This window comes from Salvia miltiorrhiza, chromosome 7 (genome assembly GCF_028751815.1).
Source record: "Salvia miltiorrhiza cultivar Shanhuang (shh) chromosome 7, IMPLAD_Smil_shh, whole genome shotgun sequence".
In the NCBI taxonomy this organism is placed as follows: Eukaryota; Viridiplantae; Streptophyta; class Magnoliopsida; order Lamiales; family Lamiaceae; genus Salvia; species Salvia miltiorrhiza.
The window spans coordinates 51,366,058-51,426,559 of record NC_080393.1 but is presented as its reverse complement, the minus strand read 5'-3'; the positions used below and the strand labels follow the sequence as shown (position 1 = coordinate 51,426,559).

Genomic DNA, 60,502 nt, shown 5'->3' with positions numbered 1-60,502 from the left:
CATTCTTCATCATTAACAATCATCAACACGCATCGTGTCGTGGAGAAGGCCTTCCCCAACGAACACGGGCATCGCGCCGTGAAGGGGGCCTCCCTCAGCGGTCACGGCATCGTACTATTGAGGGAGGCCTCCCCCAATAGACGCTGTAACACTGGCATACTGGCATCGCGCCGCGAGAGAGGCCTCTCTCAGCGGACACGGGCATCGCGCCGTGAGGAAGGCCCTCCTCAGCGGACACGGCATCGTACTGTTGAGGGAGGCCTCCCCCAACAGACGCAAGCATCAAACATAAGCATAAACTTATCAGCGTAAAGCATTCAAGTGTAAATAAGCGTAATCATTTAACGTGTATCATAATAAAGCTTAACTCATTTAAGCGTAATAAAGCATACCACACTTGAAGATCCAATTTGCATTTAAAGCATAACACTTGCATAGCATTTTATTTACGCGTAAGAAATTGCCCACCTGATAGCAAAGTTTTGCTAAGGTACTCTAACTCCTTGTGTAGTTCTTACTCTCGCGCTTGACCTTAATCACGAGAATATAAAATAAGACATTGCCTCGAGGAACTCAATTAATGAAAAAGCGTAATTAACTATGCATGAATCTTGTATGCATGAACTAATCTTCTGAGCGATAATCGGGAATTCTACTATTAATCCTCGTTAATAGATTTAGCTAATTCTCGTCTAGCGTGGTCGAATAAAACTTTGATTCTTTCTTTCTCATCGGAAAATTCTAGCTGTGAAATAAACCTCGCATTTGTACTCGTTCGAAATAAAAGAACTATCTCGGCTTTAATCGAGGTGTGACCTCGTAGAAATTATCGGGCTTAACAGTAGAACATAATTACTATTGTAAGTTCAAAATAATTAATAGGCTCAAGATAAGGTAGCCAATTAATTAAATAAATCAGTGGCTTTAATGAAATAAACCATGATAGCTTGCTTTAAAGTCTGAAGTCCAAAACAATAATTAATAAACTGGGCGGCTCATTTACTGAATACGAATCGGCTCACCCACTGATAAATAATTGGGCTCAATTAAATAAATCATGTAAGGCCCAACTAAATAAATTTCAGTCCAAAATTTAAAAATTAGCCCAAGAATAGAATGAATTATTCTGAGCTTAAAATTAAATAAAACTCGGCTCAAGTGATAATAGTAATTAATGTGGGCAGGAAAGAATAAAACTCAGTCCAATAGGCAATTTAATCGGCCCAAGTGATGAATTAAACTGGCCCAACGAAATAATATAAATGGGATTAGAATAATAGCCCATCATAAAATATGCATCAGCCCAACTCCTTAAATTAATTCAAGCCCAATAAAAATAATGAGAAGGGCCAATTAAAATAAAGACTGGCTCATTTCGAATTTATTTGTGAAAGTCCAAGCAATTAAAATACAATCAAGCCCAGCTTTAAATAATTCGGCCCACAATAAATTAAAAGGAAAAGCCCAATTTCCTTAAAACAAGCTCAAAAATTCGGCCCAACTTAAATAAAAAGAAGCCCAAATCTTAAAAACACAAGCTAAAAATTCGGCCCAACTTAAAACAAAATCAGAGGCCCATACAGTAATTAAATTCGGCCCAATTTATTAATTATAAGGAAAGCCCAAAACAAATTAAACAAAGCCCAAGTTTTAAAAAAACAAGCCCAAAATTCGGCCCACATAAAATGGCCCAAATCCTTCCTTATCTCTCCCCTATCAGCCGCTAACCCCATTTCATCTCTCTTTCTCTCCTCTCACGCACACACTGAAACAAGCGGCGCCTCTCCCCTTCTTCTTCGGCGAAACGCCGCCTCCGTCTCCGGCCGGCGTCGACTGCCGCCGCGCCTAAGCCCGGCGTTCTCCTCCCTCTCGATCTCGTCTCTCTTTTTTCTCCAAGATAGCAACGCCGCCTCAACCGTCGGCTCTCTCTCTCTTTCGATCTCGACTCCCAGCGAAGTGGCAGCGACGAGCCAATCGAGTCTTGAATCCTGGAAATCTTCGCCGCTGCCGACTCCTTGTCTGAAATCCGGCGAATCAGCCGGCGCCGGTTGCACCTGCCTCTCTTTCTCCCCGTTTCTAACGTGGAGGGGATCGAAAGCTCTAAATATGCCCTGGAGTTTCAAATCGGGTTTTCTCCCCCAAATCCGATCGGTCTTCCTTCCCCGACGTCGTTCAGCTTCTGCCCGGCGTCGTTCAGCTTCCGCCCGGCGTCGTTCAGCTTCTGCCCGGCGTCGTTCCTTGTCGGTTCAACCACGTTGTTGATGGTCCAGAATCGGCGAGGGTCGCCGTGAGGTCGAGAGTCGTCTGTCTTTCACCGCTCGACGCTGTCCTAATTCCGGAAAGAAAGGGATCGCCGCTGCATCTTCATCGGAATCTGGTGGCTGGTCGCCGTTCGTGGTGGGCGAGATTTCGGAGCGTTGCTTCTGCGTTCGAAATCCGGCGAAATCCCGTGCCTGGTTTGCACCCACCGCCGTTGGTATTTTGGGAGTCGGCGGCTTCACCGCGAATTCTGATCCAGAGCGCCGGTCGGATTTCCTTTCCTTGGCCATCGCTGCTGTTATTCCGATGCAGACAAGACGACGAGAGTTCGCCGCCCGTCTTCTTTTCCCGCTCGGCAGTAGGTGGTTCGCTGCCCCCCAGGCAGCCGGCCCTTCCCTCTCAAAGCTAAGTCTTTTTCTTACTCAATTATCTCGGTTCTTAACGTGAATTAGGCAAGAATAAAGTGTAATCTCTTCTTGCTTTGCATAAACTCAAATTATGCTCGTTTAAAACTTCATACTTGTAAACTGTCACTTGCTTAATGATTACATAGTTGGGGTGCTCACTAAATTCAAGATGTTTATACGGTTTTCTATGCTTGTGAAACTGATCATGATCATGCTTGGTATGAATGCTCACTGGTATAGATAATAGGATAGCATGATTACCTTGAAGTATGCTGTTGGTTTGTAGCTGAGCTTATGAATCAGATGTGCTGAAAATAAGCCGAAGCTTGAAGCCTTTATGTTGGTTGGATATTGCTTGGTTGTTGTTGATTTACTAGAAATGAAGTAATTGAAGTAGTATAATTGTTGGTTCTCTTTCAAAATTTGCAGGTGAAAATCAAGGAAAAAGAAAGCATTAAGTTAAGTCTTACCTTGATACTTTGGCAGAACTTGCGGATGCAATCCGATAAATTTTGGTGAAATAAAGTGTGAATGAAGGTTTGCATTTGTTGGCTGATGGGAGTTGATATAAAAAGAGGGCGGCTGAAGAGATGGGGAACAAAGGGTGGTGAGCAGCACACTCATTTTCTTTCTTTCAACTTTAATGATTTTTATGCACAAGTGGTGGGGAGGTAGGAGTGAGTGGAATTGGAGGGGATTGGAGGCTGCTGCAGATTTTGCACAGCCCCACACATTTCATATCTCTCTATCTTCTTTTCTTTTATTGACTTTCTTCCTTTGATTGTTAATACTTTAGTGAGTGGCAGTAAGTGGCCATGTAGAGTCTACAGCTTTTGTAATATACTAGACGATTTTTCCCAAGCTGGGAACTAGCCTGTAATCTGTGAACTGTAAATAAATACTGGCTTCTATTCTCTATCATTCGTTACTGTATCTGTTTGATATCTTTTTCCTTGCCTGCTAACTTGATAAACTATAATATAACTTAAATTAAATCCATAGATTTAATCTGTGTTGCAGTCGGAATAATTCCTCGACTTCTAGTAGCACTAATAAAATATAACTGCTTCCGTTTCTCGATTAACCGTTTCTCGATTAATAAATAACTTGACTTCGCTAAGTCAGTTATAACTTGAAAATAATAATTATTGAATAGCTCAATAATCCTCGTCGCGTTTTTCTCATGCGTTATAAAAGTATAAAGCTAAAATAATAACTCCGTTTCTGATAAAAATAAAATCAGGGCCATAAACTGGATTCATATATAACTGGCATCTGGGTTTCATTTACTGAAAGATGCGATATTAACTATCGCGATACCATATTAAATAAAAATAAGAATGCGGGTCATTACAGGGATGGTCATTGATAAATGAACAAAAATAGAGGTGGTTGGGTTGGATGAATATTAGTGATGTGGAAGAGAGAGAAAGTAATTAAATATTAAAGATGGTTGGATGGTTGGGTGGTTGGATGGTTGCTGATAAACATGGTCTTAGAGAGAGAGGCTTGTGTGTGTGTTTGTGTGTCTGCGTTTGATGAAGGGAGGAAGAGAAGGGGATAGGGTTGGCTTGTTGTTGGGCTCCCTCTTGGGCCGATTTATTAATTGTTGTTGGGCCGAGACTTGGGCCGATTTTATTAAGTGTTTGGGCCTTATTTAATTAATTGATGGGCTTAGATTTAAATGTTTGGGCTCTTGGTTAATAAAATATAATGGACTTAATTTATCTAATTAATTTGGGCTTATATCTATTTAAATTATTTGAGCTCTTAATTATTAATTTAAATTGAGCTTGATTAATTTAATTATATATTGACCTTTAAATTCATTATTTAAATGGAGTTCTTTATTTCAAGTATTTATAAATGGTTTTTAAAATAAAATATTTTGAGTTAAACTCTTATTTAAATTAATTCTTTTCAAATGACTTATTAATATGGATTATTTGAAAATGATTAAATGATTTTAAATATGAGAAAGCATGATCTATGATGATATAATTTATCTATGTGATATTATAGGATTTGTTTTTAAATGACGGAATATTTGACTTGATGACATAAATAGAACGAGTTATGATTAATGCGCATGTTGATGTTCGAATAAATAGTTTCGAACCTAAATGATAGTTATGAGTTTAAGGTTTTGACGAGATAAGATTAATATGGATGCTAGAACCCTAAAATAATTAAAGGAGATAGTTTAGTTCAGAGACCTATTTTCTTTTCTTCACGACTTCTTCTCGAACTTATCGATTCTTCGTCAATAAAGGTCCAGGCGGGGAGTGATAGCTAAAGAGGGAAGTAACTCTACGCCCGTTGTGGGAACAAATAAGGTGGGCTTTCTTAAAACACGTATATAGAGATCCCCTGCATACAGGCCTCTTATACGAAATGAAATGATTGACATGATATGACTGTATTATTTCAAATGATAAATGGTTCTTATGAAATGAAATGTTTATGAATGATTGTCTGCCAAAAATATTTGTGTTTTATATATGTATTCTATCTGTGTTGGTTCGCCAACTATAAAGGAAATCGAATTCGGACCCTACGCTAGACGAAGGTTTGCTAGTAAGGGTTAACGTGTACACTCATGGAGACTGTGTGTCGCTTGCGACCGGTCTTGGCGTCCGTGGAAGGAGGCCTCCTTCCCGGCGTGTAAAAGGAACAGATATGGATCATATAGACTGAAAATGGGATGCGCATCCAACTTTATGAAATGAAAGAAAATGTTTAGTAAGCACAAGTCCTTCAAGTAAAACCCTGTGTGTTACTGTTGGCAGTACAATAAATGATATAAAATGTTATATTTCCGGCATATGTTCACTGAGTATTTTTACTCAGCCCTGCATGTTGTTTTCCCTAATGTGCAGGTTGAGCGGGTGATGGAATGGAGTGGAGTTGAGCGGATGTACCTTTTGACATAGAACAATAATGTAACCTTGAGTATACATCTTCATATGTATAACTCACACGTATTTCCGCTGAAAGATACTCTGATTATGATAAGGTTTTATTTTAAGTATGATACTCTTTTGTTGAGTAATCCACTTCGACGGGCCTTCCCGAACGAATGTCTTGATTTTGCCCAAGTGATCAGTTATGATCCTAGTGTTATATAATAAATGTCTCTTTTCGTAAAATGTTTGATTGTTAAGTAAATGCCCCTTTCTTTCCCCGCTTCTTAATCCCCTTCCCGAGTCATAACCCCGGTTAAACCATCCTTAGGGATTGCGGGCTGTGACAGAGTGGTATCAGAGCAGTTCGTTTGCTCTGGCCCAAAAATTTTCCTTCAAAAGCCAAGTCTAGATCGAGTCATTTGACTTAAATGAATCTTATGACACCGCTCAACGCTCCATTGCATCACGCTCAATCAGTAAAAAGGTAACTGTGGTTTCAATCTTTTAATAGTGTTATGATTTTAAACTGTTGCAAGATCATGATTGTGAAAGATATGCTATGAATGAATGTTGAATGATTTACGTTGGTATGACAGATTTGATACGTACTATGTTGATACGATTCGAGAAATGAATGATAATGAACACGTTTTCAAGGAATGTAGATTGTTATAAGTTTTATGATCACATTTGCAAAAGAACATAGATTGATGGATTTATAGGGTATCACTATAACCTAGATGCTTGAGAATGACGAATCAGAAAATGACTGAACATCACGAATGTTTTGGTTTCCTTCGGGAGACTGTAGTTTCTTTGAAACTCAAAGATAGACTGAAAGGATACGTACCACGTTGAAAGTAAGTCAACGGAAGGTGACATGAGACAACTTCAAGATGGACGTTACACCACGAAGGTTTTAAGCATAGTCTCTACGTTCGAAAGTTCACACATGACAGAATATCAAATTGACTTCGTTTCATGATAAGTTGTAGAAAGAATATGGTTTGACTGTTACATTACTATGTTGTAATATGTCTACTTATGTAAGAATGTTGAACGTTCAGAATATAAGTCTAAGAGATAGGACCCTATGCTTCAGCTATTAGCTTACTGTTACGAACTTAAGTTTTGTTATGTATAGTATGATGAGAATTTAGAAGACCCAGAATTACCAAGTTCGGGATGATGTTTCCCGTGTAACTGGGAAGTGATTATGTTGGACCTGGCCAGTCCACATGATCCAAATCTCAGTAGACGTCTTTTGGGTTTATAAATCCCTGTATTTCAACTTCAGTTTAAAAATCAGATGTGTTCTCACTCTAGGTCATTTTATTCGACCTAGTAGTTACTCCTTTCTACCATCTGGTTATTCATTTGAGTATCTCAAACAAATTTTTCTACAACACTTTGTTTTGATATCGTTCAAGAATTGAGCCCTTACAATTGTTGAGTTGTCCTAGTAACCTCTTGTGATCAATAAGGATTTACATGTTTTGTTATGATGCTTTCATGATTAGATCAAGAGGAATATGTTATAAGGAATATACTAAGGATCTTTTATCTTTGAATCACAGAATGCCTCCTAGACGTGCCCCAAGAAACCCAGTAGATGTAGAAATTGAACCGCCACGAAGGGTTGAGGAACTTTTCCTCAAACAAAGTCCGCCTTCATTTAATGGGGTTGGGAGTCCAGTGGATGCTGAACATTGGATTAGGGCGATGGAGAGGATTTTCGATTTCCTCCATTGTAATGCACAAGAACGTTTGTCATGTGTTGCGTTCCAGCTGACTGGGTCTGCGGATTTTTGGTGGGAGGCCAAAAGAAAAGCAATGACTCCTCAACAGTTGGCAAATTTGTCTTGGGAAGACTTTAAGACAGAAATATATGACAAGTACATTCCAAAAAGCTACCGCAAGAGAAAGGAAACTGAATTCTACAACCTAAAGCAAAACAAGATGTCTGTAACAGAGTATGATCGTGTTTTCTGCGACATGTCCCGCTATGCTCCACAACAGGTGGATACTGATGAAAAGATGTCGGAGAAGTTTCGTTCTGGTCTTAGACACGAGATAAAAATGGCACTCGCCAGTCACGGTGATCTTACTTACTCTGAGGCGCTCAGCAGAGCTTTGGATGTCGAGGCAGCTATGCCCGAGGATCGCCCAGCTCAAACTCAAGCTCAGGGAGCAAATGATCGAGGAAAGAGAAAATGGGAAGGTAACAACAATAACAACAGAGGCTACTATAACAGTCAGGACGATAAGAGGCCTTGGCAGGGAAACATGGTGCCACAAGGACAAGGACAACAGACTCACCCAGGACCCGTTGGAAACAATCAGGGTCAACTCAGGGCACCTGTGTGCCCAAAGTGCTCCAAACAACATCATGGTGTATGTCTGGCTGGCAGTAATACCTGCTTTAAATGTGGTCAGAAGGGCCATTTTGCTAAGAATTGTCAAGGCAAGGCGCCAGGAGGAATGGGAAGGCCGAATCAGTCGGGCCAAGCCCAACCACTCAGAGCCATTCAGGGCCAGCAACTGCCATATCCACCACGTCAACATCAACTTGCACCTCGCCCACCACAACCTCCTCAAGCTAGAGCCTACGCCCTGCACAAGAACAATCAGGGAAATAACCAAGGAAACCTGGCAGGTATGGGCATGTTACTCAAAACACCTGTTGTACTTTTGTTTGACACGGGTGCTTCACATTCTTTCATTGCAAGTGCATGCGTCGACACTCTAGAACTTAAACAGGAAAAAGCTAATCAGGATATGAGAATTTCTTCACCAATAGGAGGGGTGACGACAGTTACACACGTTTGCTCGAACTTAGATTTGAACATAGGGTCACTTAAGGTTGTAGCGAACAACTTGCATGTTATACCAATGTGGGACGTGGACTTAATCCTAGGAATGGATTGGCTAGCAGAGAACTATGCCACGATTTTATGCAAGGAACGGGAGATCTCATTCAAATATCCAGGAAAAGACGCTTTGAGTTTTCACGGGATAAGTATGGGTAGGAACATACCAGTCATTTCAGCCCTACAAGCGAGAAAGATGATGAACAAGAAAGACTGTAGAGCTTTTCTTGTATACCTAAACGGAGAAGCTGGAACAGAAAAAAAAATAATCGAAGATGTGGAAGTTGTACGAGAATACAATGACGTTTTTCCAGATAACTTGCCAGGACTACCACCAAATAGGCAAGTGGAATTTACCATTGACTTGGAACCAGGATCAGCACCAGTTTCAAAAGCACCCTACAGGATGGCTCCAAGGGAATTGGAGGAACTAAAGATCCAATTACAGGAATTATTGGACCTAGGTTTCATCAGACCTAGTGTATCTCCATGGGGATCGCCAGTTTTGTTTGTCAAGAAGAAAGACGGCACTTTGAGAATGTGCATCGATTACAGAGAGCTGAATAAGCTAACGCTCAAGAATAAATATCCTTTGCCAAGGATAGACGACTTGTTTGATCAACTCAAGGGCGCGAGCGTGTTTTCAAAAATTGATTTAAGGTCTGGGTATCATCAGTTAAAGGTCAGACAAGAAGATATACCTAAGACGGCGTTTCGAACAAGATATGGCCACTATGAGTTTGTAGTTGTGCCTTTCGGGTTAACAAATGCGCCAGCTGTATTCATGGACCTCATGAATAGAGTATTTCACCCTTACTTAGACAAGTTTGTCTTAGTATTCATAGATGACGTCCTCATCTATTCCAAGAACGAGGAGGAACATCAACAACACTTAAGGACTATCTTGCAAACACTAAGGGATGAACGACTTTACGCCAAATTCAGCAAGTGTGAGTTTTAGCTTAAAGAAGTTACATTTTTGGGACACATCGTGTCATCAGAAGGAATCAAAGTGGACCCCGCTAAGGTGGAAGCGGTGCAAGGATGGAGGTCACCAACAACTCCAAATGAGATAAGAAGTTTCTTAGGATTGGCTGGCTATTATCGATGATTCATTGAGGGATTTTCAAAAATAGCAAGACCAATGACGCAGTTACTTAGGAAAGGAATCAAGTATACTTGGACTGATGAGTGCGAGAGGAATTTTCAGCAGCTTAAGGACAGGCTAACTACTGCACCAGTTCTAGCAGTTCCAGAACCAGACAAGGAATATGTGATCTATACGGATGCGTCGAAAAATGGACTAGGTTATGTGTTAATGCAAGAGGGAAAGGTGATAGCGTATGCATCGCGACAACTTAGACCACATGAACTGAATTATCCAACCCATGATTTAGAATTAGCTGCAGTGGTGCATGCACTGAAAATCTGGAGACATCACCTATACGGAGTTAGGTGTGAGATATTCACCGATCATAAAAGCCTGAAATATTTTTTCGAGCAAAGGGATCTGAACATGAGGCAAAGAAGATGGCTCGAACTAGTAAAGGATTATGATTGTGGTATAAACTACCACCCAGGCAAGGCTAATGTAGTAGCCGATGCATTAAGTCGTAAAGTCTCGTCTAAATTAGGATACCTTCTCACGAGAGAAGATGAACTCATTAAAAACTTTGACAAGATGATGATAGAAGTGATTAAACCACCTAATACAATAACGAGTGTTGTTGCGACAATACCCAGTTTGAGAAAAATAGTGGTAGAAGCACAAAGGAAGGACGAAAAGATGGAGAATCTACGAGGAAAGATAAGGAAGGGAGAACTCAAGAATTACCATGAGGAATCAGACAATGCTATCTTCTTTGAAGGGAGGATATGCATCCCACATGACGATGAACTTAGGAATAAGATAATGAGCGAAGCTCATGACACTCCTTACACTGCCCACCCAGGAAGTACTAAGATGTATCAGGACCTAAAACAGAATTTCTGGTGGGAAGGAATGAAACGAGATGTGGCCTCGTTTGTTGAAAGATGTCTTACTTGTCAGCAAGTGAAGGCTTTGCACCAAAGACCCTATGGTGAGTTACAACCTTTTGGATATACCAAAATGGAAATGGGATGATATTGCAATGGACTTCGTCACAGGACTACCAAGATCAAAACGAGGTAACACGGCTATATGGGTCATTGTTGACAGACTTACGAAGTGTGCACACTTTATACCAATCCCAATCACTCATGGATCAGATAAGTTAGCCCAACTTTATGTCAAAGAGATTATACGTTTGCACGGAGTACCAAGGACAATTACATCAGATAGGGATTCCAAGTTTACATCTAGATTCTGGATAAGCTTGCAGAAGGAACTGGGAACGAGGTTAAATTTTAGTACAGCTTTTCACCCACAAACAGATGGTCAGTCTGAAAGAACAATTCAGACACTAGAAGATATGTTAAGAACGGTCGTGCTAGACCGGGGTGAAAGTTGGGAACATGTTTTACCGCTTATCGAGTTTGCATATAATAACAGTCATCAAGCCACTATCGCTATGGCACCTTATGAGGCATTGTACGGGAAGAAATGTAGATCGCCACTTTACTGGGATGAAGTGGGCGAAAGAAGAATCCTAGGGCCTGACACAGTAGGCGAGATGATTGAGATCATCCGTCAAATCAGACAAAGAATCAAGGAGGCCCAGGATAGACAGAAGTCATATGCTGACAAACGCCGAACGGACCTACAGTTTGAAGATGGAGAAAAAGTTTTTCTGAAGGTTTCTCCATCAAGAGGAATCGTTAGATTCGGTGTGAAGGGTAAACTCAAGCCACGTTTCATAGGACCATATGAGATACTAGAACGAAAAGGCCATGTAGCCTACAGGTTGGCGTTGCCGCCAAGCCTTGGGAATGTGCACAATGTATTCCACGTGTCGCAGTAAGGAAGTATGTTTACGATCCAAAGCATGTAATCCATAGAAACGACATTGTCCTTAGTCCAGATATGAGTTATGAGGAAAGACCCGAATCTATTTTAGATCGGAAGGTTCAGATACTAAGGAATAAATCGATACCAATAGTTAAGGTCTTATGGAGACATCATGGTCAAGAAGAGGCAACATGGGAACCCGAGTCTACCATGAAAGAGAAGTACCCAGAGTTGTTTCCTGAGGTACAAATTTCGGGACGAAATTTCTTTTAAGGGGGATAGTATGTAATGACCCGAATTTTTGATGATTAAATTCTCCCGAATTTTTGATGATTAAATTCTTATAATGACTGATTTAAGGATTTATTATGATAATTAGGGTTCGGCATCCATTAATAAAATACAGACTTATATGAATTTGATGATTTATATACGTGATGAGTTATTTTATTTTTGTTTCCAGTAGACGATGCACTCAAAATATATTTTGAGTCCATTAATTTATTAATGAGGATTTAACCTTGAAATGTTAAAAATGAATTTTTATTAATTATTAAAGTTGATCCATGTGGTTAGTTAATTTATTAAATTGACAAGCCCAAATGGATTTTATACTTCAAGTAAAAATTAGTCTTATATGTGTCAATGTATTTAAATGAGTTTGGAACCATATAATTAATGTATTAATCTCTTAGATTTTTTTATGATTAAATTTGAATAAATCCTAAGCATGCTGAATCCTAAGCATGCTGAAGAATTTACTACGCATGCTGAAAAACGTTCTTCAGTCATACAAAGTAGCTGAAGAGAATTTCCATGTTCATACCAAGAATTTCCACCCTCATTCTTCTTTAAAGCTGAAGAGAATTTCCATGTTCATACCAAGAATTTCCACCCTCATTCTTCTTTAAAGCCAACCCCACGCCTTCACCATTCTTCACCCAAACCTCACAACTTCACCATTTCTAAATTCCTGCAGCAAGTTCAGACAACAACATACACCAGAATCTTAAGGTTTTTCTCCTTAAGCTTATTTCATTTAACCTGTGCAGAGAACCACCAAAGCCACATACAATTACTGAATATTTCTTTATGTGTTTACAAGATATGCTATATATGAACTGAAATTAGAGAGAGCTTATATTGGAAGAAAAGAAATTCATATTTACATGAATATATGCTTGAGTACACTTTACAATTGAGTAGTTACAGTATGAGAATAATCCTATATATTTTTTTTACTGAAAATGAGGCTTGGACCCCTGTTTTGTGTGTGTGAGTCGAGATCAGAGGGAGGCGGCAGCCGCGGTGGCTCGTCGCCGGCGACGGAGCGGCGGCGGTGAACCTGCCGTGGTCTCCGTTCTGCCAAGAGAGAAAGAGATGAGGGATTTCAGTTTTTAATTTTAAAAAAAAAAAAGGGAGAACAAGAGGGGAGATCCGGGGGGCTTACCTTTGTGAGATGGTGCTCGGCTCCTCACAGCGAATCCGACGACGAACGGCGGCGATGGAGGACGAAGAGACGGCGGCCTGGCTTGGACTCCGGCAGAGAGGGCGCATGCCCTGTTCCGATCTAGAGATCTAGAAACCGAGAGAGAGAATCAGGGCGGGCAGGCGGCGGCCGTGCTCTTCCACGGCCAGGCGATGGCCGTGAACACCCAAGGCGGCGGCGTGCGGCTGGCTTCCGGCGAGACAGAGTGAGAGAGGTAGAGAAAGGAGGCTGAAAGAGAGAGAGAGAAACGCAGGGGAAGAGAGGGCCAGAGGGAAAGAAGGAAGAGATGAGAGAAGGGAAGGGAGGCGCTCGGCGAGGCGGCGCGCCGGAGGCGGCGCCGCACTCGACCGAGCAGAGAGAGAGCAGAGAGAGCCGGGAGAGAGCCGAGAGTTAGAGAGAGAGGCTTGTGTGTGTGTTTGTGTGTCTGCGTTTGATGAAGGGAGGAAGAGAAGGGGATAGGGTTGGCTTGTTGTTGGGCTCCCTCTTGGGCCGATTTTATTAATTGTTGTTGGGCCGAGACTTGGGCCGATTTTATTAAGTGTTTGGGCCTTATTTAATTAATTGATGGGCTTAGATTTAAATGTTTGGGCTCTTGGTTAATAAAATATAATGGACTTAATTTGGGCTTATATCTATTTAAATTATTTGAGCTCTTAATTATTAATTTAAATTGAGCTTGATTAATTTAATTATATATTGACCTTTAAATTCATTATTTAAATGGAGTTCTTTATTTCAAGTATTTATAAATGGTTTTTAAAATAAAATATTTTGAGTTAAACTCTTATTTAAATTAATTCTTTTCAAATGACTTATTAATATGGATTATTTGAAAATGATTAAATGATTTTAAATATGAGAAAGCATGATCTATGATGATATAATTTATCTATGTGATATTATAGGATTTGTTTTTAAATGACGGAATATTTGACTTGATGACATAAATAGAACGAGTTATGATTAATGCGCATGTTGATGTTCGAATAAATAGTTTCGAACCTAAATGATAGTTATGAGTTTAAGGTTTTGACGAGATAAGATTAATATGGATGCTAGAACCCTAAAATAATTAAAGGAGATAGTTTAGTTCAGAGACCTATTTTCTTTTCTTCACGACTTCTTCTCGAACTTATCGATTCTTCGTCAATAAAGGTCCAGGCGGGGAGTGATAGCTAAAGAGGGAAGTAACTCTACGCCCGTTGTGGGAACGAATAAGGTGGGCTTTCTTAAAACACGTATATAGAGATCCCCTGCATACAGGCCTCTTATACGAAATGAAATGATTGACATGATATGACTGTATTATTTCAAATGATAAATGGTTCTTATGAAATGAAATGTTTATGAATGATTGTCTGCCAAAAATATTTGTGTTTTATATATGTATTCTATCTGTGTTGGTTCGCCAACTATAAAGGAAATCGAATTCGGACCCTACGCTAGACGAAGGTTTGCTAGTAAGGGTTAACGTGTACACTCATGGAGACTGTGTGTCGCTTGCGACCGGTCTTGGCGTCCGTGGAAGGAGGCCTCCTTCCCGGCGTGTAAAAGGAACAGATATGGATCATATAGACTGAAAATGGGATGCGCATCCAACTTTATGAAATGAAAGAAAATGTTTAGTAAGCACAGGTCCTTCAAGTAAAACCCTGTGTGTTACTGTTGGCAGTACAATAAATGATATAAAATGTTATATTTCCGGCATATGTTCACTGAGTATTTTTACTCAGCCCTGCATGTTGTTTTCCCTAATGTGCAGGTTGAGCGGGTGATGGAATGGAGTGGAGTTGAGCGGATGTACCTTTTGACATAGAACAATAATGTAACCTTGAGTATACATCTTCATATGTATAACTCACACGTATTTCCGCTGAAAGATACTCTGATTATGATAAGGTTTTATTTTAAGTATGATACTCTTTTGTTGAGTAATCCACTTCGACGGGCCTTCCCGAACGAATGTCTTGATTTTGCCCAAGTGATCAGTTATGATCCTAGTGTTATATAATAAATGTCTCTTTTCGTAAAATGTTTGATTGTTAAGTAAATGCCCCTTTCTTTCCCCGCTTCTTAATCCCCTTCCCGAGTCATAACCCCGGTTAAACCATCCTTAGGGATTGCGGGCTGTGACATAGATCAAGGAACCAGATTTGGTCTTCATTCTCTATATAGGGGAGTGGTCTCCATTGAACTCTCCCCTATATATATATATATATATATATATATATATATATATATAGAGAGAGAGAGAGAGAGAGAGAGAGAGAGGAGGGGAATCAAAATATACGAAATTAACTTTTATCGTATCAGTCATCCTAAATTAATTTCGGTATTATTTTACTAGATACTCTTACTAGGGGTGCGTGGATCCAGGATTTAACATTAGGGAGCTGAATTTGTTGAATTATGGTATCTGAAAATATTTATATGGGAGTTAGCGGGAGTCCCCGACGCAAATTTTTTTGAGCATTTTGTACACTTCATTTTCATGCATGTATTTTTTTTAACAATCACTTAATATAATAGATAATTGTTCGCAATCCAATTAATTTTCAACATCAAGTATAGATTGAAAGCATATAAAGACATACTTTTATGCATTTTTTTAACATTAAAAATTAAATACAAAAGAAAAATAGGATAAAAATAACATAAATGTAAATCTATGTACAAGATTAAACAAGTAATATGCATAATTTGATACTATAAGCAATGTATTATATTTTTTTCTTGTATTTCTTATTTATATACATACATATATAGATATATAAAAAAAATAATATATCAAAAATTGGGAGGAGGCTTCAGGGCGCCCCGTGGATCCGCCACTGTTACTAATTTACTGTCGTTCTTCGTTCCAGAAAGATCACAAAAGGAATTTGATCACATAATTGAAATTAAAATGTCCAAATTAAAGAAGTCAATCGTGTGATCGATTAATAATTTTATCGGATACCTTAATCTCCATCTCTCCCCTTTTATGCACCAAATAATTTGAAACTTAAGCTACATATACAATCAAGTACAATTATATTGAGATCGTTTTAATTTTTCTGCTTGGCTTATCAGTTTTGCGAGCGAGAAAGTTTGACTTGCGAGAGAAAATTCAAAAATAAAAAGTCAGTTTGTTTAATTTCCCTCGTCGGAAGATTAATAATGCATTTTCCGGTTTCGTTTGAATAATAATTTAATCATAAATAACGCGGGAAAAATTAATCCAAATCTTCTCTTTAATTTACAAACTCAAAGTATGTATTTCTATATAATGCTAATTTAAGAAGGGAATAAAAGTTTTGCAACAAAAAATGCTAGAAGTATATACGTTAATAGTAGCAACTAGCAAATTTTTTATTTTATTCTTTTTTGATAAATTTACGATATTAAATAAAATAATTAAAAGACCGTACTCGAACTCAAAACCTTTGCCCTTAGGCATTAACTCCTTACCGCTTGGCCAACACACATAGCTAGCAAATTAATTGCTTTCTTGTGAGTTGACCAATTTTCTGACCATTTCTTTAATTGATCTGTCGTTTTGATTCACCTAACTCTACCCTCATTTTTACACGCAGAAGCAAACGCCATTCTCGAGATCGCTACAACTAGAATTTAATGCAATATTTACTCAATTTCAATTTTCACAACTGCCCACCTTTGATGAAAACTCAAGATTTGCCTATATATACTCATACATCTCGTGTGCTTAATTTATATGTGTTCTATCTAGCTACACAAGTAGTATATTCACCTAGAGAGAGAGAGAGAGATAGGAGATGGCAAATTTGTACTTGATCATTTTGTTGGCACTCATGGTAGCACATGCAACCGCAAGAAACATTCCAACCGATCTCCAAACAACAAACCCTAACCCTAATGCATTAACCCCTACACAAAATACGGAGAATTTGACCACCGGCGCAGGTTCACCACAGGCGACCACCGGCGCCGTCGCTGATCAGAAAAACTTCATTGGATACGGCGGCGGTGTTGGCGGCTGGGGTGGTATTGGCTACGTTGGAGTTCTTCCGGTTATCGGTGGCATCGGAGGAGTTGGTGGCGCTGCCGGCGCAGGGGGGTTGGTGGCCTAGGCGGACTCGGCGGCAGTGGCGGAGCCAGGATTTTTTTTTTGGGGGGGGGGGGCTGAACTGTTACGGGGGTTCGGGGACGGTAGCCCCCGGGAAAAAAAAAATTTGGGGGCATTCAATACATTTTAGACATTTTTTACTAAATTACAAATATAATAATAATAATAACAACATTTTCATAGATAATATAGTTCAAAACATTTACTAAAATTTTTTTTGGGGGCATTCAATACATTTTAGACATTTTTTTACTAAAATTCAAATATAATAATAATAATAATAATAATAATAATAATAATAATAATAATAATAATAATAATAATAATAATAACAACAACAACAACAACATTTTCATAGATAATATAATTCAAAACATTTACTAAAATTTTTTTTGGGGGCATTCAATACATTTTAGACATTTTTTACTAAATTACAAATATAATAATAATAATAACAACATTTTCATAGATAATATAGTTCAAAACATTTACTAAAATTTTTTTTGGGGGCATTCAATACATTTTAGACATTTTTTACTAAATTACAAATATAATAATAATAATAATAACAACATTTTCATAGATAATATAGTTCAAAACATTTACTAAAATTTTTTTTGGTGGCATTCAATACATTTTAGACATTTTTTACTAAAATACAAATATAATAATAATAATAATAATAATAATAATAATAATAATAATAATAATAATAATAATAATAATAATAATAATAATAATAATAATAATAATAATAATAATAATAACAACAACAACATTTTCATAGATAATATAATTCAAAACATTTACTAAAATTTTTTTTGGGGGCATTCAATACATTTAGGCATTTTTTACTAAAATACAAATATAATAATAATAATAATAATAATAATAATAATAATAATAATAATAATAATAATAATAATAATAATAACATTTTCATAGATAATATAGTTCAACATTTACTAAATTTTTTTTTTGGGGCATTCAATACACTTTAGACATTTTTTTACTAAAATACAAATATAATAACAATAATAACAACATTTTTAGACATATAATAATAAAAAAAAAAATTCAAAATTTGGGGGGGGGGGGGCTCTAGCCCCCCTTGGCTCCGCCCCTGCTCGGCGGCTTAGGCGTCGGTGGCGGGATTGGTAAAGTTGGCGGCATCGGCATCGGTGGTGGGCTAGGGAAAGTAGGCGGCATTGGCGTCGGCGGAGTTGGTGGTATTGCACCTTGAGGAATTTGTCCATGGAGTTATTGTTACATGCATGCATATTTTGTTCATGAATTCGAGGGTCTAATTATGTCTTCCATTTGTCGCCGGATCTAGATTTCTTTCTCTCTCCAACATCACGTTTCTTTTTCATCTTCTGTTTTCTAATTCAGCTTCTATTTCTCTATATTCTTCCATAAAGTTTCTATTTCTTTATTTGTCTTCCAGTAACATCAGCAACAGTTGTAGGGTTTTTGTTTTTTTTTTAATTCAGTTTCTCTTTCTCAATTCAGTTGGCGCGACAGGCGGCGATCGGCGAGGAGACTGGCAAAGCAAGAAGAAAGAAAAGGGAGAAGATTTTGGCAAACGGTGCAAGGGCCTCTAATTTATTTAGGGAATCTTCTAATTAAATTTGGTTACATTTCATCTTATGCCTTTTTTGTTCTGAATTTTCAGTTTTGGGATTTCCAAGCTCCATTCAAGAAGTCAGTTGGGCCTCCGAGAAGATCACCTCTAGATGGTAAATTTGATTGCAACTTCACCTTTATCACCTTTATTTTTCTTCTTCTTTTTCTTGATATGCATCCATTAGTGCGCTAACCTTTTTGTTGTTGCTTGATGGAAATAAGTTCTGTATGTGTGGTTCTTTGCAATTGTGCACGTAATTACAAAAAGTTATCCCATATAATGAAGTAGATTTGGTCAGTTATATGAGTGAAGTAGAAGTGAAGTAGAAGTCCTGGAATTCTTGCCATTGGTGATTATTTGAAAGTTATTTCTCTTTCTCTCTCTCTCTCTCTCTCTCTCTTCCGGCAGCTTCTTCCTTCAAGGTTTGCAGCTTCTTCTCAATCTTTAATGCTGGCAGATTCGCCCTTCAATGTCATTGCTTCTTTTCTACAAGCTTCTTGCTTTAAATTTGCAAACTTTGTGGTTCGTTGGAATTGAAAGAAGAGCAACATTATTGCTATCTTTATTTTATTGTTCTTTTGACATGTACTAAGGGCTTTGAGCATAATTATTGGTATCTTTTCTTTTTCCTCATTATATCTTGTGATTTTGTAATTTTGATACATCAATAAATTTTGTAATTTTGAAATAACAAATGGTAGATTCACCATTGTTCATGTCGTACTATGTTATTATATAATTGTATGATATAAATGTGTGTGTGTGTGTGTTTTTTTTCTTTTTTTTTCGATTTTTATATTTTGTATTATGTATTGTAAATTTGTATTTGTATTATACTATGTTCATATTTTGTACTCCCTCCGTCCACCAAAAATATGCCACAATTTCCTTTTTCGTCCGTCCACAAAAAATATGCCACTTCCATTTTTGGTAGTAGGGTCCACACAACTCCACTCACATTTAAAGTGGGACCCTTACTCCACTACCAACTTTACTCACATTTTCTTAAAACCCGTGCCGAAAGCAAAGTGGCATGTTTTTCGTGGACGGAGGGAGTATTTCACAAAAAAGAAAAATCCTATACATAAAAAAAATGCAAATGTTGATGCAGACGTCGAGGGTCGGACTGTCTTTGAGTTGTTTCGTAGCGAAGATAAGTCGCTGCAATTTTAGCGTTCACGTTATCTTGGTGTTGTAGGAGGGTGGGAGAGAAATTTTGATAAAAAGAAGTTGAAAATTTCTTAGAGAGAATGAAGATAGATAATATGATATTTATAGGCATGAGTGTGCTGCAAATTGACTCCAAAATGGCTAGATTTTAAATTTCAAATGTTATCTTGGACGCCACTTCTTGGAGCCTAAATTAATAGTTCCAGCTGTAAACAGCAAAAAAGAGCAATTTTATTGCATTAGCATGCAAATTTGACAACTTTTGTATTACACAGTAGATAAAAAATTTTCAAGATATCCAATGGATTATAAAATGTTGCTCTTGGCGGGAAATTAGCTGCTGCAGAAAGTGTGCATTCATAGTCTTTAAAGAGAGGGAATAAAGTAGTGTCAACAGCTGTAAACACTTTTCTCTCTTTAGCCAAAACTCTTTTGGCTTTGGATAATAAAATATATATAGATTATCCAATGCATAAAACAGATTAGATATGCATTGGGTTATAAGAAGTTGTTGTTGGTGGAAAAAAAAAATGTTGCTAAAAGTGTGCGTTAATAAATATTTCTTTAAATTATAGTCCTACTTCATTATATTGGACTTAACTCTCTCAATAAAATTCTATACTATTATTATTATTATTATTATTATTATTTATTACTAATTACTTATGAATAATTGGACCGTGCATCGCACGGGTAAAATACTAGTTAATTTCCAAAAGAGAGAATCAAGATAACGACAATGTGCAGACTTCAAATATAGATAAACACTGAAGCATCATTGCTTTTAGGAAGTCATCACGAGCTCTGACAATTCTTAATGTTTATCAAAATCAGTCAAAAAACAATTGTACAAAAAAATCAATACACCATGAATTAAGCAATTACAACATCGGCAAAAGCAAGACAGTGGGTACATTTAGGCCGTGTTTGATTTGTTTGTTGGTTTAAGCCCACTTAACGAAACCCAATATAAAGTAATACAGATTCGGCCGCTACGGTAAATGGGCCGTGTGTTTGATATACATCAGTAAACCTATTGTTATGGAATGCGCAGCGTTTGATATGATTTGGTAATTGCACGCCTATAAAATGATATGACCATATTATCCTCTTTATTTTTTGTTATTACCAAGCGTGTCCTTCAGAAACTCCCGCCGAGCAAACTCCCGCCGAGAATGCGAAGCGTCTCCAACTTCTCGAATTCTCGATATTATTTATACCCCCCAAACGCTGTAAATCTTCATATCTGCAAACACTGTTCATAAAGATTAGGATATCTTTTGAAGTGCGATGGCATCGGCGCAGCAAGGTAACTGATGGCGTGATATATTCTGCTTATTTCTGCATGTTGTTTCTGATTTTTTCCTCTGGTGATTTGCGCGAGTTTTTTTCGTTCATTCATGAGTTCTTTTTTGCGTCTCCAGATTCCTGATTGGCGTGATATATTTCTGCTTATTTTTGCATCGAGATGTACATTGATTGCCGCTGAGTTCTTTTCATTTTATTTGAGTTTTTTTCATCGACAGAACACTCTCATATTGATGGGAATTTTTTGTTTCAATTGGCATGTTTATTGGGAAAATAGAATGAACACTATGCAACTTATTTAATCTACGGGTCAAAATTTAAAATACCCACCTCCATAACTTATCTATCAAATCTACCCACCCTTATAAAATATCTATGAAAAATACGCACTTCATTGTAAAATATCATTCATACCCTTATACTATATCTATCTTAATACTTCATCTTATACATTAATCCGCGCTTTCAAAATTGGTATCAGAGCGGGTTTTTATGGAGGAATTATATTATATTTAATTTATTTTATAATTAACCTATGTGGGAGGAGACTCCATTAAAAATTTATGGATCCGGACGAGTGTCCGAGATGTCTTGTACACAGGATTTCTTTCCAATATTTGGAAAGAGAAAACAGTCGCCTTATAGGCGAATTACGAGTGTTTTGGCGAACCCTGGCGGTTCACATCACCGAAGACGAGGAGACTGTTCGTGAGATTATTACGAACATACAGGGATATCTTGATGCCCTACTGGAGATTGCCGAAGCCAAATCGGCAAATGAACGAGCCAGAGCCAACCTCCATCAATTACACATTTGATGGAACAGAAGGACAAGGCGAGAGCTGTCTACCCAACGTACCAGCCTATCAAGCCGGATTCTTCCGTAAATATTAAATTACGGGAAATCCAAAAGACGGTGGAATACTATGGCAACAAGCTATATGATCTACCACTGGATATGAGCCGGATGTCGATGAAACAAGAGGAAATCTTAATCCTCTTGCGAGATATTAAGATAAAGGTGGAGGAGATCGAAAGACGAAAATCATGTTCCGGAAAAATTCGGAATACATGGTCCAAAGATCAGACGTATCCTCGACCAGTTGATGCAGCACCCAAAAAGCTGCAGACAGAAGAAATAGCTCGGTTCTTGAGAGGGAAAAATCATGAATAACCTCGAAAGGATCGGACTAGAAGATCTACAAGAATTAGCAGAATCATTTGCTAATTTGAAGATGGTTGATCTAAAGATGAACCAAGGAGGTTTCGAGCCCAAAGTCGAAATGCCACGAGAAGAGCCATCCACATCTTCCAGGAGGGCTGAAGTTCATGACGAAGTAGGTAGCCTCCAACGAACCAGAAGACGGCGCAGACTACAGGAAACTCCTGTAGGAAAAGCCATACTCGAGCCAATCCATCCATATGGGTTAGTTTTCAATATTAACGAAGCAAGCTTCAAAAATTGGGAATCACTCATTGATGAATGGGCGTCTGCAATGAAGATCGTGGTTGCCACAGTGGAGTATGATAAAAATGAATTTATCAAAATCTTTGAGGCAAGTTTTGCTGGAATGGCAAAACAGTTTTGGGACAACATCAAAACTCACGAGAAGAACGAGCTGTTTGCCAAAGAATCGCCATAGGAGATTCTTGAAAAGGCAACGGAATATCTCAAAGTTCACTTTCTTGGAATGGGATTTTTTGAAGGTACGGGAGAAGAAAAGCGTATCAAATACCAACAAGCACTCAGCTTGAAGTTGGTAGTTCTGGAGCCAAAAGCTCTTGATGAATTTCTACGCTTATATGCCTTATATACATATATGGGGCTGGTCGATGATCAAATTGTCATGGATCTCTTCTTTTTGAAGTTTCCGAGTCCATGGAGAGAAATGTTCATCAACGATTACAAGTCACCCGGAGCATTCCCCATCGATAGTACATCAAGGAGAATGTCCTATGTCCATAAGAAGCTGTCAGAATGGTGTCAGCAAGCAAAAGTCCAGAGAGATCTCAAGAAATTGAGAAAAATCAACCAAAGAACTCTTTTGATCTGCGTCAATATTGATCTACCAACAGAAATAGGTGGAGAATTATTGTATCAAATGAATAAGACAAAGAAACATAGGTTCCAACCCTATGGAAGATAACCAAGAACCAGGCAAGGTTCTTGGAGACCCAGGACTATGTGGTCAAAGAAAAAGGCCCGATCTTACAAATCAGGCCAACGGAGCGGGCCATCGAGGAGCTGGTTTTCATCTCAAAAGCGAATCCCGGCGAGAAAAAACTTTCAGGCATACCCAGGCCAAATCAAATGAAAGTTTCAAAGATTGCAACTGCTGGACGTGCGGTGCAAAGGGGCATATTTCTACCAACTGCCCCGACAACGACAAAAGAGGGATGAAGAGATTCGAATCCACACCAGATATCGAAGATGCCATCTACAACCAAGAACTGATGCCGGTATATCGGTTCGAAGATATATCCTCTGATGAGAGTATATACGAGCAAGAAGAAGTCTTTAGCTCTGAAGATTCGGATACGACATATGGATCATCCGGAGACGAGTCGGACTAAGGAGGAGGACGAGGTTACCCACCTTCAGAAAGAGGATCAGGAAGGATTTATCAGTCATTTTCTGATTTCCCAAAAAGAGGTGGTGGATAAGCTCGTGAAAAAGCTCAATGATAAAACCATGGATGTACAAACATTCCAAGGGTTTTCAAGTGGCATAATGAATCAAGTTATACAAAGCTTGAGTCCATTCAAAAGGAAGCATCATGTCTTCTTCGGCACTACAAGTCGAGAGTTGGCGCTTCCAATAGAGATAACAAACAACTAGGTGGAGATCCAATTAGTTCCAGCCGAAGATGTGCGGAGGGATCTCAAGAAAATGAAGCCAGAAGTCGCTAAAACGATGAAATGGATTCATATGGGGCGATCCAATTGGTAATCAAGTCCGGACTTAAACCAGGGACGGATACACCAATTGATGTTGCAATTTGTGACAAAAGGGTCACAAATACAAAAGACTCAGTACTGGGAGCCTTCTCAGGTAATCTCTACGCCAAGAAGATTATAACCGAATTATATCCACAGATCGCTTATAATCTTCAAGATTCAGCCTTCAGTCGAGCCCTAATACTTTACCAAGACTACAAGAGGAAGGATCTATTGACAGGAGGAAATAGGCCATACTCGATTACATATCAAGTCTCGTATGCCCTATCGAATTCCCACCACACGGATTTATTTTCGAGAAAGAATTTTATTGAAGTCCCCGAAATATTCAAGGAAGTAGCCAAGGCGGTAAGCCTTGACCGAGTTAAAATTCCCATAATAAGGGAAATTGACATCAAAGTTGGAGATAAGCAGGTGCTGAAACATAATCAAAGTCTCAAATTGGGAGCACCAAGGCTATCGTTCCAAGGAGATAGGCTGACCTCAAGGCCTTTAGAAAAGAGTTTCTCTCACTCCTACGAGAGAAAGGCGATCCAGGAAACATCAGCTCTAAGCATAAGAGTGAAACTCAAATGCCCCGAAGGATGGAGAAATGTTTCCACAAAGATTGATACAACCGAAAGGAAAAATCAATTTCCTTGCAATACGTTGTATTATTTGGCAAATCCAGAAAGCAATCGATATATCGGAATTCTGGAGATTGGAGGCTTTGAAATCCAGATCGAAGGCAAAGCCGGGCAAGAAGCTAACGTCCTGATCTTAGGACGGAATTTCCTTGACAATTATCAACCATGGTCAGGGAAAGCAAGCGGAGTGGAGATCACAATCGGCGGGAAGCGGTTGCTGATCCAATGACGAGTCCATTCTTGATTTACATCTCTGTGGGGATGTTATACGAGAAATTCAAAGTAGAATATTTTGCTGCTTATATTGATTCAGGAGCAGGAATCTGTACAGCAAAACGAGGAGTCTTTCCAACAGAAATGGAAGAAGAACTGCCTCGAATTGCGGGAAGAGATTTCTCAAAGAAGATTTTACTCTTATCAAAAGGAGTAAAACAGACAGAAATATTGATCGGCGGAGCAGGTCAAACACCTTGGTACAAGGTTAAGACTCCACTTATCTATTTCCATGATACAGGAGCAGATATTTTGTTCGGCAACAATTTTCTGCAAACCTACAAGAGGTATACACAGGACAATGAGGCCAGGCGGCTTGTGTTCACAACCAATTGTGACCACAAAATTATTGTGCAAAGGCTCGAAGGAGCTTTTAATCGTTCGATGCCAGTCAAATTCCGCAGCAAGCGTGGTGATGATGGCAGACTCCGGAGACCACAAATGAAGGATCAACGGAGATTCAGAGATGTTCTGCTCAAATGCAGGGTCGAGGGATTCCCAGATCTCTCCGAGGAAGAGGCACAGATCCTCAAAGCTTCCTTGATATCACACAAAGATATTAGGAAGGAAGAACATGTGTCCATAGCCGACGTCAAAAGGAGAATCCAGAAGTGTTATCATGAGGATCCTTTGGCATGGTGGGACAAGAACCAGCTTAAAGCCACCTTGAAAGTTAAAACTGGAAAGGAGCATGAGTTCGTAAGGTTCAGACCTATCCTGATGAACACTCAAGATCAGCAGGATATGAGGAGTATAATCAAGGAACATTTTGATTTGAAGCTGATCAAACCAGGGAATTCGCCTTACAGCAGTCCTGAATTTCTGGTGAGAAATCATGGGGAGATCAAGCGAGGAAAACCAAGATTGGTCATTAATTACAAAGGGATTAATGACATTCTTGAGTTCGATGGGTATTTCATCCCAAGCAGAGAACACCTTATCAACTGCATCAGAAGTGCAAAGGTATTCTCAAAGTTTTATTGCAAATCAGGGTTTTACCAGATTCGCATGGAGGAAGGGATTAAGAAGTTCACAACCTTCTTAACTCCACAAGGACACTATGTCTGGAATGTCATGCCAATGGGGCTAGCCAACGCGCCTCAGATATTCCAAAGAAAGATGGATAATCTTTTCAAATATTATTCTTCATTCATGTTTGTTTATATTGATGATATTCTTATTGCATCAAAAAACATTCATGAGCATGTCAGGCATCTGGAGATCTTTGCAGATGTTTGTCAACATGAAGGACTAGTGCTGTCTGAAAAGAAGGCAGTCGTGGCAACTCAGAAGATGGAGTTTCTGGGAATTGAGATCGATGAGTCTGGAATAATTCTACAAGATCATATTGTAGAAAAGGTCCAGAAATTCCCAGAAGATCTCAAGGAAAAGAAGCAGCTTCAAAGTTTCCTTGGAGTTGTTAACTTTGCAGGAATGTTCATCAAGAACCTTGCAGAGCATAGGAGAATCTTCAGTCCACTACTGAAGAAAGATGTTCCATTCATATTGAAGGAGGAGCATCACGAGGGGATGAAGAAGCTAAAAGAGATTTGCAAAAATCTCCCAAAGCTTTCAATACCACAAGATGAGGACGAACTAGTCCTATACACAGATGCGAGTGATTTCTGGTGGGCAGCCGTGCTTACTAAAATCACCCCTTATGGAGAGGAACCATGCAGATACTGTAGCGGTCTCTTTTCTGACAGTGAGGCTGTGCGATGGCACATCAACGAGAAAGAATTCTACGCAGTTAGGAAGGCGTTCAAAAAATGGCCGTTATTTCTACTTGCTAAGAAATTCGTTTTGAAAGTCGATAACACTAATGTTAAGGCTTTCTTAACCAAGAAAATAGAATCTAAACTTGAAAAGGCTAGATTACTTAGATGGCAAGCTGAATGCCAATATTATGATTTTGATATTGTCATTTTAAAATCTGATGAGAATGTTCTTGCAGATTTCTTGACAAGGGATGGAGCCAACTGAGGTTGACGTCATCATCATAACCCAGAGGCAGCTCCAAGATAATATGGAGATGCTACAACAAGAATGGCAAGAGTATGTACTCCATGCCAAACATGCTAGAAGGATGCAGAAGGCTGATGAAGCCAAAGTATCTGACCGTATACAAGCATGTATCAAGGAGATGATAAATCTTCATGATGCAATCCACAAGCCGCTCCTGCGCGGGATTAGGGCTCCCCTGATCGAACCAGGCATTACCGTACCGGACGGATTACCGATAGCAGGGGATTCAAGTACCCCTAGCACAAGTTCTGAGGCTAAGGTGTCAAAACCGGATCCTCAAGAAAAAGATGTTGCTAAGGCTTCACCGCCCGAACCAACATGTCAACCCTCCACCTCTGGGGTAAAAGAGGGAGAGATCAGCCTTAGGCCGGAGACAGGCAAATCTAAGGTTGATACTAATTTTGTTGAAATGTCTCCTTCTTGGCAGCTGTATCAGAGCAGATGGGAGAAACTCAACACAAGGAAAGGCATTAACCCGGGTAATTGCCAGGTTGATGTCGGAGGAAAATATCTGCGGATGACCACCGGCGCCCATCCCCAGGATGTTAAGGAATGGTATGAGTTTGGAGCTCTGGCTTCAGTTTATACCATATCTCCAGCATTTACCGAGATTAAGGGTCTACCAAAATGGATCCAAGAAACGGTGTATGATGCTTGGGCGAACAACGAGTCCCTCAAACGAGGGGATGTTTTGGAGCTATACTTCTTCAGTGCAGCACCAGAACCAGTAGGGAAGGGGAACCACGAAGCTTTCCATTTCATAAAGCTTCGAAGACCCGACAATCAGGCCTTGAACCGAATCAAGGCCCCTGATTATCAGTCATCAATCGTCGCCACATACAAGGAGGATCAAATCTCCACCAGACGAGCATGGGGATTGTGGGTCTGTCTCACGGAGATGGACAAAGTCAAGTCCAGATTTAAGTTCTTCCAGAATTCAAGTCTGGGATCGTTCTTGTTAAACACTATGACGGGAACCACCACCAAATTTGCCGAGAAGGCCTTTGAAGAAAAAAGGCTGACACTGTGGCAAAATAAGATCGCGGGCAGCAAGGAGACTCGTCGCAAGTTCTGCAATATGGATCACATGGGTCATTGGAACGAGCATATCTGCGCAGAATGTCCAACGCAGAAGGAACCGGAGTTCGGAAAGGGTTTCCTCCCAAAGCCTGATCGAAGGAGATTCCGGTCTGATGAACATGAGGAGTACAAAGCTCCACGTGGAAGGGCACCTCGGGCACCAAAAAAGTAAGATGCCCGACAGAAAAAAAGGAGTCATGTGACTCACAACAAGAATCCCACTCACCAAAAAGAAAACGACAAAGGTGAGTGGGTTATTATGTAGACGGACCACTCACCAAAAGCAGAAGTGAGTGGAGGAGAAAAGTAGCAGGCCCCTCCTACAACATTATCAGCTAAATAATGGAGTAAGGGACCACGGAAGCATGTGAAGATACAGCTGGTGTTGGCAATTATTGTCGACAAAAGAAGATGGAGGTCACCATCTAAGGAGCTGGTGTTGACAATTATTGTCGACAAAGGAAGGTGGAGGTCACCATCCAAGGTAGCTGGCCACGAGGAAGGAATCCGATGCCAACTACCAAGCAATTATAGGGGGCATCAGACCTCTATAAAACCCCGAGCTCTGGAGAGGAAGAGATATCGAAAAAAAAATCATCACAACTTCACACAACACACTCTCTCTCTAGAATTCTATCTTTGTAATATTTATATTTTAGTTTTAGTTTTATAAGTTCTAGTTTTTTTTAATTTTATGTACACAAGTATTATCTACTAATGAGTAGCTAGACAAGTTTGTCTCCTCCCTGAGGGAGATTTTATGAAATAAATTAAATATTTTATAATTCCTCTATAAACATTTTGTTTTTGCTCAATTTTCCGGATTAGTTGAAAATTTTTCTTTTCATTTATCAACAAAGTATTCGACGTTGGAACTTAGTGAAGGAGGAAGGTTGCAACCATCTCTTGCGAGTGCGTGGTTGGACGGAGCCTGGGGGCAGACGGTCTGTAAAACGCAACAAGAAACTGACTTCTGAAGAAGACCATTCGGCGAAAGGTATAATGTTGATTTATGGTTAGAATTATTTTGAATTGTTACGGAAGCATGTTGAGCCTGATAAGTCTTCACCGACTATTTCTAATTTGAACATGGAATTGTATTATGATGAATTTGTAGAGGATTTGTTAAAGGGTAGTTTTGTCATTAATTATGAGTTGGATATGGTTGATATGTGTTTTATGAAAGTGGGTATTTTTGATAGATATATTATAGAAGTGGGTATTAAAAACCATTTGCCCTAATCTAAAATACTCAAAATCATTTACGTGAATATTAAAATATCATAATATTGTGAATAATAATTGGTGTCAATATATTAAACTACCCACTTTCATATAACAAAATTAAAATTTATCCACTCAAATAAAAACTTTAAAAATACCCACTTTTTATATTAAATGACTAAATTGCCCCTAAGATAAAAGTTAAAAAAATACCCACATTTCACTCTCTCCTCTCCGTCTCTCTCTCTCGGTCGCTCTGTTCTCTCTCTCTCTCGCCAGTAGCTGCACGGCGGTGGTGGCGTCGAAGCTGACGGCGACTCACAGTCCCAAGCTTCGGCGGGAGATGAGTGGAGGAAGACGGCGTCGGCGACTTGGCGGTGGCGTCATAGATGGCTTGACAGAACCATCTCGATCCGCCGGCAAAGGACGCCGCCATGCGCACCATCGACTTATAATCAGATCTAATTCTGAATATAATCAGATCTCCGCCGCCACTCGACTTCTCAGAGCAATCTCCGACGCTCAGGAGATCGGCGCAGCAGATGACTCCGGCGAAATTTCGAATTTGTATTTTTCAATTTTGTATAAAAATTGGGGAAATTAGTTAGAATGAATGGTTGTTAATTGGGGAAATTGGAGTGGATGGTTGATTTCTAGAGTCGGCTTGATTCGCCCTTTCTCAGTCACCGATTTTCCATAAACAGAGTTATTGAGAGAGAGAGAGAGAGAGAGAGAGAGAGAGAGAGCTGCAATTCTATTGATTACCATTTTAGCGTTTACTTGTTTTCAATTAGCGGAGGAGAGGCCTGACATTAAAGAGGCAGCACAGCAGATTGAGGAGGTGAGAGAGAGAGATACAGTTTGAATTTAATTAGAGCTAATTGATTAAGAAATTAATTAAAATCGCGCAATTTTGTACAAATGTTCTTGAATTCACAACCAAGTTTATAAATTCACAACTGAATTATCGGCGTTGGTTGTGAATTCACAATTGAAATAGTGTTGATTGTGAATTCAAGTTTTATTGGTTGTGAATTCACAACTTGAAAAAATGTTGGTTGTGAATTCAAATTTTATCGGTTGTGAATTCACAACTTGAAATAGTGTGGGTTGTGAATTCACGCGAATTCACAACTAACACTATTTATAGTTGTGAATTCAAACTTTAAAACTTGAATTCACAACCAATACTTGTTATTCAGTTGTGAATTCGAGTTTTAAAGCTTGAATTCACAACCAAAATTTATTTTGGTTGTGAATTCACTGGTTGTGAATTCGTGGGTATTTGCAAAAATTTTATATGTAAGGGTAAAATGGTAAATGTGAGTATTTTTTTAAGTTTTTATATTAGTGGGTAAATTTTATTTTTACTATATAAAAGTGGCTATTTTCAAAATACACCCTAATAATTACATATAAACTTTCAATTTAATATCCGTCAAATATTGAGCAGCAAAATCGTTAATTCTTACTTTGCACTGACTTGGCAAAATCAATCCACTTGGCATTTAACGGACATCCACATCATGTATCTTTAAAAAAACTCATAATAATTAACTTTATTAAAAAGCTTGAAAAATCAAATTAATTAGGGTTCTGTTCGAATCAATATTTTATTTTGTTAAAAAAGAGAAAAATGATACTTCCTCCGTCCCGTGCCGAAGTTAAGGCATTTCTTTTGAGCACTGAATTAAGGGGATTAGGGGTGGGAATTTCGGGATCGGGTAATCGGGTACCCGATACCCGACCCGAAAAAATCGGGTATCGGGTACCCTATACCCGAAAAATTCGGGATCGGGGTCGGGGTCGGGTATTTAAGGTGTGAAAAAATCGGGTATCGGGTATACCCGATCGGGTATCGGGTATACCCGAATTACCCGATTTTTTAATTAATAGTATATTTTAAATTACTCCCAAATGGGCCAAATCAATCCCAGCCCATTTCCCATTTCAAAGTATCGGGTATCGGCCCGTTCCCATTCCCATTTTAACCCCCAGCCCCAAGTAATCCCCAATTCCATCAATTCATCCCTCGATTCCCTCCCAATTCCCAAATCAATTCATCCCTCCCAATCAATTCATCCCTCCGAACTTCAGAAATCCCTCCTGTCTCCGGCGAGTCGGCGACCCAGCGTGCCCCTAGCCCACCCGCCGTCGCCCAGACCAGAGTCGGCGACCAAGCGGCGCTCCTCGCCCACCCGCCGTCGCCCAGACCAGAGCCTGCCGCCAGTGGGGAGCTCGCTCCCAGTCCCGCCGCCGCGCCGCTTGTGGAGCTGCCGCGCTTGTCGCCAGTGGAGCAGCAGCCGAGCTTGTCGCCAGTGGAGCTCCGACTTCTTCTTCTTCTTTTTCTAATCTTCTCTTTTTTTTTTTTTTAAAATACAGATTTCCTATGTCAATGTTGAATTTGCTGCTTTGAATTTGGTCAATGTTGAATTTGCTGCTTTGAATTTGGTCATTTTCTTCATGTGAATTTGCTGATGCCCTGCTACTGCCTTGAATTTGCTCCTTGTTATTTGTTGGTTTAGGGAAAGCCGAATTTCAGAAAAATTAACACTTTTGATCGGGTAATTTAGGGTACCCGAATACCCGACTCGGGTACCCGAGTCGGGTATTAGGGTACCCGATTTCAAATTCGGGTTCGGGTTCGGGTAGCAAGTTTAGGGTATTTTCGGGTTCGGGTACCCGATTTTTTCGGGTAGGGTACCCGAACCCGACCCGATTCCCAGCCCTGAAGGAGATGGTATTTAGTTATTTAAGTGTGTTTGTAAATTTGTGGTTAAGTGATTATTTATATAATTAGGAGTATTTTTTAAATTTTTATTAAATCAAAAAATAAATTAATTAGTTTGAAATTTATTTTTATTTATAATTGAATTATATTTATTCACAATTAATTAATTTTAAAATTTTAAATTAATTATTTATTTATAAATTTAATTAATTTTGAAAAAATATTTATTTATTTATTTCGAAATTAATTTATTTCTTAAAATAATTTATAAATATTTGAAATTATTTTATTAATTTTGAAAGTAATTTATTTAATTATTTGAAATTATTAGAAAATAATTTATTTATTAATTGGGTTAATTAACAAAAAATAGGGGATATAATTAGTTTTGTTAATTAAAGCTTTAAAGTACTTAATTTTTGCTAAAAAAAGAAACGACTCAACTACGTTTGGACGATCCAAAAGAGAATACGATTCAACTTTGTTGAGACGGACGGAGTATTTATATAAAGTCATTCTCATGTGAAAGATATTTAATTTATATTTTAGAATTCAAGCTTTTTTTATAAAAATTTTTTATCTTCGATTTGTATTTCAAAAAATACATATGGGTGTCATTGGGTGCTAAGTGGACCGATTTTGCAAGATTAGGAAGAACAAACTATTTTATAACTCAACATTTAGTTAATTAAGATCCAAAATTTGAAATTTAACATAATTAGAGGTAAATATCACTTTAAATCTCAAATTATTTGTGCACTATTAATAATATTTGAACTATACTCTGAAAAAATAAACATATTTTATACTATCAAAAATATTTTTTTAAACCTTAAACTATCAATTTTGTACCAATTATATCCTTTTTTGGTATGAAAATTTGACGTGGCTAGTTGGATGCCAAGATGTATTTAGAATTATTCATTTTTTACATATATTGTACAAAACGACATCATTACATACCTTAGTAATGTAATCCGGAGTCGGTAAATCACATTTTCCTGTGAAGGAATATTAAATTGAATTAATACTCGATTGCCCGATGATCGTTTCTTGGATTATTATTAATTCATCATACAACGATTAAATCCTAACATGCTCCTATGAAATTAACAGCTGCACACAGGTGTTAGGAAAACTTACTTGAGAATCGGATGCACAAACGGTTGATGATCGCGTCGAAAGATTCTGACTCCAGCTCTGATCTTCTCGACTGTATCCCGCTCAATTCCCAACGTTGGATGGACAACGAGCTATGGAAAATCCCAAGACAGAAAAGCCTCACACGTTTCCTACGCCTCCCTCTGCTCTCAAAACCCTAATTTTTATCAGTGTATTTTCCTGAGAGCTGACAGCTGTATTTAATAATACAGAAAAGGGGAGGAGGCGCCGCTTTCTTAGTGAGGGCCGAAAATTATGTCTTCATGGGCTAGGAGACATTGGGCCAGCCCAGGGACCAGATACAAGGAATAAAGATGGGCCTCAAATAAATTAATTTATCCATGGTCAGCCCAGACCATAATTAATTTATAAATATCAGTTCATTCCACTAGAGAACCGATACTGACTTACCCCTTTATTGCCGGTGATGAGTCGGGGCTTGTATTTAGACTTATTAAATCTCCGTATTTAAAATATCTGACATCCATTAATTAATTAGAGCTCTGACAGCTTAAATTAATTAATCTCTTAATAATTCCTTAAGCAGTACCACTCAATCTTTATTATTACGCCTGAACTTAATCAACCTGCAGGGTTTAGCGTAATAAACCTTATTGAGCTCCTTAAGGGGATGTCATTATCCTATACCGGATACGGGTACTAATACAGATAATCAGATATCATATATTAACCGATATCACCCAAGATACAGAGTACTCGAGTTAGTATATAACTTTCACCCATAGTAAGTCAAAGTGATATACGAGTTAACATATATATCTGAATACTTATTAGTATTAAGATTTATAAGTCACCGAGATCTTGATTCTTCACTTAAGTCAGATAGAAGAATACATCTCAAACTGTGGTCCTATCAATACGTAATGACGTACCAGTATAGACAAGTAGCCAAGACAAACTACTTCCATCTATACTGCAGCCTAAACCAATAACTTGTCCTAGAGTTATTTCGGCTGTGATCATATTATATCTCTTAAGGTTATTCCAATTATATGGTCTTCTGTGATCTACAACACACCATATAATCTACTTATACAGAGATAAAGAACATACATATGCAATCATGAACACAATCAGATAGGAGATAAGAATAGTGAATACAGGAACCATTGTATACAAGCATAAAGTTCTTGCTTTCAGTATACAAATCCAACAATCTCCCACTTATACTAAAGCAAAACTTTTAGTATACAATGTGTCTAAATACTAGCTATTACAAAAACTTCACTTCATCTCTCCCACTTATAGTGAAAGTTTTTCTCTAAGTGGGTGGCATCAACCGCAAACCCATCCCTCGAGCATGCTTCTCATAGGTCTTTTGCGGTAAGCTTTTCGTGAAAGGATCAGCTAGGTTCTCCAATGTGTCAATCTTCTCAACTAGCACATCTCCTCTGTTTACGATTTCTCGTATGATGTGGTACTTTCTCTCTATGTGTTTGGACGCCTTGTGGCTCCTGGGTTCCTTAGAATTTGCCACTGCACCCGAGTTATCACAATAAATTATGATACTCTTAGGCAAATTAGGGACCACTCCTAGATCCAAGAGGTAGTTCCGGAACCATACAGCCTCCTTAGCAGCTTCCGAAGCAGCTACATATTCGGCTTCCATGGTGGAGTCTGCAATGCACTTCTGCTTTGCACTCCGCCACGATACGGCTCCACCTCCCAAGGTAAACACATAACCAGAGGTAGATCTCTTCTCATCACAGTCAGCCTGGAAATCCGAATCGGTGTAACCCAAAGGAAATAGACTGTCTGACTGGTAAACTAGCCTATAATCTCGAGTCCGTTTCAGGTACTTGAGAATGTGCTTTACCGCAGTCCAGTGTCCTGGTCCAGGGTTCGACTGATATCTTGCAACCATGCCAACGACATAGCAAATATCAGGTCTCGTGCATAGCATCGCATACATGAGGCTACCTACGGCGGAAGCATAGGGTATCTTCCTCATCTCCTCAACCTCACTAGGTGTCTTAGGACACATGTCCTTAGACAGAGGAATGCCATGTCTAAAAGGTAGCAAGCCTTTCTTGGCATTTTGCATGCTAAAACGAGCAATCACAGTATCAATGTAAGACGCTTGAGATAAGCTCAACATCCTTTTCTGGCGATCACGAACGACCTTGATCCCCAGGATGTACGCTGCATCTCCTAAGTCTTTCATTTGAAACTGTTCGGATAACCACTTCTTTATGTCCGATAATAGCTCAACATTGTTGCCAATGAGGAGGATATCATCTACATAAAGTGCAAGGAAAACCACGTCACCATTGGCATCTAAACGGTACACGCAACTTTCGTTCTCACAACGAGTGAATCCATAGGATTTAATGACCTCGTCAAAATGTTTGTTCCATGACCTCGAAGCTTGCTTAAGTCCATAAATGGACTTCTTAAGCTTCCACACAAGATGCTCTTCACCCTTCTTCACAAACCCTTCAGGTTGCTGCATATAGATGTCCCTTCCTTCTTCAAGGAAACCGTTTAAGAAAGCGGTCTTGACATCCATTTGCCAAATCTCAAGGTTCATGTGGGCTGCTATGGCAAGGAGTATTCGGATAGACTTGAGCATGGCAACCGGCGAAAAGGTCTCATCATAATCTATACCCTGTTCCTGGGTATAACCTTTCGCCACCAGTCTAGCTTTAAAAGCTGCGACTTCGCCATCCGAATCTCTCTTTCTCTTGTATACCCATCTACTACCTATAGCTAAAAAGCCATCTGGTAGTTCGGTCTTCTCGTATACATCCATAGCACCCATGAATTCTATCTCAGAAACCATGGCCTCGTACCAAGAATCTGCATCTTGATCTTTCATCGCTTGTCTATAGTTATCAGGGTCGACATCCTTTTGTTCATCAACAGGAAGTAGATCCGAAGATTCTCCCAAGAACATAAATCGATCAGATTGAACTACAACCCTCCCACTACGACGAAGCGGTGGTGGTACAGCTGTGACAATGGTTTGTGCAGTGTCCTATGGTGCATTCACTTGCACACTTGGCTGGGGTGATGGATTCGCCTGTCCACTGCCTTCGATTTCTTGAAGGACAATCTCGGACTTAGACTTGTGGTTATCTATATAATCCTGTTCCAAGAATCGTGCGTTGGTGCTAACAACCACTTTCTGATCCTTAGGATTATAAAAATAACCACCTCTCGTTCCCTTAGGATATCCTATAAACAGCATTAATTCGCATCTAGGTTCCAATTTCTTCGCTTCCTTGTCTAGCACGTATGCAGGACAACCCCATATCTTTATATGGTACAGGCTGGGCTGACGCCCTGACCATAACTCGATAGGAGTTTTAGGAACCGATTTGGACGGTACCTGATTCAGCAAATAAACCGCTGTTTCCAAGGCATATCCCCAAAACGAGATAGGCAACGATGCATAGCTCATCATAGATCGTACCATTTCCATAAGAGTTCTGTTTCTTCTCTCCGCTACACCATTATGTTGGGGAGTACCCGGTGCAGTCAATTGGGATGTAATCCCTGAATCTGACAAGTACTGCAAGAACTCGTTCCCGAGGTATTCGCCACCGCGATCAGACCGCAATGACTTGATAGATTTACCCAATCTCTTCTCCACTTCCGCCTTGAATTCTTTGAATTTCTCAAAGCATTCAGACTTGCGTTGAAGTAGGTAAATATACCCATATCTTGAGTAATCGTCAATGAAAGTGACGAAATACTCATACCATCCACGAGCCTTTGTGGACATCGGTCCACATAAGTCAGAGTGAATCAATTCTAACACATGCGAGGCCCTATTCCCCTTTGCCTTAAAAGGTCTTGCCGTCATCTTTCCCTCTATACAGGATTCGCAGGTTCTAAATGGAACAGCTTGAAAGTCTTTCAAGACTCCATTTGAAACGAGCCTTTGGATCCTATTTAGATTGATGTGGCCTAACCTTAGGTGCCACGCATGTGTATATTGTTCATGAGAATAATACTTCCTCTTATTCGGATTTGGAAGAATTTGTGATGTAGATGCAACATGGACAGAGTTATTCATTGGACATGTGATAGTATAGAGAGAGTTGTTCAAAATTCCAGAACAAATAATCTTGTTATCTCTCATGATAGAGACACCCCCATCAAAAGTAACAGAATATCCATTCAAAAACAATTTTGAAACAGAAATTATGTTCCGCCGAAACTCCGGCACATATAAAATATCTCTCAAAACTAAAATGTCATCACCAAAACATAAAGATAAATCTCCAATAGCAACAGCTGCGACCTTCGACGCATTGCCCATGGAGATGGTGATCTCATCACTTGCTAGCTCCCTTGTTGGCTTGAAGCCCTGCAAGGTGTAACAAACATGGTCAGTTGCCCCCGTATCCACTACCCACGAATGAGTAGAAAACGAAGCTAAACATGTCTCAGTTACTAAAACTTGTGACGTACCTTGTCCCTTTGCCTTGAGCACTGGACAATCTTTCTTCCAATGCCCAACCTTGCCGCACTTGAAGCACTTTCCCTTGGCCGTTGGCTTGATCACGCCGCCGGTAGGGCCATCTGCTTTGGCTTTACCGCTCCCACTAGCCTCATTATCATGCTTGCCCTTTGGACCTTTCCACTTCTTTTTCCCGCCTTTCGACGAAGAAGTAGATCCCTTGGCAGCAACAAGGACCTCTTTCCCACGGCCCATCACTCCCTCTGCCGCAACTAGAGCATTCAATAACTCATTAAGAGTGTAGTTGACTTTGCTCATAACGACATTGAGACGGAAGTTCTCAAAGGTCTTGGGGAGAGTATTGATGATGATATCGACCTTGGCTTCGCCCTCGATACCCCCTCCTAGCAGATCAAGCCTGTCAAACAAATTTGTCATATGCATGACATGATCGTGCACAGAACTGCCTTCGCTCATCTTACAAGATAAGATTTCTCTCATCGAGTTAAAGCGAGCAGACCTCTCTGACTCCCCATAAACCTCCAAGAGGTTTAACATGATGGTCGCCGCATCATCCATGCCCTGATGCTGGAGTTGCAAAGTTTGCGACATAGTCATCATAATATAGCACTTGGCCATATTATTCGACTTGTGCCACCTTTTATGCGCCTCACGTTCCGCATCAGTCGACTCATCAGTTAAGGCCGCGGGACGTGGAGTAGTAAGCACAAAATTGTGCTCATCAGTGTCAAGTATGTACATAATATGGCGTTTCCATTCGGTATAATTAGGACCGATGAGAGGATTGTTTGCTAGAATGTTAATTATCGGAGACATAGACATATCTGAAAGTAAACAAATAAACATGTAAGAACATGAAACGCATATAGTTCGTAACAATAATATTGTAACCTTTTGATAAAACAATATTAATGAAACCTCCAACGGCTCAAAGAATTCTACGTGCAAGCCACGATGGGTGGACGTTTACACATAAACTCCTCAACCAGACTATTAACCTAGTCGTTTAATTTCCATACATGTCAACTTAACCTTTTGACAAAGGAAATTAATAGTTGGCACCTTAACTAGACCATATCATTATCAAGAAGGGACTCCGATGGGGAGTTGTACATTGTACTTGAAATGATATCTAAGCAACGACCACAATTTAACCTTGAAAATTAAATTCTCGAAATTAACATACTCACGCGGACCATGTCGCTTTCAATTTAATTTTCTCGGTTATCTTATTTAATTCCATTCTCCAAAGTACTTGTGAAAACTATACAAGTAAGCCACGATGGGTGGACGTTTACTGCATAACTCCCACTACTTTAATGGTTTAAATATTTTTTATAGAAGCCTCTTCTGACAAACTTATGAAAAACAAATGTGAAGTAAGCCACGATGGGTGGACGTTTACTCACATTGTTAATCACTTTGTCTAGAGACCGCATGTGGAGGTCTAAAATAATTTTTAATTACTATAAAAATTATTAAACAGCTTAGTCTTTTTCTTTCAAAAGGTTTGTTCATGCTCAAGCACATAAACCTAAACATGCTTCTCTAGAACGCAACATGTAAAAACATGCTCGCAGAATTCTAAAAACATATTTAGGAAAACGATAAACCTACTAGCATGCTCGTCTAAGCGCAATTAATAAACAAATATTAACAAGCAAAGACGTGCAAAAGCAGGTAAAGAGCATAAGGGATTAACAACCACGACATGCAAAGAACATAATAAAAGAATTAAAATTCTTCGTGACCCATTCGTGGAAACCCAACATCTATTCTATTACAAAATAAAATAGAAAACAAGCCCAAAAACTAAAAAACAGCCCGAAAACTTCAAGCCCGTCGTTGGAATTAGGGTTTGGGCCTCCCTAGGGCCTTTTGAGAAGCAATCGGCCACCTAGGGTTTAGAAAACCCTAGGCGCCGCCGCCTCCAGCCAGCAACAGCAGTCCACGGCGGCGGCTGCCCCGCCGCCGGTCTCCTCCTCGTGCTCGGCTGCCTCGGCAATCCTCGCGCAGCAGCAGACGGGCAGACGGCCGAGCAGTGCGGCGCTGGGCGCGCTGCACACAGCCGGCAGGCAGCGTGCGCACGACCCCAGCACGCCCAGCCCTCGTTCCTCGTCGACTCCAGCAGCAGCACCCGGCGCACGGCGACAGCAGCGGCCTTGGCGTGCGGCAACAGCAGCGGCAGCAGCGGCAGCGCGCCGGGCGCAGCCCCGGGCGCGCACCGCCCCCGCCCGCTGCTTCCAGCCCTCGCCCAGCCCTAGCCGAGCCCGCCTCGGTCTGCCTCGTCACGGACCAGCAGCCACGGTGACAGCAGCACACAGCAGCGCGGCCGCCTGACCAGGCGCACGCAGCGCACGGTGCCGAAGCGCCCGTGCGTGCGCGGCCCTCGGCGCCGCGGCTGCCCGTGCCGCACCGTGTCCGTGGCGACCTCCTTACACCTTCCTCGTCGTTGATTCGTCGTCATCCTCGTTTCGTTCCTCAGTTTTACAGATTTACAACGGAAAAACAAATACAATTGAAATTCTAATCTAACCACAGATTTTCTCGTGGTGAAAAACAATTACAACGTCAAACGACGTATTCCACGAATCAACGAATCACGAAGAACAACAGCAGTTAAAACAACGCACATTATTAATCGTACACAAATTAATAATAGAGCCAAGAAATTAATCCTGGGCTCTGATACCAATTGAAGGAATATTAAATTGAATTAATACTCGATTGCCCGATGATCGTTTCTTGGATTATTATTAATTCATCATACAACGATTAAATCCTAACATGCTCCTATGAAATTAACAGCTGCACACAGGTGTTAGGAAAACTTACTTGAGAATCGGATGCACAAACGGTTGATGATCGCGTCGAAAGATTCTGACTCCAGCTCTGATCTTCTCGACTGTATCCCGCTCAATTCCCAACGTTGGATGGACAACGAGCTTTGGAAAATCCCAAGACAGAAAAGCCTCACACGTTTCCTGCGCCTCCCTCTGCTCTCAAAACCCTAATTTTTATCAGTGTATTTTCCTGAGAGCTGACAGCTGTATTTAATAATACAGAAAAGGGGAGGAGGCGCCACTTTCTTAGTGAGGGCCGAAAATTCTGTCTTCATGGGCTAGGAGACATTGGGCCAGCCCAGGGACCAGATACAAGGAATAAAGATGGGCCTTAAATAAATTAATTTATCCATGGTCAGCCCAGACCATAATTAATTTATAAATATCAGTTCATTCCACTAGAGAACCGAGATAGACTTACCTCTTTATTGCCGGTGATGAGTCGGGGCTTGTATTTAGACTTATTAAATCTCCGTATTTAAAATATCTGACATCCATTAATTAATTAGAGCTCTGACAGCTTAAATTAATTAATCTCTTAATAATTCCTTAAGCAGTACCACTCAATCTTTATTATTACGCCTGAACTTAATCAACCTGCAGGGTTTAGCGTAATAAACCTTATTGAGCTCCTTAAGGGGATGTCATTATCCTATACCGGATACGGGTACTAATACAGATAATCAGATATCATATATTAACCGCTATCACCCAAGATACAGAGTACTCGAGTTAGTATATAACTTTCACCCATAGTAAGTCAAAGTGATATACGAGTTAACATATATATCTGAATACTTATTAGTATTAAGATTTATAAGTCACCGAGATCTTGATTCTTCACTTAAGTCAGATAGAAGAATACATCTCAAACTGTGGTCCTATCAATACGTAATGACGTACCAGTATAGACAAGTAGCCAAGACAAACTACTTCCATCTATACTGCAGCCTAAACCAATAACTTGTCCTAGAGTTATTTCGGCTGTGATCATATTATATCTCTTAAGGTTATTCCAATTATATGGTCTTCTGTGATCTACAACACACCATATAATCTACTTATACAGAGATAAAGAACATACATATGCAATCATGAACACAATCAGATAGGAGATAAGAATAGTGAATATAGGAACCATTGTATACAAGCATAAAGTTCTTGCTTTCAGTATACAAATCCAACAATCTGCACTGCCCAAAGACGGAGAGAGTGTGGGATGGTTTAAACACTTGGCTGGGGATTAACTTCACTCGGCCAGTTCACTCATCTTGGTAGGGGGGGAAAAGTCAAAAAGGTTCCTAAAAGCATTGTGGAGCTGCACCACCTGGCTCATTTGGAAATGCCGCAATGAAAGCGGATGGGAAGACAAAACTTGGGGATATTGAGAACGTCATCTTAGAGGTTAAAGCAAGGATGTGGAGTTGGAACAAAATTTTTGGAGTTCTTGATTTAGACTTGAGTTTTTCTTCTTGGATCTCATGTACTTTAGCTCAGTGGCTGCTGTAAGAGATTTTGGTACTTCTGGTACCTAGAACTTTGCTATTATTTTAACTCTTTTCTTATAAAAAAAAATTACATACCTTAGTAATTAAAAATTTAAAGAGTGAAAATGGATGAAGGGTAAATTTGACAGTTCAAAATTTTTTAAAAATACTTTTGATAATTTAAATTATAATTAATAATATAAAATAATTTGATGTTCAAAGTGATATTTACACACATAATTATTATGAGATATTTTAAAATAGAGACTATTTTTTGGGTATGTATTTTAGATAATTTTACCTATAAAACATACCAATTCATGTCTTTAAACACGAGCATGTGACTATCAAAGGAAGATTTTTTTTTTTTTTTTTAGAATATTAAAGGAAGAAAAATACTCGAACGTGTATTTGTCAGAATTTTGATATGTAACCAACGTGCAAAGGCTGCTGTTTCATCTGCTTTTTCACTCTTCTCTCAGAAGCTGAGAAATTATACCATGTTCCTCACTCCTTCGAGGATTAAAAGTTTATGTATACATCAATACATGTATAGAGGCCATATTAATTATCCCTACAACGTGAGAACCTTCCATGAGCAATTTTGAAGTGACTATTGAGGTAGCATCAAATCAATACGATGCTCATACTACGTGTAAAGGTGGGGAAATTGGATCCTTGCATTCATGCAATGCAACCGTAACACTTGTTGAAAATATGATCTTATAACCAATTGTAAAAATAATTCAATTATTAAATATTTGTTATTTAATTAAAATAATTATTAAATATTTAATCTACATCGTAAATAGATGAACGCGGTATACTCAAAGTCTCAAAACCGATTTCCAATGAATGAGATATTGTTATGTCGAAAGTACATTTTGAAAATGTTACTTGTCCCACATTGAAAAATGAGAAAAGTTCACTGTTGTATAAATTGTTAAGTTCAATAACTTGTGCGCTTGCACAGAGAGCTTGCCCTTGCGCGCACACACACGCCGCCGAACAAGCAGGTCGGGTATGGGCTACGGCCAAGGACTTGGATCTTAGACAATTGGTGCTTTGGGTGGCATTTAAGTAAAAATTATATTTTTTTGAACAAAATGCGTTTGGGCTTTATTTTGGATCGGATTACTTGGCCCAACTGGAATTGTGTAACAGCCCAGTGCGTCGTCGTTTTGCTTTTTTCAACTATCACAAGTCAAAACCCCTGTCCCAGAAATCAGATCCCAATGCAGGGATAAAGTGCAGGCCTGGATTGGGAGTATTTCAGTGCGGCCGAGAGACATCGACTACCATTTCGATATGTTCACGAACCTGGAGAAGGACAAGAAGTGCGATAATTTCCTGAAGGCGTTGTGGTTGTGTGTCAATTGGCTCATTTGGAAAAGGCGAAATGTGAGTCGTTTTGAAGGTAAAATGTGGTCCATCGATAGTCTTGTTATGAAGGTCAAAACTAGATTGTGGAGTTGGAACAAAGAGTTTAATTTGGTAGATAAGGAGATTAGCTTTGACGATTGGTACTCAACTGTTTTATTGGGCAAATTGTTGTAAGACTCTTTTTGGGTACCTCTGGTACCTTGTGGTTTTAATACATTTTTCTTGATAAAAAAAAAGAGAGAATCATACAATTCTCGTGTGATGAGATGAGATTTATTTCTTTGTATTTTTTAAGGAGAACCTATTAAAATCCATAGAGTTCTAAAATCCACGAACTTTTTAAAATTCATATTGAATACCTTTAGATTTTTAAAGAGTTTTAAAAGTCTGAATTGAATACCCCCAGACTTTCAAAGTCCAAAAAGATTCTACAGACTCTACAACCAATACACCCCCCTAGACCATCTTTATCCATGACTTTTGAAATCGTTTATAGGAGGTCATCATATAAGACAAAAAAATTAAATAATAAAAAATAGATGAAATGATTTGGTGGAATAATCGGTCAAACCAACCCATTTAACAACCACTTGTATCAAATAAAAATGTGCCGCTTGACATTTTTTAATTAAAAGATATAATGATAATTAATAAAAAAAAAAGAAAATATGTTTAGGTTGGAGTGTGTTATTGATAAAATATAAAATTTATAGTATTATAGGTTGTGTATGTGAAAAAAAGAAAAATATTTTTTTATTAAAAATTGGATTGATATAGGTTATTGATAAATATAGTCTTCGAGATAAACAGTACATAATTCGTGGACAGATTGAGTATCTGCGAGTGTTTTGGGAGGGGAGGGTATGATCGTGACTAATGAATCCAGTGACCAAGCGACACGTGAGAAACCACAGTAGCAACCGCCGCAGCGAATCACAACCCAAATTCAAAAATTTGCCCTTTTCCCTCTCCATACATCCCCTCCAATTGGCACTTTTTTCCAACATTTCTCCCAACGCAAATTCAGAAAAGCAAAACCCTCTTTTGCCGTTCTCTCTCTCTCACTCACAGAAATGCGTGAAATCCTCCACATCCAGGGCGGCCAGTGCGGGAATCAGATCGGAGCAAAGTTTTGGGAAGTGGTATGCACGGAACACGGAATCGACTCCACCGGTCGCTACCACGGCGACTCCGATTTGCAGCTTGAGCGCGTCAATGTCTACTACAATGAAGCCAGCTGCGGCCGATTTGTTCCCCGCGCCGTGCTCATGGATCTCGAGCCGGGAACCATGGACAGCGTCCGCTCGGGTCCTTTCGGTCAGATCTTCCGCCCCGACAACTTCGTCTTCGGGCAGTCCGGGGCAGGGAACAACTGGGCGAAAGGGCACTACACGGAGGGAGCTGAGCTCATCGACTCCGTGCTCGATGTGGTCAGGAAGGAAGCCGAAAATTGCGATTGCCTCCAGGGTAAACATTGCATTTTCGCTCTATTTTATGCCGTTCCGTCCAATTTTCTCTATCGCCATTCAATTGGCTCTCTCTCTCTCTCTCTCTATATATATATATATATATATATATATATATATATATATATATATATATATATATATATATTCATATGTATGTATATGTTCATATGTATGTATATGTTTGTGCTTATGCGTGAGCGTATTAGGTATAGTATTTATGGATTTGATTGACGAACTATATTTACCTTTTTTTCGTAAAATGTTTATGGCATTTTGAGAAGGTTTATCGAAATTAAAAGTAAATTCATGTTTATGAGACAAAATTGGAAGTAGAGTGCTGGGCGACGTAATACTGAATTATAAGTGAACGGAGTTGAGGATGATTTGTTTGTGTCTTGCTCTGTCTCTCTTTGTTTGGATTTACATCTCATGAAAACCCTTCTAAATTATTACTATATGTTTGCGTTATTGGCATTTAAAGTTTTGTTGCCACTTTTTATGTGATCTTTTCTTTATTTATTTTTGTAATGCAGTAGTTTTCGTTATTTGTGTCTTGAAATCTTGTTATGTGTGGCCTCACTTAATGGTAATGTTTGCTGAGTTCTGCACATTTGCCTCTTGAGCTTGATATATATTCTCCTATTCAAAGACTGAGTAATTCCCGTTTTACTTTTGGATTCTGTGAAGCATTTCTAGTGTCCATACGCAGACAAGTCTTTTTCGGGCATTATGTTTTTCACATACTGATTTCCTGTGATAGTTTAATTTAATATCATGAATGCTTTGAGAACATCTATAAACTATTTGCATGCATTACCTCAAACCTGTTGCTAGCTTCACTGATGAGTCTTGCACTTCAGGATTTCAAGTATGCCACTCTTTGGGAGGTGGCACAGGGTCTGGGATGGGAACCCTCCTGATATCCAAGATAAGGGAAGAATACCCTGATCGAATGATGCTAACGTTCTCTGTCTTCCCATCTCCAAAGGTGTCGGACACAGTTGTGGAGCCCTATAATGCTACCCTTTCAGTCCACCAGCTTGTTGAGAATGCTGATGAGTGTATGGTCCTTGACAATGAGGCTCTTTACGACATTTGCTTCCGAACTCTCAAGCTGACAACTCCCAGCTGTAAGTGTCATATTTCCTCCTTTATACTAGTCTATGTAATTCATCTTGACTATGTAGTTTGCATTCGAAAGTTCTTCTATGCTCAATATTGGATTGGAATTCATAAGATTGTCCAAAATAATTTCAATTCCCTTCAGCTTTTACTTTGAAATAGTATACTTTCTAGCTTGTCCTTTTCAGGAGCATAATAATATTCTCGGTTCCTTAAAATTATGCATTTCTTTCTTTTTTGGTACATTTCCTAAATATATGCACTTTCTATTTTTGGACATTATCCCACACATAATTTGACAATTTTACCCTTAATGTGGGACCCTTTCTCCACTATCAATACTCTCAATATGACACCCTTTCTACACTATCAATACCCTCAATAACTTTTTCAAGAACTTGTTTATTAAAATCTGTGTTGAAAGATTCCATGCATAAATATAGGGGATTGAGGGAGTACTAGTTTTCTTGGGACATTTTGATTATAAAGTTTTTGTTGCTATTTACAATTATTACTGGTTGTAGTGTTTTGTGGTATTATTGTGGGTAGATCTTTCTTGTGCCAATTGTAACTATACCATGTTACCTTTTGTGTTCAATAAATTACTCTATAGATAATTGAAGATTTTGCTTGTAGCACAATGTGTTTACCATATATGATCTATATATTTTATCCTGCTATCTCTGCTAAAAAGTACTTTTTGTATTTCGTTTCTGCTTGTGATTGTTGAATCCTCACTGATTTAATATTTTCCCCACCAGTTGGAGACTTGAACCATTTGATATCTGCTACCATGAGTGGTGTCACTTGCTGCCTTCGCTTCCCTGGGCAGCTCAACTCGGACCTTCGGAAGTTGGCAGTGAATCTCATCCCATTCCCACGGCTTCACTTCTTCATGGTTGGCTTTGCCCCACTTACGTCTCGTGGGTCACAGCAATACCGCGCTCTTACTGTCCCTGAACTGACCCAGCAAATGTGGGATGCCAAAAACATGATGTGTGCTGCTGATCCCCGGCATGGACGATACCTCACTGCATCAGCTGTCTTCCGTGGCAAGATGAGCACCAAGGAGGTGGACGAGCAGATGATCAACGTACAGAACAAGAATTCATCCTACTTCGTTGAGTGGATCCCGAACAACGTGAAGTCCACTGTTTGTGACATTCCACCCACCGGCTTGAAGATGGCGTCTACATTCATTGGCAACTCGACATCGATTCAGGAGATGTTCAGGAGAGTCAGCGAGCAGTTCACTGCTATGTTCAGGAGGAAGGCTTTCCTTCATTGGTACACCGGCGAGGGAATGGATGAAATGGAGTTCACAGAAGCCGAAAGCAACATGAATGATTTGGTTGCAGAGTACCAGCAGTATCAAGACGCCACAGCTGATGAGGAATACGAAGAAGAAGACGAGTATCAAGATGAGGAAGCCTAAAGCAAACATTAAACCCAGTGTTTGTTTCAGTATAGGATGTATGTCTAGTTTGGTTTGTTACTAATTTGGGATTTTTTCCAACCTTTTATCTGCTTGCATTAGTACTTAGTAGTATCCTCGATTAGGACTTTTGTATTATCTGATGAAAATTCTGGTTTTCCATTCTATTACAGATGCCTATTACTTGTGCGTATGGGTGCGTTTGACTAAAGTTTATTTTATAGACTTCATAATAGTTCATAAGATTTAATATTTCAGAGTTTATAAATTGTTTGAATGTTTGTATTAATGAGTTTATAAGCTAGAAAAGGGTTATTAAAATTATAATTAGATAGAGAAAATTGAAAAAAGATGAAATTGGAAAAATATATATTGACACTAACATACTATAGTAAAGATTATTTTTATAATTTGATTGTAGCTTGTAAAATTATGAAAAAGCAAATTGAAATTGAGAAACTTAGGCTTTGGAATGCTTATAAAAAAATGGGTTAATGCCGTGAAAAACCATGAACTTTGGTGCGATTTCCAAATTTTCCATGAACTATTTTTTTTATCAAATTTTCCATGAACTTAAACACTCGAACAATTTTTCCATGATTTTCAAAAATCCCCAAATTGAATGCTGACATGGCATTTTTAAGTGACCTGAAAAGTGACATGGCGTCACCGGCGGTGAATCAAAACGACGTCGTTTAGTTAGGAGTAAAACGATGTCGTTTTGAATCCAAACCCCTCTCTCTCTCTCTCTCTTTCTCAGGTGGTGGCCGAGCTCGCCGGAGTGCAGATTTTCGCCGGAGTCTAAATGAAGCAAACTAGCCAGAGTCCAAACGAAGCAAACGAGTGCAGATTTTCGCTGGAGGGGCAGGTCTGGTGTGGTGGTGGGGTAAGGCAGCGGAGGGGCGGACAGATGGCTGCGCCGCCGTTACAGCTTCTACTCCCATCTCTCGATCTCTCTCTTCTCAATTTCTCAATTCAAGAGCACACTCACACAATTTCTCAATGATAGAATTCGTAAAGTTATACATCCATCTCTCGATCTCTCTTCTCAATTTCTCAATTTAGGAGCACACCCATACAATAAATCCCTAATTTGGGGGAAGAGAATGGCAGATCCGATTTTTGGGGGAGGGCAACGAAGGGGTGCGGCGAATCTGCGGAGGTTGTTGGGGGAAGAAGAAGGCAGTGAATCTGGTGTGGTGGTGGGGGAAGGCAGTGGAGGGGCGGGCAGATGACTGCGCTGCCGTTAATGGTGGTGAAGGAGACTGGATTGATGCGAGCCTAAAATTGAAGATGACGAAGAGTTCCAGAGCTGACTAAGCCTTGCCAGAGTGCAGAGCTGCCAGAGGCAGCTCTGCCGACTCAGCTCTGCTCTGCCGAGCTCTGCTCTGCTCTGCCGACCCCCCACCACGTAGGCGACAAAGTTCATGATTTTTCACGGCATTAACCCTAAAAAAATTAAACCTTATTTTCATAAGGCATAAGTTGTTTAATCCCAATAAAGATTATTTTGCTAAACTTTTTTCAAGAGTAAATAAATTTTAAGCAACTTAAAACTTATAAACTTAGCCATACGCCCTCTTAATACATGTGTATATGATGGTGCAAAACAGCCCAACTATGATTATGTTTTACAAAAGAAAGAACATAAACTGTGTGCTTATTAGTCTAAAGGTAGGGTGGTTAATACCTAAAGTCAAAAGGCTCAGATTTGACTACATTAACACACGATCTTTTAAAATATTTATTTCTCCTATAAGAAAAGAAAAAAATAAAGAGAGAACATAAACTTATGAATTACATGCACAAAATCTATGTTTGGTAATGTGTGAGAATAAACTCCTAAAAAAACCCATCATGGGTCAAACAATGTTTAACATATTAGAGCTGATTTCTCATGTCTCATGTCCTTTACATCTTAGAGGGCAGCACATTTTGCCTTGTAGATTGCAGCTTCTCTTTAACTTTGAAGAGGACTGAATGTACTTCATCAAAATGAGGCCTCGTTGCATTCTTCGTGTCATCGATCCACTTCATAACTCTTTTGTGGGGGCCCAAGATCCGTTCTCGATCTTTTTCATCCACAAGCTGCATTCGAAATAACACACAATCGAACGATCTTAAGCAAAAGGTTTGAGTGGAGATGACATGCAATATAGATGCACTTGAGCATGTTTGCATCACTAATTAGTGATGTAAGACTCTAAAAGTTGGAAATCCATATGAGAAATGTGAAACCAGATTGAATATGATATGATACTGTATGTGTATCAACTGACTTGATCACTTTGAGACATCTCTAAAGAGGATATTACAATTTTATCACAACCTACAAACCAATGGAATATATAAAACTGCTAAGTCTCAGCCAAAAAACTTGAGCACGTACCTCAAGCTGCATGATCTCACATACTAAACTGAGATCCGCAATAGAAGGTTGGGAGCTTCCAAGTAGGAAACGCCCTCTTCCTTTAAGCCAAAAAGATTCGATCTTTCTAAGAGAGGCCAAAAGGAGTTTCTCGCTTTGAGCTGCTGCTTCCGGATTCAGAGGCAGCCCGAGTGCAGGTCCAAGAGTTGAATTCAGTACATATCCAGCTGAAAGTGGAAACATAAGCATCTCAAGAAGCTAACCAAGAGAGGAATCAACGTGCATAGCATGGCTGGTTGGGTCGAGCTCGTGTTTTTACTATAATAGTGTAAATTTCATGACACGAATACCCTCGACTCTATCAGAAATCAGCTATGAAACCTTTCTTGGTTATGGTTTAATTCGACTAGTAGTAGGAACACGAGCCTCGAAGCACTAGCATAAATTAATCTCCTAGACGAGAACAGCCGAGAACCAGTTACACATTTAACCAAGTTGCTATAATTTTATAGGAATCCGGTTGTTGATGCTTCGGCAGTTCCAGAATTCGAAGGGTCTAAAGCATTATTAAGCTCATAAAACAATGGCAACAGAAACATGGTTAAAACATAGACAAACAATGGAGATCAGCATAAACACCTGCGCCACTACGCAAATTTGAGTGATGCCAATCCAGCACAGAGTGAACTCTCGCTCTTTGGAACAGGTCGGCCGGATACCTAGAATGACCGAGGATTAGGTTACAGAATATGGGACGTCGCAGAAGCATTGTGATAGAAACCATGTGAAAATCACGGGAAATGGAACGTACCAATGATCAGCAACTCCAGGAAATACACAAGCCAAATATATCAGAATCGCATGGCTGCAAAACACATTAAAAAAAACATATAACGAATCCAGATAATTCTTAACTTCTTCTCATAATCTTTTTGATTGCAACAGAAAAAAACTGTTTATGAGTTGCAAGAACACTACTGTAATACACTAATACTTACAAAAATGCATAATCTAAAGAGGCAAAATCTTGTGTACGTCCGGACTTATGGTGCATCTGCCCTAATTATATCCAATTAGGGTCCACTGATCCTCATTAGGATTTATTAATCCCTACTTAGGATTTACTAATCTCAATTAAGATTACTTAATCACACAGGAGTGTATGAAAACAGAAATCGTATCCCTATTTGCTGCACAAAATAAAGATTTTCAAACGAATTGATCAATAACAAAAATCATAGACCATTCTTATAAGTTATAAACGAGAAAAGAGAAAGAAATGAAGTCTAGAATGAAGAGAGCACCTCTCAAAAAGCTTGAATCTCCCATCAACTATAGCAGGCACTTTCTTCATGGAATTTATTTCTGTTACAGAAAAATAAAATCAAATTGAAAATAATCAGACTAAAATCTATAGCTGATAACTGAGTTTTAGGAAACGATTTGACCTTGAAATTCAGGAGATAACTGCTGGCGTTTGGCGAGGTCGATTCTCACTTCTTCAAAATCTATCCCATTTACTCTTCGACAAAAACCCACATGATCAAATTATCAGTTCTTTCATCCCTAATTATCAATTCTACTAGTTTTTAGCAAATGTAATCTTAAAAAAAAAAAATCAAGATTCAATTTTTTAAAAGAAGCTGAGTGAAGTAGACGGAGAATTTACTTGCAGAAAATGATAATTGCGCGGGAAGGTTGCGACATGCGATCTGCATACACTGTCAGCGTCATTTTCTCGCTCTTCCTCCCTTCTCTCTCTCTCTCTCTCTCTCTCTCTCTCTCTCTCTCTCCCTACAAGAGCAACAATGGCAGAAAGGGGTAGTACGATACGCTTATATTGTTGTACTTTAGATTTTGGTCGGTCTCTCGGCTCAACGATAGTGGCTAAGCTATAAGATCATCCGCATTGGGACCTCCTTGATAGCCTCCTTGATAGTGTTTGTGTTATTGAGTAGGTAGTGCTGCATTGGGGTTCCTTGATAGCCTCCTTGATAATATTAGTTTTGATTTTATGTTTTTCATTTAAATTTTATTGCATAATTTAAATTGCATATTTAAATACTGGATTAAACATAAAATTTAAAAAACTTATTTAAAACATAAAAAAAAATACATAAAAATTTAAAAAACCTATTTAAAACATAAAAAAAATACATAAAAATTTAAAAAACCTAAAACATCATTAAAATCACATAATTAAAAGCCTAGGATAGACCACGACGCCTGAGCACGTCGGCGACCATGGACGCGTGCAATGCACGTTGTGCGTCCGTCATGTTCGTCGTATCCGTGTTCAGGAGCTGCATATCGAGCTCCCTCTCCCGGATATCGTTCCTCCGCTGGTACTGGGCGGTGAATGCCCTCATCTGCGCGTCGTTCCTATCCAACCTCTCCACAATTTCTGGTGGAGGATCCGAGCTCGTATGCGACGCTGCTGCCTTCCCTTTCCCTTTCTCCGCCGCCTTCGCCGCCTTGGCCGCCGCCTTCGCCGCCTTGTTGCCAATGGGCCGAGCAGAAGAGATCTCCTCGCCCGACGCCGAGGTGGTGAAGCCGCCCTCTTCCGTTGTCTTTGTCCTCTTGGAGGCATGCACGTCTCCAAGGAGGTACATCGACTTGAACTTGGGATTGTTCCGGAGAACTCTCCACGCGTTCCAGAAATTGAAGGAGACATTGGTTGGGCTTCTAGCCTTGAAGATGGTTTGGGCCTTTTCACGAATCATATCATCCGAATGACCGGACGGCCAATTGTTGCGCGTCTCCACCCAAACAGCTTCCCAGAGACGCACATCCGCGCTCACCCAGGACCAGTGGCCTTGAAGTTGCTTGATGCCGAGGTCGACGCCGAGGATGGGGTTCACACGTTCGCGGATCCGGCCCTAATATGACTCTCCCTTCTGATCCGTCCCACGGATCGAGTCGTTGGTCTCCTCCGCCCAAATTTGGACGATGAGATCCGTATGCTGTGGAAGGTAAGTATGACGGTAAACTTTTGGTTTGTCGTGCTTCATTTTGGTGGCCTTTTCCTTCCTCCGGCCGCCTTTTTTTGGTGGGGAGACACTCTGCTGAGCACTCACCGGTTCCTCCTCGGGCGGGCTCTCCTCCAAGTTGATTCCTCCCATATCGGGATGATAATCGGAGGAGAGATCAGGGCACCAATTTGGATCGTAGAAAGGGTTGTGTGGATCCATGACGGAGAAAATTGTAGGAGAAGAAGAGGTGTGAAGAGAAGAAGGAAGAAGAAAGAAGGAGAATAGGTGTGGAGAAGAAGGAAGAAGATGGGTAGTTTTAAAGAAGAGAAGAAGGAGAAAAAAAAATAAAATTCAAACGGTCGGTCAAAGGCGCGGAGACCGAGGCGCTGCAGTCAAAAAAATATATATAAATTCGAAATTTCGAATTTTTCATATTTTTTTTTTTTTAAATTGGGCGCGTGCATTGCACGCGCCATCTCCACCGGCCATCGAGGATACTCGATAACTCGAGGAGTCCTCGAGGAGCTCCTCGCCGCATCGCCCTCCTCGACGCAGATGGTCTCCTCGAGGACCTCCTCGAGTACCCGCGATGCGGGTGCTCTAAACTCAATATAATTAGCCTATAGTTGTTTGATATATGGTCAATTAAATAAAATTTAATTTCATACACCCTCCCTCACCTTAAAATATACACTATTTTTCATTGTAATATACTTTTTCAAAAATATCATTTTCCCTTTTGAACAGTATTTCACTCACACAATAGAATCATTTCTCCACTTATAACAAAGATTATAGGAACAAAGGGAGTAACATATTGTCTTAAACAAAAGGTTCATAACATGTTTGATTGAACGGAGTTCATCGAATATTTAATATCGGAACGGTACAATATAAAAGCATCCACATCGACTGATTCGATTGGATAGCTCGAGTTAGCCGATGCAAGTGAGGACGACTCGAGGCTTGACTCATTTCAATGAACTTGGCTCGTTCAACCAAAATGGTGTAAGCGTACATGACACGAGACAAAATTTTAGAAAAGAAAAGAAAAAAAAAATGAATCATACTTAAAGCTAAGTAGTAGCCTAAAATATAAAAACAATTTTCAAAAGAGCCATGAGTATAAAACTATAGCAAAAGTAGCAATTTTGTAGTGAAAAGACAAATGTATCTTCAGTGGAGCCCACAAATAATATAACAATAATATATTAAAAATAAAATAAAAAACAGAATTGATAATTGCAAGAAAGGGACAACTTTATCATCCCCTCTCTCATCTCTCTCGATTTATTCTCTCCTCTGTCTTCCATCTCTCTTCTCTTCTCTTCTCTTCTCTCCTCTCTCTCTCTCTCTTAAATATAGAAACAACATTTTTATTTGAAAAAAACAATTCCTTTTATTCCTTAAATTTGGCCCACAAAATCTTTTGTCTCTCTCCTATATTCTCACGTTATGCATTCAATACATATCACCAAACTTAAGATTTTCTCCTCCACCAAACACCCGCCCTCCCTCATTCATTACTTCTCACCAAACACCTGCCGCTACACTATGATGGATTCGCCCATCCACCGGCGTCTTCCCTACTGAGAGAGAGCGAGAGTCGCCTGAGATAGAGGTTGAGCGTGCAACCTTATTCCACCGCCTGAAACCCTAAGCACGTCGCCGCCGCCTCGCTCGTCTGCCATCGGGGTTTCACGCCGTCGCCTGAAGCCCTAAGCACGTCTGCCACAGCTTGATGCCGCCTCGCTCATCTTCCACAAGAGTTTCACGCTTTAGTCAAGGTAATTCATTTTTTCTTCCTCGAATCGAACAACTCAAAGGATTGGAGTATGTTTAAATTTTCCTGAATTCTTGGCAAAATAAGTAGACGCCTGATTCATAAATTAAAAAAAAATGATATATTTCTTTAAAAGATTCAATTTTTTTAGTGGGATTTTTATTGTTTTTGTTATACTATAGGTTGTTGGTCGGTAATAAAATCTTGCAATTGTACTAAATTCATTATTATTTTTCAGATAAATCGATGCATTCTCATGTTAATTGGCAAGATTTTTTTTTTTAGTTTGAAATGTGGGACAGTGGCAAACCTGCATTTGCATGCGTCTGTCTCTTCTTTCTCAACTTTTTGCTAATTGTAAGTACTATAAAAAGGAGTCTAAAAAACAATGATGAGTGTTTCAGCATTTGTTCTAAAAGAAAGTTATGGAAGCTTGAATTTTTCTCAACTTTTAGTTAGGGTTTTATAAAACCCATCATCATCAAACAATTTTTCTTTTCTTCCCATACATCATTCCATCACAATCAGCCGCACATTCATTCATATTTTTTTTCTTTTCCCATTCCTTTTAGTGAAACTAGACTGCAATATCTATATTTTTGTGTAGAAGATGAGTGACACCCAATCCGATCCTCAATACGAAGAGAAGGTGGAAGAGACGTCCGAAGAGAGTTTGGAGGAAGAGGAGGTCGAAGTGCAGCCGGAGAGGCGGAGGGGAAGACAACGAGGCCCACGAAATGTCGCCCGCGATGAGTATGAAGAACCACCACCCCCGGTTAGATTTATTGCTGAATATTTTTTTTTATATTTTTATAAAAAAATAGGGATAATTGCATAGAATATCACCAACTTTGAAGAAAATCCATATTCCCCACCATCTTTAAAAAATCCACAAAATATCAAATACTTTCAAGGTTGTCCATTCTCCCCACATTCATCTTCATGATAATTACAAATTTACCCAACATTCAGACAAATTATAAAAAAGACCCCCACATCAACTAAGCATCAACAAGGAACCCCAACATGCTACCATTCAAGGCAAAATTACCCAAAATTATAATGCAATTTTAAAAAGGGTCCAACATGCTTCCGTATCACTTCAAAATAAATCTAAACATAAATCAACATTATACCTTTCGTCGACTGGTCTTCTTCAGGAGTCAGTTCTCGTTGCGTTTTACGGACCGTCTGCCCTTCAGGCTTCGTCCAACCACGCACTCGCAAGAGATGGTTGCAACCTTCCTCCTTCACTAAGTGCCAACGTCAAATATTTTTGTTGAAAAATGAAAGATAATTCTTACTAACCCGAAAAGTTGGAACAAAACAAATCTTTAAAAGAGGAATTATAAAATATTTAATTTATTTCATATTATCTCCCTAAGGGAGGAGACAAACTTGTTTAGCTACTCATTGGTAGCTAATATTTGTATACATAAAATAAAAAGAAACTAAAACTAAAATTGAAAAAACTTTGAAAACAAAATTTAAAATTACAAAGATAAATTCTAGAGAGAGAGTGTGTTGTGTGGGAAGTGTTGAGAATTTTCGATGATCTCTCATCTCCAGAGCTTGGGTTTATATAGAGGTTTGATGCCCTCTATAATTGCTCGGTAGTTGGCCTTGGATTCCTTCTTCGTGGCCAGCTAGTTTGGATGGTGATAGCCACCTTCTTTTGTCGGCCATAATTGCCGACACTAGTTAGTGCCTTCACATGGAGTTGAACCTTCCTTTATCCTTTTGTGATAATGGTTGGTTAGGTCCAGCTACTTTATCTTCCACCCAGCCTTATCTCCTGCTTTTCGGTGAGTGGTGCTTTTCTGGTACCATCTTTTATTATTTGTGAGGGGCCAGCCTGCAACTTTTCCACCATCATTTGTCTTCTTTTTGATGAGTGGAGTTCCTGTAGAATTACCCAATTTTGCTAGTGGGTAGTTGATACGCATTATCTTCCACCCACTTTTGTCGTTTCTTTTGTAGTGGGTGGTCTTCTTGTTCTGAGTCACATGACTCCCTTTTCTTTGTCGGGCCTTTTACTTTTTTTGTGCCCGAGGTGTTCGTCCACGTGGAGTCCTGTGCTCCTCATATTCGTCAGACCGGAACTTCTTCTTGTTAGGCTTTGGAAAGAAGCCTTTTCCGAACTCCGGTTCTTTCTGCGTGGGACACTCCGCGCATATGTGATCTACCCAATGGCCTAGATGAGCCATGTTGCAGAACTTGTGACGGGTTTCTTTGCTTCCCGCTATCCTGTTGCGCCAAAGAGTCTGCCTTTTCTCTTCAAAGGCCTTCTCCGCGAAACTTGTGGTTTTTCCTGTCATAGAATTTAACAAGAAAGATCCAAGTCCTGCATTATGAGAGAACTTGAATTGGTACTTTACTTTGTCCATCTCCGTGAGACAGACCCAAAGTCCCCATGCACGTCTTATGGAGATTTGATCCTCCATAAAAGTGGTAACGATGGAGATCTGGTGCCTTAATTCTGTTTAAGGCCTCTGTGTCGGGTCTCCGAAGCTTAATAAAATGAAAAGCTTCATGATTCCCTTTGCCTGCTGGTTCTGGAGCTGCACTAAGAAAATATAACTCCAGGACGTCTTCCCGGTTAAGGGACTGGTTGTTCGACCAAGCATCATAGACCGTCTCTTGGATCCACCTTGGTAGACCCTTGATTTCGCTAAATGTTGGCGATGTAGTATAAACTGAGGCTAGCACCCCGAATTCATACCACTCCTTGACCTCCTGAGGATTGGCTCCGGTGGTCATCCAGATACGAGGATATTTTCCTCCAACATCAACCCGGCTGTATCCCGGATTGATTCTTTTTCTGGTATTGAGTTTTTCCCATCTGGACTGGTAAATCTGCCAAACAGGAGAAATTTCAATAATGTTAGTATCAATCTTAGATTTGCCTGTCAGTGGCCTAAGATTGATCTCTCCCTCTTTTACCCCAGAGGTGGAGGGTTGCCATATTGGTTCGGGCTGTGAAGCCTTAGCAATATCTTTTTCTTGAGGATCTGGTTTTGACACTTTAGCCTCAGAACTCGTGCTAGGGGTATTTGAATCCCCTGCTATAGGTAATCCGGCCTGTACGGTAATGCCTGCTTCGATCATGGGAGCCATGATCCCGCGCAGGAGCGGCTTGTGTATTGTATCATGAAGATTTATCATCCCCTTAATACATTCTCGTATACGGCTGGATACTTTGGATTCATCATCCGTTTGTATCATTCCAGCTTGTTTGGCATGGAGTACACACTCTTGCCATTCTTGTTGTAGCATCTCCATATTATCTTGGAGCTGCCTCTGGTGTATAATGACGGCGTCAACCTCAGTTGGCTCCATCCCTTGTTAAGAAATCTGCAAGAACATTTTCATCAGATTTCAAAATGACAATATCATAATCATAATATTGGCATTCAGCTTGCCATCTAAGTAATCTAGCCTTTTCAGGTTTAGATTCTATTTTTTTGGTTAAGAAAGCTTTAACATTAGTGTTATCAACTTTCAAAACGAATTTCTTCGCAAGTAAGAATAGCGGCCATTTTTTGAACGCCTTTCTGACTGCATAAAATTCTTTCTCGTTGATGTGCCATCGCACAGCTTCACTGTCGGAAAAGAGACCGCTACGGTATCTGCACGGTTCTTCTCCATAAGGAGTGATCTTTGTGAGCACGACTGCCCACCATGAATCACTCGCGTCGGTGTAGAGGACCAGGTCATCCTCGTCTTGTGGTATTGAGAGTTTTGGGAGATTCCTGCAAATCTCTTTCAACCCCTTCATACCCTTCCGATGCTCCTCCTTCCATATGAATAGAACATCTTTCTTCAATAGTGGACTGAAGACTTTTCTGTGTTCTGCAAGGTTTTTGATAAACATCCCTGCAAAATTGACAACTCAGAGAAAGCTTTGGAGCTGCTTCTTTTCTTTGAGATCTTCTGGAAATCCCTGGACTTTTTCCACAATATGTTCTTGTAGAATTATTCCAGATTCATCGATCTCAATTCCCAGAAACTCCATCTTCTGGGTGGCTATGACTGCCTTTTTTTCAGACAGCACTAGTCCATCTTGTTGACAAACATCCGCAAAGATCTCCAGATGCCTGACATGTTCATGAATGTTCTTTGATGCAATAAGAATGTCATCAATATAAACAAACGTGAATGAAGAATAATCCTTGAAGAGATTATCCATCTTCCTTTGGAATATCTGAGGCGTGTTGGCTAACCCCATTGGCATGACATTCCAGACATAATGTCCTTGTGGAGTCGAGAAGGCTGTGAACTTCTTACTCCCTTCCTCCATGCGAATCTGGTAAAATCCTGATTTGCAGTCGAACTTTGAGAATACCTTTGCACTTCTGATGCAGTTGATAAGGTGTTCTCTGCGTGGGATGAAATATCCATCAAACTCAAGAATGTCATTAATCCCTTTGTAATTAATAACCAATCTTGGTTTTCCTCGCTTGATCTCCCCATGATTTCTTACTAGAAATCCAGGACTACTGTAAGGCGAATTCCCTGGTTTGATCAGCTTCAAATCAAGGTGTTCCTTGATTATACTCCTCATATCCTGTTGATCTTGGGTGTTCATCAGGATAGGTCTGAATCTTACAAACTCATGCTCCTTTCCAGTTTTAACTTTCAAGGTAGCTTTGAGCTGATTCTTGTCCCACCATGCCAAAGGAATCTCATGATAACACTTCTGGATCCTTCTTTTGACGTCGGAAATGGACACCTGTTCTTCTTCCCTAATATCTTTGTGTGATATTAAGGAGACTTTGAGGATTTGTGCTTCCTCTTTGGAGAGATCTGGGAATCCCTCGATTCTGCATTTGAGCAGAACTTCTCCGAATCTCCTTTGATCCTTCATTTGTGGTCTCCGGAGTCTGCCATCATCACCACGCTTACTGCGGCATTTAAATGGCATCGAGCGATTAAAAGCTCCTTCGAGCCTTTGTACAATGATCTTGTGGTCACAATTGGTTGTGAACACCAACCTCCTGGCTTCATTGTCCTGTGTGTACCGCTTGAAGGTTTGCAGAAAATTATTTCCGAATAATATATCTGCTCCGGTATCATGGAAGTATATTGGTGGAGTCTTGACCTTGTACCAAGGTGTCTGACCTGCTCCGTCGATCAATATTTCCGTCTGTTTCACTCCCTTTGATAGGAGCAATTTTTTTTTGGAGAAATCCCTTCCCGCAATTCGAGGTAGTTCTTCTTCAACTTCTGCTGGAAAGACTCCTCGTTTTGCTGTACAGATTCCTGCTCCTGAATCCACATAAGCAGCAAAATATTCTGCTTTGAATTTCTCGTATAACATCCCTACAGAGATGTATATAGAGAATGGACTTGTCATTGGATCATCACTTTTTTGTTTCCGATTGTGATTTCCATTCCTCCTGCTCTCCATGACCATGGTTGATAGCTGTCAAGGAAATTGCGTCCTAAGATCAGGACATCAGCTTCTTGTCCGGCTTGGCCTTCAACTTGGATTTCAAAGCTTCCGACCACCAGTGTTCCGATATATCAGTTACTTTCTGGATTCGCCAAATAATACAACGTGTTGCAAGGAAATTGATTTTTCCTTTCGGCTGTATCAAATCTTGTGGAAACCCTTCTCCATCCTTCGGGACATTTGAACTTGACCCTCATGTCTGGAACTGGTGTTTCCTGAATCGCCCTTCTCTCATAAGAATGAGAGAAACTTCTTGTTATAGGCCCTGAAGTTAGCCTATATCCCTGGAATGATAGCCTTGGTGCTCCCAATCTGAGACTTTGATTGTAATTTAGCACCTGCTTATCTCCTACTTCGATATCAATTTCCCTGATCTGGGGAATTTCTACTCGGTTCGGATTGATTGCCTAGGCTGCTTCTTTGAAAATTTCTGGTACCTCAATGAATTCCTTTCCCAGAAATAATTCTGTGTGATGGGAATTTGATAGGGCATACGATACTTGATATGTCAGCGAGTATGGCCTATTTCTTCCCGTCATAAGATCCTTCCTCTTGTAGTCCTGATAAAGTGTCAAGGCTCGGCTGAAGGATGAATCTTGTAGATT

The 60,502-nt window shown here is 39.6% G+C and overlaps 3 protein-coding genes, 1 long non-coding RNA gene and 1 pseudogene across 4 annotated transcripts; 4 read left to right on the top strand and 1 right to left on the bottom strand.

The window, feature by feature from the left end:
- Positions 1-7,150: 7,150 nt before the first annotated feature.
- Positions 7,151-9,403, top strand: LOC130994361 (uncharacterized). Its single transcript, XM_057919407.1, has 2 exons — positions 7,151-8,923; positions 9,119-9,403. Exons 1-2 carry the CDS (start codon positions 7,151-7,153, stop codon positions 9,401-9,403), a joined length of 2,058 nt encoding a protein of 685 aa, XP_057775390.1.
- A 7,225-nt stretch (positions 9,404-16,628) lies between these two features.
- Positions 16,629-18,190, top strand: LOC130994360 (glycine-rich protein 23-like; annotated as a pseudogene).
- A 77-nt stretch (positions 18,191-18,267) lies between these two features.
- LOC130994713 (uncharacterized) lies at positions 18,268-19,210 on the top strand. Its single transcript, XR_009091891.1, has 2 exons — positions 18,268-18,535; positions 18,623-19,210. It is a non-coding gene; the product is annotated as an uncharacterized LOC130994713 (long non-coding RNA).
- Positions 19,211-44,113: 24,903 nt separating this feature from the next.
- LOC130994711 (tubulin beta-9 chain) lies at positions 44,114-47,512 on the top strand. The gene is made up of 3 exons (XM_057919784.1): positions 44,114-44,760; positions 45,623-45,892; positions 46,646-47,512. Exons 1-3 carry the CDS (start codon positions 44,367-44,369, stop codon positions 47,317-47,319), a joined length of 1,338 nt encoding a protein of 445 aa, XP_057775767.1. The 5' UTR covers positions 44,114-44,366; the 3' UTR covers positions 47,320-47,512.
- A 1,540-nt stretch (positions 47,513-49,052) lies between these two features.
- On the bottom strand, positions 49,053-51,455 carry LOC130994712 (glutathione S-transferase T1). Its single transcript, XM_057919785.1, has 7 exons — positions 51,357-51,455; positions 51,136-51,209; positions 50,992-51,052; positions 50,499-50,552; positions 50,327-50,406; positions 49,709-49,914; positions 49,053-49,407 (listed from the first exon to the last, which is right to left on the bottom strand). The coding sequence occupies exons 1-7, from the start codon at positions 51,419-51,421 to the stop codon at positions 49,231-49,233; spliced, it is 717 nt and encodes a 238-aa protein (XP_057775768.1). The 5' UTR covers positions 51,422-51,455; the 3' UTR covers positions 49,053-49,230.
- Between the last annotated feature and the right edge of the window lie 9,047 nt (positions 51,456-60,502).

Excerpts from the sequence above, each read along its gene's own strand:
- LOC130994712 (XM_057919785.1), bottom strand. The coding sequence starts at position 51,421 with ATGACGCTGACAGTGTATGCAGATCGCATGTCGCAACCTTCCCGCGCA. Across the intron at positions 50,553-50,991 it reads AGATTCAAGCTTTTTGAGAG|CCATGCGATTCTGATATATT; the intron begins GTGCTCTCTTCA and ends TGTGTTTTGCAG. Across the intron at positions 49,915-50,326 it reads AAATTTGCGTAGTGGCGCAG|CTGGATATGTACTGAATTCA; the intron begins GTGTTTATGCTG and ends TTCCACTTTCAG.
- LOC130994361 (XM_057919407.1), top strand. The coding sequence starts at position 7,151 with ATGCCTCCTAGACGTGCCCCAAGAAACCCAGTAGATGTAGAAATTGAA. Across the intron at positions 8,924-9,118 it reads TAGGTTTCATCAGACCTAGT|TTAAAGGTCAGACAAGAAGA; the intron begins GTATCTCCATGG and ends GGGTATCATCAG.
- LOC130994711 (XM_057919784.1), top strand. The coding sequence starts at position 44,367 with ATGCGTGAAATCCTCCACATCCAGGGCGGCCAGTGCGGGAATCAGATC. Across the intron at positions 44,761-45,622 it reads AAATTGCGATTGCCTCCAGG|GATTTCAAGTATGCCACTCT; the intron begins GTAAACATTGCA and ends CTTGCACTTCAG. Across the intron at positions 45,893-46,645 it reads CAAGCTGACAACTCCCAGCT|TTGGAGACTTGAACCATTTG; the intron begins GTAAGTGTCATA and ends TTTCCCCACCAG.